The sequence below is a fragment of the Oncorhynchus masou genome, chromosome 23 (genome assembly GCF_036934945.1).
Source record: "Oncorhynchus masou masou isolate Uvic2021 chromosome 23, UVic_Omas_1.1, whole genome shotgun sequence".
Taxonomy (NCBI): Eukaryota; Metazoa; Chordata; class Actinopteri; order Salmoniformes; family Salmonidae; genus Oncorhynchus; species Oncorhynchus masou.
The window spans coordinates 15,817,820-15,884,936 of NC_088234.1; the positions used below are offsets into that span (position 1 = coordinate 15,817,820).

Sequence of the window (67,117 nt, forward strand, 5' to 3'; positions counted from 1 at the left end):
GCGTGTCATGTCCTAACGTACAGCACGCATAAAGCTACTATTTCTGTCTTACAATCTCTCTCCACTAGTTTAGCACTTCACTCATCGTTTAAGAACAAGAAATGGACAGTGACGGGGGTAAGGGGGAGGATACCTTGTCATTTTTTGCGTCATCATTCTCAAAGCCTGTTTTACTTCTAAGATCACTTTAGTACCGCCCTAAAAACCCGATTCAAATTCGACAAACCTTCAAATAGGAGAAACTGCTTTACAATGGTATTGACATTACAGTTGGTCTGGAAGTATTACTTTTGGGGGCGCTAAAATAAGGGCAATTGTACGGACCAAGGCGATGTACGAGTTTAGGTTACATTTTTGCATCTGAGCTCCTAGAGTGTGCGGCTCTCCTTTATTTTCATGTTTTCTACTCCGCTAGCCAGCACCTCGCCTAAATAGGTGTGTGTTTCTTTTTCTTCTAGGACCGCCACTGATAACCGGTTTTACAGAGAGAGTAGTTGGGTTTCTCTTGCTATGCCAGGAAGTACTACTGTTCTCTGTAGGAAAATGCAGCGTGTGGTGGGTTGTGTCGGTTAGCAACGTGGTGAACCACGGCAAAATAACAAGTATATGGATAAGTACAGCAGAAGACGCCTGATTGGTTGAAGCCGTTCTCAAACAAAAACATAGCTTATAGACAGTCATATACACGTTTGTACAAGCAATTCCCAATCTCCTCTCTGATGTAAACTCACTCCAATGTCATTTTGAATATCACAAATTGGACTAATAAAGAAAAGAACAGTCAAGATTTCTTCTTGCCTTTTATTACTACTCATTAATGTTTTAGGTTGTTTATTTTATTACACAGACAACTTAGCCACACAAGTAAATTTGATTGTGTTCTGTTTGTTTTAAAATCATTTATATTATTCTCCCTTTTGTTTAGTGCTGTTGCTAAAAAAGTTACACAAGAACGAACAGGCTTGTCTAACTTGTGAGCACACTGAGGCGGTAAACTAACACTTCACTTAATACAACTAAATGGTCAACAACAAAATAGGAAAATTAAAGAGTATGATTGAAGGAAAAACGAGAGTAAAAACAAAAAGAAGAAATGGACAAGCGTACATTCACACAGCCCAGCCCACTCAACTCAAACAGTAAGGCCCCCCCCCCTTTCCCTTTATTGGTAAACTATTAGGCTCCACCCATTTCCCCTTTGTTAGTCGAGGCTCCCATTCCAGATTGGTTGATTCTCAATGCAAGACTGGGAGGAGCCTAAATATCATTAACATAATGTTCCAATTATTATCTAGGAACATCATCATCACCATCATCAAAATACCCTTAACCGACCTATCCTCAGTATCTCCATCAACAACCATCCAGCCAGACTACTATAAAAAGAGAGGAAGGGGGCGGAACTCTGAAGAGAATCGAGCAAACAGGTTTCTCAAATTGAAAGTAATGTAACACTTTTAAAACGTTATATAAGCCATATTAATGATTGCACGGAACTACGGAAACCAAACACACACATTGCACACACACACATTCACACACTCGAAAACACACACACAGCTCTCCAAGTGTTTTCTGTAATTGGGTCAAATAACAGTGTGTTCAGTCCATTGGTTAGGATCAGGGCAGTGTTAGGCTTCACATGGATGTACCTTTATTCTATGACCTTTTACTATATGCAGATCACATTGACAATTTAACATTCAGTTTTCACTGAAAGTGTATTACAATCCTATAAAACAATCATATAAAACTGTTTTTAGCTTTGACTTTGAGTATATGACAAGTCTACAGCACTTCTAATTGTTCTGAGATCCGTACAGAGAAGGGTTCCTAAGGTATGACTTGATGAGTGTGGACAGTCATTCTCTAGGTCTAGGGTGTAGCGTAAGGGTTAGGGAGTTGGCAGTGTAGGGGCTGGTTCATTGTTGATTTATAAGGTCCAATGGGAGGGGATGGGTTCTATCCTTTCCTCATCTAATCTCTTAAATTGTGCTTAGAAGGTATGAGAGCTTTCAAATGCACACACACTTGCACGGCACATAAACACAGTCACAAACGCGCACAAACACCCTGGAACACACAAAGAGCCACACAATAATGCCTTATTTCACACTCCCTACTCTGTACGGATACCTCTATGCTCAAGTCCAGTACTGTCCACTTCACATACCTCCTGACTTCAGAGAGACATGCTATTGGTTCTCTCAGCTGACAGTTAAACAGACAGACATGGTATTGGTTCGCTGCGCTGTCAGTCAAAGTCATAGACTCGGTATTGGTGCTCTGAGCTGTCAGTCATGATTGGTGAGTGCATCACTATAGGGCTATGCAATGCCTACATCTAGCTATCACACAACATGTACAGTGTGCTTGTTCAACAAGGAATTTGCTATCTTATCTCTTTGATGAAGACTAAAGTATGTTAGTAGTGAGGTATATGCAGGCTAAAATAGGGGGAAGTTGTCCCACAGATGATGATCTTGGGTCAGTTCAGCATTTTCTTCACTAATGGTTAAGGTTAGGATTGGTGGAGGGGAAGCGTATCCTAGATCTGTAGCTAGAGGGAAACTTCACTCCATAGCATGCAGGTACATGTATGTATGTCGTCATAATGACTATTGGACAAACACAGTAACCCTTGCTGGTCGAGTCTGGGACTGCCAGCAGCATTGGAAGCACTTGTTACTGATTTACTAGTGTAGGAGTTAACTCACTAACAATGTCACTCTTCTTCATCCATCCTCATCATCGTCATCTGCTAATCTTTTCCCAAAAGCTTAATAACAAACACACATGTGCACACACACACACACCAACAAACCCATATTTGCATACAAAAGAAAAGGAAACATTCCGTCTATATTCACATTGCCTGAAATCAGATCAGGCATGCAGATGCTCCACACAGTCAAACAACCACACCCCCCTTACCCGCCCACCGCAATCCCCTCATGGGAACAAAAATGTGTCACTTGAACAGGACTAATGGAAGACATGATCTACCCGGCAACAGCGAGGCGGAAGTAGACTTTCATTGGCTGTTGCTATGGTTAAGGTTCACATGACCAATGAGAAGCCTCACCCCTTCACTGAGGCAGGTTACAAAAAGCAACAATACAAAAAATCATAACAAATTGATTAAAGGAGTTGACACACACACATTTTCATTATAAGTATTTCTGCTAACGTCTTTTCTTCTATTTCATAATATTTCAAACTTTAAAATTAAAGAGAAAAATTGTTATAACGTTACTATTACATCATTGTCAGTATAATTATTAATAGCATTAATATCAGTCATATTTCTCATTATAATTATTACTATTAGTTAACACTACGGTGAGGTCGCTACAGACCCTTCCCACTCCATAGGTTAAAGGGCTCTATTGGCTGACAGACTTTCCGATAGAGGGAGGGAGAGAGGACTGGCCGACACCCCAAAAATGCCCTTTCCTTGCTACCCTTTTTCTATATTCCCTTGTTCCTAAATTCTCCCTTTCTTCCATTCCCTATTTTCATTTATCCATTCCCTCTATCCTTCGCTGTCTTGGTGAAGATCTCTCTCTTTCTCTCTAAAGAGATGAATAGGTGAGGTTGAGATGAATTGTGAGAGGACAGTTTTAGAATGAGGTGAATTGTGGGAGGACAGTGTTTTATTAACGGTCTTAAATTTTCCCTCTGTCCCTCTACTTTTACTATATCTACTTTTGCATATCTCTCCCTCTGTCTCTCTGTCTCTTTCTATTAGCTGGTCTGGGGGAATGACAGGTTTAAGAGATGTGGGAGTGGGTTAGTGACAAATGCTATCGTTCCACTCTCACCCACCACCCATACATCTAGCTCTCCATCCCTCTAGCTCTCCATCCATCTCTCTCTCCCCCCCTCCCCTCGCTCTCTCTCTCTCTCGCTCTTCAGCAGGACACCTCCATGGTATGGGAGGGGCTGGGGGGCATCTGCCCGCCCTGAGAGCTCTGAGACAGGGTACGAGAACGCTGACGCTCCCCGTCCATGGAGTAGGAGGAAGACAGTGAGGCGGTGCGCGAACGAGACAGACGCGTCATAATGGACGATGCCACTGTGGGAGAGGGAGGGGGTAAAAGAGAGAGGGAGGGGGTAAAAGAGAGAGAGAGGGGGTAAAAGAGAGAGAGGGGGTAAAAGAGAGAGGGGGGTAAAAGAGAGAGGGGGGGTAAAAGAGAGAGAGAGGGGGTAAAAGAGAGAGAGAGGGGGTAAAGAGAGAGAGAGGGGGTAAAAGAGAGAGAGAGGGGGTAAAAGAGAGAGAGAGGGGGTAAAAGAGAGAGAGAGGGGGTAAAAGAGAGAGAGAGGGGGTAAAAGAGAGAGAGAGGGGGTAAGAGAGAGAGAGAGGGGGTAAGAGAGAGAGAGAGGGGGTAAGAGAGAGAGAGAGGGAATAAGAGAGAGAGGGAATAAGAGAGAGAGAGAGGTGGGAGATAACGAAAAAGAGAGGGGACACAGAGAGGAGTGGAGAGAGGGAGAGGATTATTAGATTGATAAAGAGAGACAGTAGCACTATAGGTCACAGCAGTTCCTCGTTGCCACAGATTAGAAACGGAGGAGAACTTACTGTAGCCCATCCCCTGGATGAAGTACTTGAACGCCTCAGTCAGTTTGCTGGGCTGTAAGCAGACAATAAGAAGATACATTATATTGTACTTAATGTATATGTAATGTTTAGATAAATATTGTGTGGTGTATCTGAATCGTAACACAGTTAAGTGTGAAATGTGTTACCTGGGTGAGTTGGGGAAGACCACCAGCATCGGCCATCTGAGGAAGAAGAAGATGACAGAAAGGTTGGGATGTATTGCATTGACAGAGAGGTCTGATACCGATGCCAGAGCTATGTGGAAGCAACTAAAGCCCCGTTTATACCTGATTTGAACTTGCATCCGTTGTCCTAATGTTGTCCTCATTCTGATTGTGCCCAAATTTTCAGACAGGTGTAGACGGTTAAAGACACATTGTGATCCGATTGTGATCACATCTTCCTGACCACCTCCGGGGGACTCAGGCATGCATTGTGTCTGGATATCTTACAAGTGTAGACGGATATGGACACTGAAACTATTTCAATCATAATTATCCTGCCTTCTAAAATCATTGACTGGTGGCACCGTTGACTTATGGCATCAATATGCGTCTTAAAATCAATATTATTTTGACAGAATAGCTGTAAAAAAAATATATATGCATATAGGGAGGGACCAGGAAATCTGATGGCAATGTAGACAGTGGCTGGATATGAGACACATTTTAATACCATACTTCTGAAAACGTGGGCACAATCAGAATGTGGACAAGATCAGAACAAACAATGCATGTCAGCAGCAAGTATAAACAAGACTATTATGTCAGACCAAAGGGATGAGTAGAGCTTGAGTACCTTGAGGAATGAGGTTGTTGTTGGGTCCAGTTTGCTGTTGCACTCCACCTGGTGGACAAGAACAGAAAAACATGTTTATTAAATCACACCACGACATTCACATTACCTGTATTCGATGGTTACATTGTAGGTCTAACGTATGTAGAAGACTTACAGCAGCCTCCTCATGAGGTGCCTGATCCCCAACCACCAGCATCACGGGACACCTGAGAGAGAGAGAGAGAGAGAGAGAGAGAGAGAGAGAGAGAGAGAGAGCGAGAGAGAGATATATATAGAGTGAGAGGGATAGAGTGAGAGGCATATTCCACACTGTTGTCACAGCTGATTTAAGGGGTAAAAAAAACTTACTTGAAGTTGCTGTTACGGTCAATGATCAGATCCCTGCGACTGTAAGAGAGGAAAGGAGGGAGGGGAGGTTACACTAGTGTAGGTTTGTGTGTGTATTCTTGTGGGGACTTCTGGTAAATAAAACAACATTTGACCAACTGGGGACATTTAGTGGTCCCCACACGGTCAAATGCTATTTCTAGGGGGTTTAGGGTTAGAATTAGGTTTAGAAGCCAGGGTAGGTTTTCTTTATGGGGGGGGGGGGTTATTTATAAAAAAAAAAAAAAATAAAAAAACACACCTTTATTTAACTAGGCAAGTCAGTTATGAACAAATTCTTATTTTCAATGACGGCCTAGGAACAGTGGGTTAACTGCCTTGTTCGGGAGCAGAACGACAGATTTGTACCTTGGGGATATGAACTTGCAACCTTTCGGTTACTAGGTTAGGGCTTAGGGAAAAAAGGATTTTGAATGGGACTGTTTATGTGTGTACCTGTTGTAGCTTCTCCAGAACAGCTCAATGTTGATGAGGTTGGGGGCTTTAGAGATGCGATCTCTGTGTGACCTCACCAGATCTGCATTTGCTGACATCTCCTCCTATAAACCAAGACAGAAATTACACAACAGTATTGTCCTTACTAAACTCAGCAAAAAAAGAAACGTCCTCTCACTGTCAACTATGTTTATTTTCAGCAAAATTAACGTGTAAATATTTGAATGAACATAATAAGATTCAAAAACTGAGACATAAACTGAACAAGTTCTACAGACATGTGACTAACAGAAATTTAATAATTTGTCCCTGAACAAAGGGAGGGGGGGTAAAAATCAAAAGTAACAGTCAGTATCTGGTGTGGCCACCAGCTGCATTAAGTACTGCGTGCATCTCCTCATGGACTGCACCATATTTGCCAGTTCTTGCTGTGAGATGTTACCCTACTCTTCCACCAAGGCACCTGCAAGTTCCCGGACATTTCGGCGGGGAATGGCCCTAGCCCTCACCCTCCGATCCAACAGGTCCCAGACGTGCTCCATGGGATTGAGATCCGGGCTCTTCGCTGGCCATGGCAGAACACTGACATTCCTATCTTGAAGGAAATCACACACAGAATGAGCAGTATGGCTGGTGTCATGCTGGAGGGTCATGTCAGGATGAGCCTGCAGGAAGAGTACCACATGAGGGAGGAGGATGTCTTCCCTGTAACGCACAGCGTTGAGATTGCCTGAAATGACAACAAACTCAGTCCGTTGACGATAAATACGAATCCAACCATCATACCTGTTGAGACAAAACCGCGACTCGTCAGTGAAGAACACTTTTTGCCCGTCCTGTCTGGTCCAGCGACGGTGGGTTTGTGCCCATAGGCAACGTTGTTGCCGGTGATGCCTGGTGAGGACCTGCCTTACAAAAGGCCTACAAGCCCTAAGTCCAGCCTCTCTCAGCCTATTGTGGAGTCTGAGCATTGATGGAGGGATTCCTGGTGTAACTCGGGCAGTTGTTGTTGCCATCATGTACCTGTCCTGCAGGTGTGATGTTCGGATGTACCAATCCAGTGCAGGTGTTGTTACACGTGGTCTGCCACTGCGAGGACGATCAGCTGTCTGTCCCTTCTCCCTGTAGCGCTGTCTTAGGCATCTCACAGTACGGACAGAGCAATTTATTGCCCTGGCCACATCTGCAGTCCTCATGCCTCCTTGCGGCATACCCAAGGCACGTTCACGCATATGAGAAGGGACCCTAGGCATCTTTATTTTGGTGTTTTCAGTAGAAAAGCCTCTTTAGTGTTCTAAGTTTTCATAACTGTGACCTTAATTTTTGCACACACACACACACACACACACACACACACACACACTGGCTGAAGAGATGACTCAGGATCTGCTCTGTGATGGAGGAGGTCAGGGTAGTGATCTAGTGACAGACAGACAAGACAGAAAGAGAGAGATAAGACAAAGTAATAACAGCTTAGTCAATATCATACAGCACAGTACAACCACCATGAATACAATTCCACGAGCTGTTATCCTCCTCTAAATGCTAATTTATCAAATTGTCATTTCACAATAACAATATTCATCAAAATACTCCATTGTCCGAGAACGTAATGGCTGTTTATGAGAGCAATTTTTACATTTCTGGTGATAATTGAGTTTCTATTTTAATTTTAAAATGAACACAACAAGAACACAGAAGAGAAATTATCAAATTGAATAAGATCTTGGACTGATATTTGATCTAATAATCAAATTGATGGAAATGCTGCTAGTATTCATGAACATATAAACATTCATCAACACACCCCCTGTTCCCATTATCCTACAGTCATGGACAAACCAACATTTAGTGTTCAGAGATAAAACACGTCAGTTCTGACTGGCGTGGAAGTTGGTTTGGAGTCTTCAGAGGGTTGAGGATAATTAGGAGTCTGAATCTAGGGGATTTGGTGGTCAATAAAATTACTGAGAAAAATAGCCAACGATTTTGCCACATCTTCAATTTAAGCCTACTAGAAAGTGTGTGCCCTCAGGCCTGGAGGGAAGCAAAAATGATTCCTACCTATGGGAGGTGTGCAGTACTAGATAGAGCCATGACTACATGAAACTCTATTCCACATCAAGTAACTGATGCAAGCAGTAAACTGAGATTTAAAAAACAGATAAACAAATACACCTCATGGAACAGTGGGGACTGTGAAGCAACACAAACATAGGCACAGACACATGATAACATACGCACTATACACATACATAGATTTCGTGTTGTAGATATGATATGTGGTGAGTAGTGGCCTGAAGGCACACACTTAATGTGCTGTGAATTAAATTGAATGTCTTTAAATGGTATATACTGCCTTTATTTTGCTGGATCCCAGGAAGTGTAGTTGCGAATGGGAACCATAATAAATACAAACTAACCTTCTGGGCTTCTGAGTAATGATAATATTTAATACAAAAGACTTTAAAATATATATTTTTTTAACATATTAAACGGACAGTAACCTTCTGGGCCGCCCAGTCCATCCACCCTCTGGTCTCAGGATCCATGTTGATGAGAACCAGACCTTCAACTGAGTCTGGATGGGCCATCTGAGAAGGAGAGAGAGGGAGAGAGAGAGAGCGAGAGAGACAGAGAGAGAAAGAGAGAGAATAAAAGAGAGAGAACAAAAGCGAGAGTATAACATTTGTCACTATTAACAGTGTCTTTGGAAAGTATTCAGACCCTTTGACTTTTCCAGTTTGTTACACTACAGCCTTATTCGAAAATGGATTAAATCTTCTTCTCTTTTTTTTAGCAATCTCCACATAATACCCCATAATGACAAAGCGAAAACAGGTTGTTAGATACACATAAATACCTTATTTACAAAAGTATTCAGACCATTTGCTATGAGACCCAAAATTGAGATCAGGTGCAGCATTGAAGGTCCCCAAGAACACAGTGGCCTCCATCATTCTTAAATGAAAGAAGTTTGGAACCACCAAGGCTGTCATTGTAAATAAGAATTTGTTCTTAACTGACTTGCCTAGGTGTATTAAAAAATTAAAAAATGAATAATAAAAATGACTAAAGCTGGCCGCCCGACCAAACTGAGCAATCGGGGGAGAAGGGCCTTGATCACGGTGCTGACCAAGAACCCGATGGTCACTCTAGAGTTCCTCTGTGGAGATGGGAGAACAACCATCTCTGCAGCACTCCACCAATCAGGCTTTTCTGGTAGTGGCCAGACGGAAGCCACTCCTCAGTAAAAGGCACATAACAACTCAGTTGGAGTTTGCCAGAAGGCAGCTAAAAGGGGGGGTCGACAGGCCTCATTATTGCAATAATTAATCGATATTAAATAAAGACGATTGAAGAAATGACCAAGTCTTTCTCAGTACTGAATTTCCACGACAATAGTCAACAGCAAGCACTGGGTATGTTTAGACTGCTGAATTGTATGAATTGACAACAAGAATCAAGCACTGGGATACACTGAGGAGATAACCACATAGCAAGATGTTGCTAATGCAGGCTCAACCTAAACTATGTTCTCTATGCTCAGACTGGGTTTACAAACTTGTGTAAATCATATTTGATTCACACAAGCAGTGGGTGAGCTTCAGATCTCACGTGTTTTATTCTGAATGTTGCTGTCATCCTCATCTGAAGGCGACCGGCTAAAGATAGCATAGTTTTAAACTGATCTTTGAATGTGATTTTGTCAGGTTTGAAATCCATTTTGTTGGCAGCTCTGTCTCTCGAGACAGAACAATGATTTAGTCATATACCATTTCATCCATATTTAAAGAAGCAGTCAAGTCTCTACTTCCTGATTGTGTCTAAACACACTTTAACATGTTTATTTTGCAGACCCTCTGACCTAATAGAAATCAATTAGAAATTGCAATTGCTCTTATGACCTGTCGTTGGAGAACATGGACATAATATAGCAACCAAACACAATTAAAAAAAATGTTTTTTTTAAATATTGTTTGATGCTAATTCTCACTACACATAGACATGCTTGTTAATGGTTTGTAACTTGAGCTTTATACCTTGTGTGTGAATCCATTCATTTTACAAAGTTATTCAGATAATACTTGATTTGATATTCACTTCTCATTACCATTCCTTGATCTTAGCCAGCTAAACCCATAAGAGCTGATTGCACCTGGTTCAACTTTAGGCTCTGGCCTATTGTGATTCATCTTATGGAGACAGATAATTCATTTCATGGGCTAATAGCTTAGTCTTACTACGGATCACATTTGAGGGTTTACTACTAGAATGTTAAATGGAGTCAGATATACTTTCTAATAGACTTTGTCCATTAATTGCTTAGTCTTATTATGGGTCTAATATGGGGTATATATAATATGATAACATTTAATAAAATTAAATATAATAAAATTTTAAAAAATTCAGCCAATCAGCATTCAGTGCTGGAACTACCGTGTTTATAATGTGATATATGGCAGGGCAGCTGTATGAACTGATACAGGGGGAAGTAACATGATAAGAACACACTCACTGTGAACCTGGAGAGAATGTAAGAACCAGATCCCACTCCAATTCCGATGACAGTACGGAAACTAGAACAGGGAGTACAGACTTAGTGATAGAGTTTCTGATAGTGACAACATGGATAGACATGTCTGGACTGTAATATACATCTGTATTTCAGTACAGAGTACCGACTTAGTGACAGAGTTTCTGTTAGTGACCACGTCTCTTGTGAATGCCAGTAGACATTTGAGAATACTAAGTAATACATTTTCTTTGTGGTGGACAAGACAGTAAACAAGCAAGTATTATGTAATGATGGTGAAATAAGTCTGACTCACTTGAAATATGTCAGGACAGCAGGGATCATCTCTGCAATTTGCTCCATGGACGGATATTGGTATCTAAAACACATGAGGGAGAACATGTTTATATAAACAATTAAACACACACACACGCACACACACACACACACACACACCCCATAGCATAGGCGGTAGCCCCCTCCTCTTGGCCTGGAGCATCGATGTGGACCAGGGTAAAGTTCTTAACTATCTCCTGCATCTCCTCAAACTTAAACAGAGGAGAGAAGCAGCTTTTACCTGGGAGAGAGAGAGAGAGAGAGCGAGAGATGGGGAGAAAGAGAATGGGAACGAGAGAGAAAGAAATAGTGAAAGTCAGAACTTGAAAAGCATAAATCATTCACCATAAAAAAGAAAAAAACTGAAGGGCAGTCGCAGAACTGAAGAGAAACTCCAAATGAAAAAAGGCATATTCCTGTAGGGGATGACTGAGGAAAGGGAAACAAAGCAGAGATGAAAGGTAAAGACAGAGTAATAGAAGGAGAGCGAGAGGAGAGAGACAGAGACTCACTGTCCAGGCCCACGTCATGGAAGGTCAGGATGGCAGGACGGCGTGTGTTGGAGGTTCCATGGAGAGTCACGTGGAGGAGACCATGTGGAGTCTCAATACTGTGTTCCTGAGAGGGAGAGAGAGAGTTACACACATATACTACCATAACACTAAGCTATACACACACACACACACACACAAATATACAGTGAACATTCTTCCACATATCGAAATAAAACCATACACACACAAACATATGTTGAACAAACATACTTTCACTGACACTAACACAACACACACACACACACACACACACACACACACGGCCATTTATTCAGAAACAGTGTTACCTGGCCCTGGTCCAACAGTATCCGCGCTGCAGCCTCAACATCCTACAAAGATGGAGAAAACCGTTCAGGTCTCTATTGGTTTTGGGTACAACAGTAGGCACAACCAGACATATTTCTGACACACAATATCATTGTGAAATACATCTAGGAACCTCTCTGGGAAGATAATTGTGAAATGAATAAGTACAGCTGTTCATTGGAAAATCCTTTTCACAGTATCAACCCACTAACATGAGTCGTGTGCCCGTATTCACAAAGTAGGGTCAGTTTCTATATTTTACATCATAATGAATAAGATCAATGTATTATGATTATGGACACGGCGGACCTGATATCTTAGATTAGCACTCCTACTCTGAGACACTCTTGGAATATGGTCCTGGTTCATGCATTTGAGTCTGTAATTCCCCTAACAGTCCACCGTCAGTAGATGGCAGCAGTGAGACAACACATCTCAACCCTCCTCTTCAGCTCTGTTCTGCACAACAACAGAAGAGCTTCTCATCTTACACACCCTCAGGGCTATGACATCAACCAAGCTCTCATGTCTGAGCCAGCCTAGCCCAGCAACTACACAAGTACACACACGAGAACACATGCAGTCACACACACAAAGACACACCCCTTGACTTTGTCCACATTTTGTTGCCGATTTAAAATGGATTAATTTAAGATGTTTTTGTCACACGCAATACCCCATGTCAAAGTGGAATTGTGTTTATAGACATTTTTTTTAATGGCTAGCTGAAATGTCTTGAGTCAATAAGTATTCAACCCCTTTGTTATGGCAAGGCTAAACATGTTCAGGAGTAAAAATGTGCTTAACAAGTCACATAATAGGTTGCATGGGCTAACAGTGTGCAATAATGGTGTCTAACGTGATTTTTGATCTCTGTACCCCACACATACAATTTTCTGTATGGTCCCTCAGTCGGGCAGTGAATTTCAAACACAAATTCAACCACAAAGACCAGGGAGGTTTTCCAACGCCACGCAAAGGACCCCTATTGGTAGATGGCAAAAAAAGAAATAAGCAGACATTGAATATCCCTTTGAGCATGGTGAAGTTATTAATAACACTATGGATGGTGTATCAATACACCCAGTCACTACAAAGATATGGGCGTCCTTCCTAACTCAGTTGCCGGAAATGGAGGAGATTTCACCATGACTTTAAAACAGTTACAGTTTAACGGCTGTGATAGGAGACAACGGAGGATGGATCAACAACATTGTAGTTACTGCACAATACGAACCTAACTGACAGAGTGAAAAGAAGGAAGCCTGTACAGAATAAAAAGATTCCAAAACATGAATCCTGTTTGAAATAAGGCACTTCAGTAAAACTGCAAAAGATGGAGCAAAGAAATGTGCTTCATGTCCTGAATACAAAGTGATATGTTTGGGGCAAATCCAACACATCACTGAGTACCACTTTTCATATTTCAGGCATAGTGGTGGCTACATCATGTTATGGGTATGCTTGTCTTCGGCAAGGACTCGTTTTTTTTGTGATAAAAATAAACAGAACAGAGATAAGCATAGGAAAAATCCTAGAGGAAAACCTGGTTCAGTCTGCTTTCCAACACCTTTCAGCAGGAAAATAACCTAAAACACAAGGTCAAATATACACTGGACTTGCTTACCAAGACGGCATTGAATGTTCCTGAGTGGCCTAGTACGGACTTAAATTAGCTTGTAAATCTATTGTAAGACTTGAAAATGGCTGTGTAGCAATGATCAAAAACCAACTTGACAGAGCTTGACATTTTTTTAAATAATGTGCACATATTGTACAATCCAGGTGTGCAAAGCGTTTAGAAATGTACCCAGAAAGACTCACAGCTGTAATCACTGCTAAAGGGGATTCTGACATGTATTGACTCAGGGGGGTGAATACATATCAAAATCAAGATATATTAGTATTTTTTATTTTACAAATCTTATACTTTTACTTCCAAGTTGACAGTACAGAGTATTCTGTGTAGATCATTGACAACAAAAAAAGACAATTCAATCCATTTTAATCCCATCATGTAACAACAAAATGTAGAAGAAATCAAGTGGTGTAAATACTTTCTGAAGTCTGGATGTGTCAGCCTGCATGTGTCAGTGTGTATGTATGTGTGTGTGTGTATGTGCCTGTGTGTACCTTTGTAGGATCGGGCTGACCAGGAAGTAAAGGTTTTTCCTCTGTGATGGCGATCTCCTGCATCTCCGTCGTCATGGCGTCACTTGTTCAAGCCCTAGAGAAGATACACACGTTTATGAATGAAAACGCATTACAATTCGAGCGTCTCTCACGTGCACTCACACATGCACACACTCTGCCTTAATCCACTGGGACTTTCGCAGTTCCGCAGGACTGCATGGAAGTGATTTACTAATTAAAGTTTGCAACATAATTAACTGGGAAGAATAAGGGATGATGGAGGGATAGCGAGAGAGAGAGAGAGAGAAACAGAACAAGCAGAGAGGGACGTACATAGGCCACTTTAGGCAGAATGCAGTGCCAAGGTGACATTATTCAACTGTAATCCCAGTGTGTGTGTGGCCCCTAAGGTGCCTGTGTCTCTGTGTGTCTCAAACACAGAGAACATCCCTTGACACTCTGCCCATCTCTCCCTATCTCGCCCCTACATATCTCTCTCCACAGCGACTTGGAGGTTGAGTACTCCTGAATCGTCTTAATATAATCATCACTGTCACATCAACTTGTGACCCTAATAATATAGCCTGTTTTTGTATTCTTTCCGTATCAAATTGACCATGCCCAAAACAGTAGCCTGTCTGAAATGAGGAAGTGCACATTGAAGGCTGATGAATGATGACATGTGGGCTGTAGCTTGGCTTGTGGCTAACCATTGGCTCATCCCTTCCCTAGATTTGTTTTTTTTCTATTCCGTCAGGCTGTTGCAATTTAGGAACAGGATATCCCTCAGAGAAGAAGGTTACATTTTTAAATATGTTACCCGTTTCAGGAAATGAATAATTCTCATCAATATGTGTTTTTTGCAGAAACACCTCTTGGAACATGTGAACTTTCATGTGCCTTAATAACAAACTTGTATGCCATCTGTAAATACAAATAAAAATGTTAAATTACAAGCCTAGTTGGTTCAACCATGGAAAAATACAAGAACCATCCCGCTAGCCATGGATGGACTGGACATGCCCATGAGATAAGTTCGGATTGGTCTGCCATGTAGCATGCTTCTGTCTATGTCACGTTCATTGAAATGAGCGGACCAAGGCGCAGCGTGCATAGAGTTCCACATGTTTATTAAAATGAAACTCCCCAACAAAAACAAACAGCAACCGAGACGTAACGACTGGCGTGCTCACAGGCACTACACGAAAACAAGATTCCACAAACTAAAGGTGGGAAAAAAGGCTGCCTAAGTATGATCCCCAATCAATCAGAGACAATGATAGACAGCTGCCTCTGATTGGGAACCATACCAGGCCAACAAAGAAAAAGAAAAACTAGAATGCCCACCCAAATCACACCCCGACTAACCAAATAGAGAAATAAAAAGACTAAGGTCAGGGCGTGACAGTCTATAACATGGGTTTCTCAGTATGTGCAGATAATCCTTGCTACCGCAGCTTTTTTGAAAGATATCATGGAGAACTGCAAAAGTGTTGCTACTGCTCTCAACAACATTGCTTCCCTGAATTTAGCAGGTGCTATTGACAAAGATCAGTGGGAAAAAGTTGTGATGGACTACATTCCTGAGGACGATCGTGCATACTGAATCTCTCTGACTTCGAAAATGAACGAGACGATGTGGAAATCCCTGATTTAGGTATAAAAAAATCTATAAAAAGGAACCAGACATTGTAGAGTCTTCTGATGTTGCTTCAAGATGTCCACCATTGTTCCTGTACCCAAGAAAGCAAAAGGTAACTGAACGAAATGACTATCGACTTGTAGCACTCGCTTCTGACATCAAGAAGTGCTTTGAGAGACTAGTCAAGGATCTCTACCTTACCTGACACCCTATTCCCACTGCAATTTGCTTAACACCCAAATAGATCCACAGACGATGCAATCGCCATCACACTACCCTAGCCCATCTGGACAAGAGGAATACTTATATAGGAATGCTGTTCATTGACTACAGCTCAGCATTCAACACCATAGTACCCTCCAAGCTCATCATTAAGCTCGCGGCCCTGGGTCCGAACCCTGCCCTGTGCAACTGGGTTCTGGACTTCCTGACGGGCCGCCCCCAGGTGGTGAAGGTAGGAAACGCACACCTCCACACTGGGGCCCCACAAGGATGCGTGCTCAGCCCTCTCCTGTACTCCCTGTTCACCCATGACTGCGTGGCCACGCACGCCTCCAACTCAATCATCAAGTTTGCAGACACAACAGTAGTAGGCCTGATTACCAACAATGACAAGACAGCCTACAGGGAGGAGGTGAGGGCCTTGGGAGTGTGATGCCAGGATAATAACCTCACCCAACGTCAACAAAACAAAGGAGCTGATCGTGGACTTCAGGAAACAGCAGAGGGAGCAGCCCCCTATCCACATCAACTGGAGCACAGTGGAGAAGGAAAAAAGGCGCAACAGCGCCTCTTCAAAGTCAGGAGGAAGAGGAAATGTGGCATGGCACGTAAAACCCTTACAAACTTTTACAGATGCACAATGGAGAGCATCCTGTCAGGCTGTATAACCGCTAGGTACGGTAATTGCACCGCCCTCAACTGCAGGACTCTCCAGAGGGTGGTACGATCTGCCCAAATCACCGGGGGCAAACTACCTGCCCTCCAAGACACCTACAGCACCCGATGAAACATGGAAGACCAAAAAGATCATTAAGGACAAAAAGCACCTGAGCTACTGCCTGTTCACCGCGCTATCATCTAGAAGGTGAGGTCAGTACAGGTGCATCAAAGCTCGGACCGAGAGACAGCTTCTATCTCAAGGCCATCAGACTGTTAAACAGCCATCACCAGTACATTAGAGGCTGCAGCCCTATATACACAGACTTGAAATCACTGGCCACTTTAATAATTGGAACACTAGTCACTTTAATAATATTTATATATCTTGCATTACTCATCTCATAAGTATATACTATATGCTACTGTATCTTTGTCTATGCCGCTCTGATATTGCTCATTCAAATATTTATATATTCTTAATCCCATTCCTTTACTTTGGATTGTGTGTATTGTTAGATATTACTTGTTAGATATTACTGCACTGTTGGGCGCTAGAAACACAAGCATTTCTCTACACCCGCAATAACATCTGCTAAACACGTGTATGTGACAAATAAAATGTGATTTGATGACAGTGATGGGGAAGAAATGCTGATCAACAGTGTTGTTGTCATAGAAGAAGTTGACCAAGTTTTTAAATCAGTGAAACATTAGCTGGCTGGCTCGCTAGCTAACATTAGATGTGTAGTAATATTATTTGTATCTCAGAAATCTTTTGCATTGCTAGTTATAGCCTAATGTCAGCTAGCTAGCTAACATTGAACCTTGTTGGTTAGCTTTAGCTACCTGCAGATTCATACTACAGAATTTCATGCATGGTGGCTAGCTAGCTAATTTTCCCCCAACATCGGACACCCCCCCAACTTCAGACATTCTCTAGCAGTTGGAGAATTAAATCACCTTGATCTCAACATTTAAACAGACTGGAAAATAACTGTACGTTTTGAGACTAAAGACACCTTTCGAGCTAGTTGACCACCAATTTTCACATTTTTTTAACTGGAAGACTAGCCAACTATCTAGTAAAAACTTTGGATATGAGGTTATTGTCTCTTTTTTTGAACAAAATTAAACAGACATATCTTGTAATTGAACAAAATAGAAAGGTGGACAATAACTGGGGTCCGTATGCCGATAATACCGGAATTATTTTTTTCACTGAACCGCTTATCAAATAGTAGTATTTCCACTGAAATGTCAAACATGCTAATTGCTAAGACGTTAGCTAACATTTTTACAACACCAATAATTACAAAACATTGACGGTTTGATCACAAGATAACACTGTTGAAGGTAATATACTTCTTAAAAACGCTGTTGAATATGCCGATAATACAGGGTGCTACAATATGACCATCCACTTGTATTGCTAGTACTGCATTATGGTTCATTGTTTAGCAGCTAATTTACATGTCCAAGCAAGACTCCACTTCACCAGATGAGTACATGGCCTATCAAGTTAGCCAGGTGTGTCTTGGGGTGATTACGGCCATTTATTTTATTTCATGAACATGTGAACAGGTGTAGACAATTGAGACCCATCCACGTAGCTAGATGTGGGGATGGCTATAGCCTCTCTTTCACATGACCCATCAATTTAGGCAAGTGTGTCTGGGTAAGTATCATCTAATAATTATAAAATATATATCTGGACACTTTCTGTTTTTGATATTGTGACTATGCCAGTAACCATTTAACACATTCAAAACTACACCTTCTGTATCCTGTGCATGTGACAAATAAACATATTTATTTGATATAGTGTGTGTTTACCAAAGACGGTAATGTGAAGAACAACATGACCTGCACCAAAGTCAGATTAGGATATAGGCCAAAGACTAGATAGTCTATTTTTACCTGGAGGTTTTCCTTATTGTAGGCTACCATCTTCACCACTTTTACTCTTGAAATCTTTGGTTGTTTACTACACTACCTTGCTCTCTCTGCTAAGCACATGGCCACACACGTGAATCCTTAAAGAGATGGGTGGGGCTAAGGCTTAAGAGGGTGTGAACATTGCTGAATGGGTGTAGGCAAAGTAGAGCTCTCCAGTATGTGTACCAAAACATTCAAAGCCAATTTTGTCAAAAGTAGGGTTACAAGTTTATCACCTTTCAAAACAGAACTACTTTCCCGACGTTGCTAAACTGCAGTGTTTTTGTAGAATCTCAACTTTTATCCAATGTGAAAAACACAATTTCAAATGTTGCTACATAAGACTGAAAAGGGGTGCTGGGTCACATATATAGATTAGTATGACATTTTCCATTTTTAGAGAGAGAGGATGACAGTGGGTGAAGATATAGAGAGGTTGTTTTAAAGGACAGTTGGCTGGATTCCAACCCTTGCTGACAGCATAGATACGTGAGCCGGAGGCGGCAATGCTACCACTTCACAAGCGTCTTTATTCCACTCTATTATTCAGAATGTAGAAGATATTTTATCGCCTTCATAATATTATTACTTTCAAATAATGAAATTAACATTTTAATAGCGAGCGACTAGATGTCCAATCTAATGCCACATGACATGAAAGTAATTTTATGGAATGGTAACTGATAATTATTCCGAGAGACAATCACCCGGTACAATTTGGTTGTACACAAGTAATTAAATTACAATACAAGCCATGGATAACAATATGAATCAGCTCTCTGCAAATCAACAAACAGTGACATCATCCCAAATTCCCTATATAGTGCACTACTTCAGACCGGAGCTCTGCACAGGAAGCAGCATTGCATCACACTGTTTCACAAAATGATCAGCCACAATGTGTCATGTGCCAGAGCTAGTTGGTTAGCTATTGACTGGAATGTGGCAATCATTCAGTCATGCGACTAGCGGGTAGGTTGATTATGTATTAGCCTCTCTCTCTCTCTCTCACATCACAACCATTAAACTCTTTAACTGTTTTAAAGTTAACATTGGCCTCATGGTGGGTGTCCTACTTTGCGAGGCATTAAAAAACCTTCCTGGTCTTTGTGGTTGAATCTCGATGCTCAACTGAGGGACCTTACAGATAATTTAATGAGTTGGGTACAGAGATGAGGTAGTCATAAAAAAATAATGTTAACAGTATTCTTGCACACAGAGTGAGTCCATTCAACGTATTAGGTAACTTCTTAAGCTCATTTTTACTCTTGAATTTATTTAGGGGTGCCATAAAGGGGTTGAATACTTATTGATTCAAGACATTTCAGCTTGTCATTTGTAAAACTATTGAAAAACATCATTCCACTTTTAATTTGGTCTAGGCCAGTGACAAAACAATCGTAATTTTTAAAACAATTCAAGGGGTATGAATACTTTAAGGCACTGTATGTATATACAGCCAATTTGTCATTTGCTATCTCTGTTCCTTTCTCTTTTGCTCCCACCCTCCTCTTTCTTTCTGTCCGCCCCTCTTTATCTCTCTCTCTTGCCCTCTCTCTCTCTCAAGCACACTCTCTCCCCCTCTCAATCTATCTCTCTCCCTGTGTGTGAGTCAGTGTGTTCTAGAGCGTGTAAAAATGGTTAAACTGCACAGGAGGGACCGTCTGTCACTACATAGAGATGGAAAGAGCGAGGGAGAGAGCTATGGGGAAACTGAACACCCCCCCCCCCTCTATCTCTGTCTCTAGCTCTCAACAGTTTGCTCTTTGTATTATGGATGTTATTCAACAGCTGCTTAGCTTGCGTTATCGGTCCTGAAGCGCTTGGTAGCCTGACACGCAAAATCAGCTTTTACGCATCAGGAAATAGCTCTCGCTGGATAATTGTGTTTACACAGGCTTTGGATATAATCTGACCGTTCGGTGGAGTAGTCAGTACAGCTGCCATATGTAACTAAATGTGTTCAGTTTAAAAATCATGAAGCTTATGTAGGCGGCATGGTTGCGTTCAGGAGGGAACAACATTCTGAAAACGTGAGATAGAAATGTTGCACCCTGCACAGCAAATACTCCAGTGTTAAATCAACACAGTGTCAAATATAAAACTGGTCCAGTATCTATACAGGTCCACACTTTTCAGTGTTAAATTAACACATTGCTTTGTGTAAAGCCTTATTTGAATATTTCCCAGAGTGCCTTGCATGTCGAGTGAATTGTCTCGTTACCACCCATGACTGTATTTATTAGTGAAGAGACATTTTGTTGTTGCATTCATCCATTTTCAGTACTGTGACCTTCACTAAGTAAGATCCTTATCAAATATGTTATCATTAAGGCTTGCCTGACCTCTACTTGTTCCTGGGCAGCTGCTACACAGCGTTACATCTCACTCTTGCCACCTCCCCGGACAACAACAAGACGGTTCTGGCTGGGATCTTACCTCAGAACCCTGAGTCTGATCCCGGTCGACCTGCGAGCCCCAGTCTCTTTCCTGCTCTCCACACACTATGTCCAGCTCCAAAAGTTCTTAAGAAATTTTAAAACTGGAAAAAGAGCCAGTCACGGATTTAACTAAACACTGCTCTCTTCTCTCTCTTGTGCAGGAGCGGGAACCAGTGTCCAGTGCACAGGCTTGCTACAGCCAAGCCCACAACGGTTTGGCGCAACGTGGCCCATCCTGCTCTGCTGAACCGGCACCGGGACCTGTCCTGGATGGTCGCCCATGAGATCCTCCCGGTCAGGGCCGTTATGCACTCCCGGGGCATGGTGAGGACACCCGCATGCCCCCGACCAGGGGTCAGCCGCTGTGGAAGGAAGCAGGCCCCCTGGTCTCCCTGTTTCTGCCAGGAGGGGAGGACACCCCAGCTCGTGCTGTATGGAGTGGGCCGAAGGCCTATTCCACCGAAGCCCTTCACCAAGCTCTGGCCTACCCTCTCATGTCTGAACGATGCACTGTGGTCCTCCCGCAACCTGCTGGTAGCGAAATGAGCAGAGACCACCCCCCCAGGCAGTGGCCATGGTAGCCACGGAAACCCTGGGGTGGTACAGAAGAAAGGGGGCCTCGACCCCAAGCAAAGGGTCCCCCACAATACCCAAGGCCCCGGCGGCCAAGGCCTGACAGCGCTGCAGCGCCTTGGGGAGGGATCTCCTCTGGGCACCAACAGACAGGGCGGTAATTGATTCGGAGGAGCAGGAGGCAAGTTTGATAAGGACTCACCCTGTTCCTGGCAAACGACCGAAGACAGCCTTTTAACAAAGTGACTTTTTGACATGTTTTCCATGTCTTAAAAATGTTTTACCTTAGTTAAATCATTTGTATACTTTTTAAATGGCTTTTACAGAATTGGATGGGTTTTTTTTTACAAGAAAAAGTACTTTTATTCATGTACTTTTTAACAAATTTAAAATTCAAATACTGTGTTTTATACTTTTATGCCGTTTTTATGTGTATAAAATGATGTGCAAAAATAGGAGCGGTTTTAAAATAAATGCAAACAATAAAACTTTTCCAAAAGAAAAAAAAGAAAAATCCTTTAATTTTAATGATTGTTTAACACAATACAACACATATTTCATAAGGACTTATTTTGAGGGCCTAGTTTTACCCTAATAGAGTGGCCTGAAACTCATGATTTACAGGCAACATCAGACCTCCAAGTCACATTATCCTGACTTGCAAAGTGATGTGTAATTCAAGTTTCAATGTCACATGCACAAGTACAGTGAAATGCCTTTCTTGTAAGCTCAAACCCCAACAATGCAGTAATCAATAACAATGTAATACTAAAAATAACAAGGTAGAACAAAAACACAAGTTATAAAATAAGAAGAACACAATGAAGTAAGCTATATACACGGTCAGCTCCAATACCATATTTACAATGGGCAGGGATACTGGATGGATAGATATGTATAGGGGTAAGGTGACTAGACATCAGGTTATATGATAAACAGAGTAGCAGAAGCGTGCGTACATGATGATTGTATGGGAGTTGTTGTGCATGTGTGTAGTCGGTATAGAGGTCCTGGATGGCAAGGAGCCCGGTCCTAGTGATGTCCCGGGCTGTCCGCACCACCCTCTGTAGCGTTATGCGATCGTGGGCGGTGCTACTTCCATACCAAGCAGTGATGCTGCCAGTCAAGATGCTCTCAATGGTACAGCTCTATAACTTTTTGAGGATTTGAGGGCCCATGCCAAACCTTTTCAACCTCCTGAGGGGGAAGAGGCGTTGTCGCGCCTTCTTCACGACTGTAAGCATGTGTGTGGACCATTTTAAGTTCCTATTGATTTAGACACAAAGGAACTTGAAACTTTCGACTTGCACCACTGTAGTTCTGTCGATGTGGAAGGGGGCGTTCTCGACCCCCGTTTTCTGTAGTCCTGTCGATGTGGAAGGGGGCGTTCTCGACCCCCGTTTTCTGTAGTCCTGTCGATGTGGAAGGGGGCGTTCTCGACCCCCGTTTTCTGTAGTCCACTATCAGCTCCTTGGTCATACTGACATTGAGGGAGAGGTTGTTGTTCCAGTCACTGACCGCCTCCCTGTAGGCTGTCTCATTGTCGCCGGTGATCAGGACCTACCACCGTCGTTTCGTTAACTAACATGATGACGGTGTTGGAATCATGCGTGGCCAGACAGTCGTGGGTGAACAGTGTGTACAGGAGGGGACTCAGCACACACTCCTGAGGGTCAGCATAGCGGAGTTGATGTGACCTACCCTCACCACCTGGGGTTGGCCTGGAAGGAAGTACAGGATCCAGTTGCAGAGGGAGGTGTTCAGTCCCAGGTTCCTAAGCTTGGTGACGAGTTTGGAGGGGACAATGGTGTTCTGGGGGACAAGAATGTGTGGATTATAGACGGGGATAAGAGGTTGAAAATGACCGTGAATATGTCTGCCAGCTGTTCTGCACATGCTCCTGAGAACGCGCCCTGGAATACCATCATTTGACCTGATTAAAGACTTCACTTACGTCGGCCTCAGAGCGAAATCATCCAATCTTCTGAGTCGGCCCTCACATCCCTCACATCCGGCCCGATCTTGTTATTGTCAAAGTGTGCATATTATGCATTGAGTTTGTCTGGTAGAAAGGCATCATTGGGCAGATCATGGCTGGGTCTTCCTTAGTAATCCGTAATGACTGTAGCTCCTGCCCCATGCAGCGGGCATCAGAGCCTATGTAGTATGATTCCACCTAATTCCTATATTGACCTTTTGCTCTGCGGAGGTCATATTGTGTACTTGTTTCTGTCCTCAGCCGTAGCCTCAAGGTTGCCTGCAACAGCCCTGTGTGCGGCAGCCCTATCCTTTAGTTTATCGCCAACCTCAGCGTTAATCCAGAGCTTTTGATTGGGGAAGCAGCGAACCTTCACTGTGGGGAAAATGTTGGTAATGCATTTCCTAATGAAGCCGGTGATGGAGGTGGTTAGCACGTTGATGTAATCGGCAGAGTCCCGAAACATATTCCAATCAGTATAATCAGCATAATCCTGTAGCATAATCTAGGATTCTGGAGACCATTTCACAACAGAGCGAGTGACAGGTAATTCCTGTCATGATCTGATTTGCCGAATGGCCGATAAGGGAAGGCCTTGCATGCTTGCTTGTGGGTAGAATAACAGTGTCCTAGGACTTTATCGCCCCTAGTGGTGAGGGAGACGTGTTGATGTAAATTGGGTATCACGTTTCTTAACGACGTGGAATTTAATTCACCGGCAACCAGAATTGCAGCCTCTGGATGTAAGTTGTTTTTTGTAAATGTTTTCATATTTCATATAAAAAAAATTTTTTTTTTTTTTTATCATTTTATTTTTTACTTTGTACACCTTTTTCTCCCGAATTGGTAGGTACAGTCTTGTCCCATCGCTGCAACTCCCGCACAGACTCGGGAGAGGCAGAGGTCGAGAGCCACGCGTCCACCGAAACACGACCCTGCCAAGCTGCACTGCTTCTTGACACAGTACTCACTTAACCCGGAAGCCAGCCGCACCAATGTGTCGGAGGAAATACCGTAAACTGGCGACCGACGTCAATGTGCAGGCTATAACTGTGTGGTTATAGCCTGGTAAGTTCGTTAAATGCCAGCTTGTTATTTTTCTGGTCCTGAGGTGGAATGTATACAAAAGTCACAATAACAGCTGAAAACTCCCTCGGGAGGTAAAAGAGTAAGCATTTGATCAGGTATTCCAAGACGGGTGAACGAGTCAGCAGACCAGCTGTTGTTGATGAACAGGCAAACCCCTCCTCCCCTCAATTTCCCCAACTGCACTGTCCTGTCCGCATGGTGAATGGGGAAGCCATCAAGTTTTATCTTGTTCAAGAGGCATGTTTCAGAAAAGCAGAGAATATTGCAGTTTCGAGAGTCCGGTTGGTAGAAAATCTGTGATCGGAGGTCATCCATTTTATTATCAAGTGGCTGTACATTGGCAAGTTGGTTGTAAGAAATGATAGCGGATACCTTTTGTGAAAATAGACAAAATCATAAAATAGCAAAGTTGGCTCTGAGCTTTCAATATCACGGCCAGGGCAAAAACCAAAACGTGCACGCCTTGGGGTCTCCATGACCTAGTTTGGGAAACCATGCCCTAAAGTATCTAAACTGGAACAACCATTTCGGTAACGGGTGCAATAAGTATAGATATTGAAAGAAAGAATTCAAAAATCTAACTGCAATAGAGCATGCTGGAAAATATGAGAATGACGGGCGTGGTTTTGATTTAACGCTGGTTGTCTTAACACCAACACTGGGGTTATTTTACACAAATTAGTGTTAATTTAACACCTGAATCAACACTAGAAATTGTACACTATAAAATCAACACAAGGTAACAATGGCCAATTCCATATGCTCACTCCATAGAAGCATATCTGTTCTACATAGAAATATACTATCTATCTGATATTTCTATTATTATGCTCTCCAGTGAATGCAACGCAGGTATGAGCTCTCTCAAGTGAGCTTCGACTGCCACGGTGCCAGGTCTTTGAACTGCTATCAGGCAGCCTTGGACCAATATGCGAAATGTCAACAACCTTTCGGACCATTTCTACCTCAGTACTCTGCCAACTGGATAGACTTCTTCCACTACAGAGACTACCAAGTGCTACAATAGTAGTGACACAGATATGGGCCTGTGATCATCAAGCGTCTCAGAGTAGATAAACAGATCTAGGATCAGGTCCTCCCTGTCCATAATAATTTGATTCATTATGATCTAAATCACAAAACTGATCCTAGATCAGCACAGCACTTTTTCTCTGAGACGCTTGACAAATATGAGCCCTGATCTTTTGATTGGTTCTGCCAATAGAAGAGGATCATGAATCAGAAGAGAAGAACACAGAAACACAGCTAAAAGATCAGTAAGTAATCTGAGGAAACACATCTTTCTGGATACTATTCCCTACACCGTGTCCCATCTTCCTCAAGTGGATGCAATTCTTTAGCTTCCCAGAAATCACATCTTTCTGTTGTGGAGTGGATGGTATTATGTGGCGACAGTAAATATTGATTTGATACAAGGTAATACAGGTCAGTGCCCTTGAGATCTGCTGTGTCCCTTCCCGGTCTCTGTTGGTTCTCTGTTCACCCTTCATTGATCAATCATTGACTGACTGGCTAGAGAGCCAACTCCACACACCTGGCCTGTAGTCAACAGACGACCTACCCCTGACCTGTAGTCAACCTACCCCTGACCTGTAGTCAACCTACCCCTGACCTGTGGTCAACAGACGACCTGCCCCTGACCTGTGGTCAACAGACGACCTGCCCCTGGCCTGTGGTCAACAGACGACCTGCCCCTGGCCTGTGGTCAACAGACGACATGCCCCTGGCCTGTGGTCAACAGACGACATGCCCCTGGCCTGTGGTCAACAGACGACCTGCCCCTGGCCTGTGGTCAACAGACGACCTGCCCCTGGCCTGTGGTCAACAGACGACATGCCCCTGGCCTGTGGTCAACAGACGACATGCCCCTGGCCTGTGGTCAACAGACGACATGCCCCTGGCCTGTGGTCAACAGACGACATGCCCCTGGCCTGTGGTCAACAGACGACATGCCCCTGGCCTGTAGTCAACAGACGACATGCCCTTGGCCTGTAGTCAACAGACGACAAAAATCTGACCTATTATAGGCCATAGTGAACAGAGCCTGATGAAAATCTGTGGACTCTACAGCCCTCAAGGACCAGAGTTATGGCTATCCATTCTAATAGAATTCCCCTAACAGAGGTATCTGCCGATAGAAATCAAAAATAATTATTTTTTATTTTATGTATTTTTTTCTATGAAAAAGCACTGTTACAGTAAGTGAATCCCTGTGGGAGAATATCAGAGTTGGAGTCGTACGTTACTTTTCCATTATTTTAACTTATTTCTGGGTGGATCCAGGATATTCGGTCTCTACCTTGATCTATACGTCCTGCTGTTCACTGAGGCGTGTCCCTGTACTGCTATGTTTCTGCTGGGTGCTGATAACACAACTGTACAGATACAGCTCACACACCCAGGTGTGTGTGGAAGTGTGTGTGTGGCTTACTCACCCTGCATTGTTCAACCCCTCTGAGAGGCCAGTCAGTCTCTAAAACACCTGCAGTCAGACATGAGCTGAATAACTATCAGAAACCTGGATCTCACGCTCTCTTTTCTCAATAATCTATTTTTTTCTCTAGCTCTCTCTCTTGCCCTCTGCATCCATCTTTCTTTTCCCTCGGTCTAATACCTTTGTCTATGTGTCTGTTTTCACTCTCTCTCCACCTTTGTCACCTTCTCTCTCTGTATTTTATTACTAACCCCCTATTCTTCACCCCTTGCTCCCTTGTTATCCCCCCCCCAATCGCTCCATTTCCCTCCCTCTCTAGCTCCTTTTCATCTATCCCTTTCTCTCCCTCCCTCTCTTCATGAAACAACAAGCTTCCAGTGTAATGGAAAGCAGGGTAAACAATCATGTTGGCAGGGGCTCCCCTTTCTCATCTGTCTTCTCTTCCTCTACTGGCTATGCGTCTGACAAACAACATACACTGAGGTAGTCTAAATTTGGAATTTAGGGTGAAAGGTTGAGATGTTAAAGGTTAAACTGTTTGCTGTGTAGTGTGTGTGTGTGTGTGTGTGTTTGTTCTCAAGGGTATGCAACATGAGAGGGGTATTAATAGCTAAATAAGATTTTAGATTTGTAGAGGGAGTGGGGGCGACTCAGAGAATCTCAGACAGTTCTTCCAGGTTCAACTTTGTTATACAACGCAAAGGAAGGGCTGTGCTTCAAAGAATACATGGCCGATTATATACAGTTGAAGTCAGAAGTTTACATACACCTTAGCCAAAAACATTCCAACTCAGTTGTTCACAATTCCTGACATTTAATCCAAGTAAAATGCCCTGTTTTAGGTCAGTTAGGATAACCACTTTATTTTAAGAATGTGAAATGTCAGAATAATAGTAGAGAGAATGATTTATTTAATCTTTTGTTTCTTTCATCACATTCCCAGTGGGTCAGAAGTTTACACACACTCAATCAGTACTTGGTAGCATTGCCTTTAAATTGTATAATTTGGGTCAAACATTTTGGGTAGCCTTCCACAAGCTTTTGGCCCATTCCACCTGACAGTGCTGGTGTAACAGAGTCAGGTTTGTAGGCCTCCTTGCTCGCATACGCTTTTTCAGTTCTACCCACACATTTTCTATAGGATTGAGGTCAGGGCTTTGTGATGGCCACTCCAATAATTTGACTTTGTTGTCCTTAAGCCATTTTTCAACAACTTTGGAAGTATGCTTGGGGTCATGTCTATTTGGAAGACCCATTTGCAACCAAGCTTTAACTTCCTGACTGATGTCTTGAGATGTTGCTTCAATGTACAGTGGGGCAAAAAAGTGTTTAGTCAGCCACCAATTGTGCAAGTTATCCCACTTAAAAAGATGAGAGGCCTGTAATTTTCATCATAGGTACACTTCAACTATGACAGACAAAATGAGAAGAAAAAAAATCCAGAAAATCACATTGTAGGATTTTTTTATGAATTTATTTGCAAATTATGGTGGAAAATAAGTATTTGTTTGCTAGCTAGCATTAAAATAAATAAATCATAATCACTAGTTATAACTACACATGGTTGATGATATTACTAGTTTATCTAGCGTGTCCTGTGTTGCATATAAATCGATGCAGTGCGTATTCGCAAAAAAGGACTGTCGTTGCGTCAACGTGTACCTAACCATAAACACCAATACCTTTCTTAAAATCAATACACAGAAGTATATATTTTTAAAGCTGTATATTTAGCTAAAATAAATCCAGGTTAGCAGGCAATATTAACCAGGTGAAATTGTGTCACTTCTCTTGCGTTCATTGCACGCAGAGTCAGGGTATATGCAACATTTTGGGCCACCTGGTTCATTGCGAACTAATTTGCCAGAAATGTACGTAATTATGACATAACATTGAAGGTTGTGCAATGTAACAGGAATATTTAGACTGATGGATGCCACCCATTAGATAAAATACGGAACGGTTCGGTATTTCACTGAAAGAATAAACGTCTTGTTTTTGAGATGATAGTTTCCGGATTCGACCATATTAATGACCTAAGGCTCGCATTTCTGTGTGTTATTATGTTATAATTAAGTCTATGATTTGATAGAGCAGTCTGACTGAGCGATGGTAGGCACCAGCAGGCTCATAAGCATTAATTCAAACAGCACTTTTGTGCGTTTTGCCAGCAGCCCTGCTGTTTATGACTTCAAGCCTATCAACTCCCGAGATTAGGCTGGTGTAACGATGTGATGTGAAATGGCTAGCTAGTTAGCGGGGTGCGCGCTAATAGCGTTTCAAACGTCACCCGTTCTGAGACTTGGAGTGGTTGTTTCCCTTGTTCTGCGTGGGTAATGCTGCTTCGAGGGTGGCTGTTGTCGTTGTGTTCCTGATTCGAGCCCAGGTAGGAGCGAGGAGAGGTACGGAAGCTATACTGTTGCACTGGCAATACTAAAGTGCCTATAAGAACATCCAATAGTCAAAGGTATATGAAATTCAAATGGTATAGAGAGAAATAGTCCTATAATTCCTATAATAACTACAACCTAAAATGTCTTACCTGGGAATGTTGAAGACTCCTGTTAAAAGGAACCATCAGCTTTCATATGTCTTCATATTCTGAGCAAGGAACTTAAACGTTAGCTTTCTTACATGGCACATATTGCACTTTTACTTTCTTCTCCAACACATTGTTTTTGCATTATTTAAACCAAATTGAACGCGTTTCATTATTTATTTGAGGCTAAATTGATTTTATTGATGAATTATATTAAGTTAAAATAAGTGTTCATTCAGTATTGTTGTGTTTGTCATTATTACAAATACATTTTAAAAATCAGCGATTAATCGGCATTGGCTTTTTTTGGTCCTACAATAATCGGTATCGGCGTTGAAAAATCATAAATCGGTCGACCTCTTCTCACTACCTTCTGGAGAGCCTTACGGTTGTGGGCGGAGCAGTTGCCATACCAGGTGGTGATACAGCCTGACAGGATGCTCTCGATGGTGCATCTGTAAGGGTTTGTGAGTGCTTTTGGTGACAAGCAGAATATCTTCAGCCTCCAGAGGTAGAAAAGGCACTGCTGTGACTTCTTCATCACGCTGTCTGCGTGGGTGGACAATTCAGTTTGTCCGTGATGTGTACGCCGAGGAACTTAAAACCTACTACCCTCTCCACTACTATCCCATCGATGTGGATAGGGGGGTGCTCCCTCTGCTGTTTCCTGAAGTCCACAATCATCTCCTTTGTTTTGTTGACGTTGAGTGTGAGGTTATTTTCCTGACACCACACTCCGAGGGCCCTCACCTCCTCCCTGTAGGCCGTCTCGTCGTTGTTGGTAATCAAGCCTACCACTGTAGTGTTGTCTGCAAACTTGATGATTGAGTTGGAGGCGTGTATGGCCACGCAGTCGTGGGTGAACAGGGAGTACAGGAGAGGGTTGAGAACGCACCCTTGTGGAGCCCCAGTTTTGAGGATCAGCGGGGTGGAGATGTTGTTACCTACCCACCACCACCTGGTGGCGGCCCATCAGGAAGTCCAGTACCGAGTTGCACAGGGCGGGGTAGAGACCCAGGGTCTCAAGCTTGATGACGAGTTTGGAGGGTACTATGGTGTTAAATACTGAGCTGTAGTCGATGAACAGCATTCTCACATAGGTATTCCTCTTGTCCAGATGGGTTAGGGCAGTGTGCAGTGTGGTTGCAATTGCGTCATCTGTGGACCTTTTGGGGCGGTAAGCAAATTGGAGTGGGTCTAGGGTGTCAGGTAGGGTGGAGGTGATATGGTCCTTGACTAGTCTCTCAAAGCACTTCATGATGACGGAAGTGAGTGCTACGGGGCGGTTGGCATTTAGCTCAGTTACCTTAGTTTTATTGGGAACAGGAACAATGGTGGCCCTCTTGAAACGTGGGAACAGCAGACTGGGACAAGGATTGATTGAATATGTCCGTAAACACACCAGCCAGCTGGTCTGCGCATGCTCTGAGGACGAGGCTGGGGATGCCGTTGGGGCCTGCAGCCTTGCGAGGGTAAAAATGTTTAAATGTTTTACTCACGTCGGCTGCAGTGAAGCAGAGTCCGCAGGTTTTGATAGCGGGCCATGTTAGTGGCACTGTATTGTCCTCAAAGCGAGCAAAGAAGTTGTTTAGTCTGTCTGGGAGCAAGACATCCTGGTCCTTGACGGGGCTGGTTTTCTTTTTTTAATCCGTGATTAACTCTAGATCCTGCCACATACCTCGTGTCTGAGCCGTTGAGTTGCGACTCTACTTTGTCTCTATACTAACGCTTAGCTTGTTTGATTGCCTTGCGGAGGGAATAGCTACACTGTTTGTATTCGGTCATGTTTCCGGTCACCTTGCCCTGATTAATAGCTGTGGTTCGCGCTTTCAGTTTTGCGCGAATGCTGCCATCAATCCATGGTTTCTGGTCTGGGAATGTTTTAATAGTTGCTGTGGGTATGACATCACCGATGCACTTGCTAATAAACTCGCTCACCGAATCAGCGTATTCGTCAATGTTGTTGTTTGACGCAATACGGAACATTTCCCAGTCCACGTGATTGAAGCAATCTTGAAGCGTGGAATCAGATTGGTCGGACCAGCATTGAACAGACCTGAGCACGGGAGCTTCATGTTTTAGTCTCGATCTATAAGCTGGGAACAACAAAATGGAGTCGTGGACAGCTTTTCCGAAAGGAGGGCGGGGGAGGGCCTTATATGCGTTGCGGAAGTTAGAATAACAATGATCCAGGGTTTTACCAGCCCTGGTAGCACAATCGACAGAATTTAGGGAGTCTTGTTTTCAGATTAGCCTGGTTAAAATCCCCAGCTGCAATGAATGCATCCTCAGGACATGTGGTTTCCAGTTTACATAGTCAAATAAAGTTCATTCAGGGCCATTGATGTGTCTTCTTTGGGGGGGGGATATATGCTGCTGTGATTATAATCGAAGAGAATTGTCTTGGGAGATAATGCGGTCGACATTTGATTGTGAGGAATTCTGGTTTCTGTCGGAGCGATGCGTGAAGAAACCAGCTGGCTGTACCGACTCCGATAGCGTGTCTCGAGTGAGCCAACAAAATACTGCATAGTTTCCTAGGAACGCGAAACGAGGTGGCCATCTCTGTCGTCGCCGGAAGTTATGGAGATCTGATCCTACATCTTTACTGCCCATAATAAACAGAGCTCTCTCCCAAAAGAATTCCTCAGCTGTGCTGATCTTCTAAGAATAGCACAAACATCTAAGCAGAAGTGAAGGGTTAAAACACACACAGTAATTGAGATTACTACATGGATATACTGTATATTGGATCATAATAATGAAGATTTTGCTTCAAATCTCAGTCTTCAGGGGGTTGTTGTTTTTCCAACACGTCCGCTATGTGTTTGCAGGTTGTCATTTATTGTCATGAATCTTGCCCTGGAGGTAGCTCTGCAGAGTGGTCTCCAGCTGACACAGATACAGCAACCTGCTCTTTGTCTTCCATACTGTGTGTCTGTATAAGCTTTTCTGTGTCCGCAAGCGTGTGAGAGTAAAGATCTGTTCGGTTCTGAACAAGTATGCCTTTGAGAAGAGGCAAAACAAAGAGAGAGAGAGAGAAAGAAGCACAAAATGTCTAAAGGAATAGAACAAGCGACTCTAGCCACCATGGAGATATTGAGAGGTGCCAAAGCTCGCTCTCTCTCCCGCTCTCTCTCGGAAACATAGTTTGCCTATGCTTCTAAATGAAAAACTGTAGAAAAGGATTGCTATCTCTCTCCCTCCACTCTCTCTCTCAATATCAATATTTTCTGTGTGTCACTCAAGTCTTCACACCGTTTTCTTTTCGTTTCTGTGAGACCGTTATGGTGAACCTGTTCATGAATATCGCTCATTTACAATGATTCAAACCAGGGCTAACCACAGTGCTACAAACACTTCCTTGACAAACACACACAGGCAGACTCCCCACCCCCTTCCCTCCAAACACACACACACACACACACACACACACACACACACACAGATGCGCCACCCCCTTCCCTCCAAACACACACACAGGCAGACCCCCCACCCCCTTCCCTCCAAACACACACACACACACACACACACACCCCTTTCCCTCCAAACACACACACAGGCAGAGCCCCCACCCCCTTCCCTCCAAACACACAGGCAGATCTCCCCCTTCTCTCCAAACACACACACACACGCAGACCCCCCCCTTACCCCCAAACACACGTGCACATACATACACACACACAAACATATTTGACCTTCACGTTAGGGGATAATGCTATACAGATGTAGGATCTTAATTTGAGACAGTTTGCTACAGCAGGAAAATTATCCTGCAGCAACAGGAAGTGTGAATGATGTGAATGATTATGTGGATTATAAATTATTAACATTTTTGTAGGGATTGACACATTATTCGTTAGAGCAAATCAAGTCTAAAAATGTAAGTGGAATTACAAACTTCAGAAGCCTTTTTAAAACTCAAATAGACATGTTTGCATTTCCTGCCATGCAGGAAAATTCTCATCAACAAAAAAGTGATCAAATTAAGGTCTTGCATCTGTAGCCGATCCAGATAGCCAGATATGAACAGTAGCTATAGGAGGCCACCATTCAGTGAGTAAGTCAGCAAAGCCAAAATAAATAAAACGCCTAACTTCAGTGTAATGTCAAATTGAATCTAAATTAGTCTCTACAAATCAAATGCACATCGTGCTTGTATAATGTTATGTGGTTGACAATAGTGAGAGAGTGAATGATACCAACCCAATATACTGTAAACCATACCTATTAGAGGTCGACTGATTATGATTTTTCCACGCCGATACCGATTATTGGAGGACCAAAAAAAGCTGATACCGATAAATCGGCTGATATTTTTTGGCTGAGAGATAGATAGATAGATAGATAGATAGATAGATAGATAGATAGATAGATAGATAGATAGATAGATAGATAGATAGATAGATAGATAGATAGATAGATAGATAGATAGATAGATAGATAGATAGATAGATAGATAGATAGATAGATAGATAGATAGATAGATAGATAGATAGATAGATAGATAGATAGATAGATAGATAGATAGATAGATAGATAGATAGATAGATAGATAGATAGATAGATAGATAGATAGATAGATAGATAGATAGATAGATAGATAGATAGATAGATGGGATTGAATGAACACTTATTTCTATTTAATATAATACATCAATAAAATCAATTTAGTCTCAAATAAATATGGAAACATGTTCAATTTAAATAATGCAAAAACAAAGTGTCGGAGAAGAAAGTAAAAGTGCAATATGTGCCATGTAAAAAAGCTAACGTTTAACTTCATTCGGATCATTGGGAGGCTAGCGTCCCACCTCGACAACATACGGTGAAATTGCAGAGTGCGAAATTCAAAATATAAAAGTATTATTATTAAACATTCATAAAAATATAAGTGTTATACACCATTCTTTAGCTTAGAATCTTGGTAATCGAACCTCTTAGTCCGATTTACACTAGGCTTTACGGCGAAATCATAGCATTTGATCGTCTGAGGACAGAGCCTCACCCACTTCCTGCATTAACATGAATTCATAAACTGCACAAGTAAATCACTTACCTTTGAAGATCTTCATCTTTTTGCAATCCAAAGGGTCCCAGTTACACAATGAATGGTTGTTTTGTTCGATAAAGTCATTCTTTATATCCCAAAAATGTCAGTTTATTTGGTGTGTGATTTATTAATCCAGTAAACTTCGTTCAAACAATTCAAACAACATTTCTAATCCAACCTCCGGTACCCTAGTATGTAAATAATCATTCAAATTTAAGACAGAATATACGGTGTTCAATCCAGGAGAAAAAGAACGAGGAGCGCGCACTCATTCATGCGCGCCAATAGACAAGAGTCCTTCTGAGGGAAACTTAGAAAGAATACTTCTTCATTTTTCAAAAAACAAGCATGAAACAATTTCTAAAGACTGTTGACATCTATTGGAAGCCATAGGAACTGCAATTTGGGTCCTAATTATTAGACCTTCCCATAGAAAAGCATTGACAAGTCCAATGACCTCAAAAATAAAAGTTCCTGGATGGATTGTCCTCTGGGTTTTGCCTGCCAAATCAGTTCTGTTATATTCACAGACATTATTTTAACAGTTATAGAAACTTTAGAGTGTTTTCTATCCAATACTACCATGCATATGCATATCCTAGGTTCTGGGCCTGAGTAACAGGCAGTTTACTTTGGGCACCTCAGTCACCCAAACTTCCGAATACTGCCCCCTAGCCTTAAAAGGTTATTAATTAAATCACCCGTTTGGCGAAGTAGGGTGTGATTCAATGATAAATTAACAGGCACCGCATCGATTATATACAATGCAGGACAAGCTGGATAAACTAGTAATATCATCAAGCATGTGTAGTTAACTAGTGATTATGTTAAGATTGAATGTTTTTTATAAGATAAGTTTAATGCTAGCTAGCACCTTACCTTGGCTCCTTGCTGCACTCGCATAACAGGTAGTCAGCCTGCCACGCAGTCTCCTCGTGGAGTGCAATGTAATCGGCCATGATCGGTGTCCAAAAATGCAGATTACCGATTGTTATGAAAGCTTGAAATTAATACTTAATACCTACAGTGTAAACAACACCGTGAAGTCCAATCGCTTATAAATATTGTAATATATATATATATATATATATATATATATATATCTGATCGCAACAGAAACCATTTACCCTTAAAACACAATTTCCATCAGATCTCTACAAATTTGACTGTAGCTTACATCAGACAGTGGCATCACAGCAACGTTTTCAGAAATGAGCAACGGCAATGTGATCTGTAATCTACTGATAGGGCTTGATAGCTACTGACTAGACAGTAAAAAAAATGTAGAGAGCTGTGATTATGGACTGGTAGTACATTGAGAAAACTGATGGGAGGCTTTTGCTCAGTGGGCCAACACAGGCCCGGGGTTCGAATCCCGGACGGTCACAGGAGCGTAGAGTATCCACCATGCACGTAGAGAATAAATAGAGAGCTTATCTGGACATCGAATCCTCAAAAAGTTCTACAGCTGCACCATCGAGAGCATCCTGACTGGTTGCATCACTGCCTGGTATGGCAACTGCTCGGCCTCCGATCGCAAGGCACTACAGAGGGTAGTGCGAACAGCCCAGTACATCACTTGGGCCAAGCTCCCTGCCATCCAGGACCTCTATACCAGGCGGTGTCAGAGGAAGGCCCTAAAAAAAATGTCAAAGACTCCAGCCACCCTAGTCATAGACTGTTCAATCTGCTACAGCAAGGCAAGCAGTACCGGAAAGCAAGTCTAGGTCCAAGATGCTTCTAAACAGATTCTACCCACAAGCCATAAGACTCCTGAACATCTAATCAAATGACTACCCAGACTATTTGCACCCCCCCCCCTCTTTTATGCTGCTGCTACTCTCTGTTTTATTATCTATGCATAGTCACTTTAATAACTCTACCTACATGTACATATTACCTGGACTAACCGGTGCCCCCACACATTGACTCTGTACCGGTACCCCCTATACATAGCCTTGCTATTGTAATTTTACTGCTGCTATTTCATTAGTTTTACTTTTATTTATTTTTTTTGTGTTAGTATTTTTCTTCAAACTGCATTGCTGGTTAAGGGCTTGTAAGTAAGCATTTCACTGTGAGGTATTTACCTGTTGTATTCAGTGCATGTGACAAATACAATTTAATTTAATTTTAAATCAGAGTAATTTGTTAGCCGATGCGTCCTTTTTTTCTGAGAGGATTTGTGGAACATATTCCTGTTCTCTAAATAGGAAGGAGTCTCCCTTTCTCATTTTGCCTTACTGTCTATAGACTAGCAGAGGCACCGACAACACCTGTTTTACTTTCACACAGAGTACTCTCTGAACGCTTTAGTTCGGGGAGTTGGAGTACTGAGTTGCTGTTGTTGTCTTGTTCTGGATGGCAACCATCTACATTCATGCTGTTAATTAAACCAGTCGTGTGTGTGTGTGTGTAGTTATGGACACCAATTACCAGTAAAGCCTCTAAATTGACAATACAAAGATTCATGTGCTGGAGATGGGTTGGTTATGTAAAATGACACGTAAATGAAAAGGAGATATGATTGTCTGAATAACAGATTGTGTGGCTGGAGTACCAAAACTCATATAACACATCCCAAATGACACCCTATTCACAATTTAGTGCACTACCTTTGACCAGAGCCCTGTGGGACTGTGTAGGGAACTCTTAGTGTGCTCTTTGGGATGCATACATACAGGAACTAATGGGTGTTGTTACAGCAGCCTAATGTGGTGCTATATTGTAAAAAACCTTAGTCAAACTGTGATGGTGTTTTCAAAATGCCATGACATGTTGAGACTGGGTTACAAAACATGAGTCAATAGGAGTTGTGAAAGAGATCATTAGATACATTGGGGGGGGGGGGGAATCTAAAATGGATCCACACACACCACCCTCAGTCCCACACAAACACCACGTGTCTCTCACACACACACACACACACTCTCCCCCTAACACACACACACTCTCCCACTAACACACACACACTCTCCCACTAACACACACACACTCACACACACTCTCCCTAACACACACACACCTGAGGGTAGCACCAAAGCAACACAGGGTCCAACCCTACAACCCATAGCCAAATGGACCCAGCACGGAAAACATGAATGAAGGAGGGAAGCATGGTGGGTTGTGATGGTTATAAATAGGATTGTGTTGAGTGGCTGTAAGAGCAGCGTGTGTGTGTGTGTGTGTGTGTGTGGGAACAGACAGGGTATTATACTGGTTGGCCTATCTGTGTCTGGCCCTGGGCCACAGGGAACACAGTGTAAATACTGAGATATTCACTACTGCACATAGCCTACCCAGATCTAGACACATAGCCTACCCCGATCTAGACACAGCCAAACATAGCCTTACCCCGATCTAGACACATAGCCTTACCCCGATCTAGACACATAGCGTTACCCCGATCTAGACACATAGCCTTACCCCGATCTAGACACATAGCCTTACCCCGATCTAGACACATAGCCTTACCCCGATCTAGACACATAGCCTTACCCCGATCTAGACACATAGCCTAACCCCGATCTAGACACATAGCCTAACCCCGATCTAGACACATAGCCTACCCTGATATAGACCAAAATAAGTGGCTCCAAATGGACCTTAGGTAGCCTACCTACCCCACCCACTACACACTGCTGGGAATGCCAATGTCTCAATATCTCTATGCCAAATATGTTTGCAAGCAAGTGTGTGTGTGGTGTGTGTGTGAACAACATTGAATATGTCTTTAAATGCTGTATGACTCATTGCGTGTGCGTGTGTGTGTGTGTGTGTGTGTGTGTGTGTGTGTGTGTGTGTGTGTGTGTGTGTGTGTGTGTGTGTGTGTGTGTGTGTGTAAGCCTGTGCTGTGGCTGCCGTGAGCAGAGCAAGGAGGCAGCCTATAGGCCTAGATGTGCATGCACAACTGAAGCCTGCCCTATTGCCTGTGTCATTCTTTGAATCAAAACACTTTGATTTTTGTCATGCCAATGCAATGGTTTGTGGCTGCAGCACATATATATTAATTTGCTGTAATCTAACTATGTCAAATCTCTGAAAGGTCCGAAAATGAACATGAACGCACATGAGTCTTCATGCTGGGCGAGCAGAGCGCGACACACCTCCATTTGACATTGACACATATTTCCCCCGTGGTTCGCGCACACACCGCGCGCATAGAGCCTCGCGCGGGTCTATCCCCATCCCTCAGCCCGAGACACACAAATACACAGACAAAAACAGAAGGTATAACCATATTATATGGGGGGAGGGGTGGGGGTTATTTCTGTCTGGGTAGTGAAAACACTGAACAAAGACCGTCAATGGCAACGCCACAAGTGCGCGCGCACACACACCTATCCCTACTAGCCGTCGTGAAAATATGACATATTTATCCCTATATCCCTTTGTTTGTGAAAATAAACAGAGCGCCATGCTAAACCAGGCACTGTTTATAAGTAGCCTACACCAGTGCATGTTTTGACACAGCGGGGTAAAGACTGGGGTCACAGCTCAAATGATCATAACAAACTAACATTATTCTCAGCATGCACAGTTGCAGAATAGGGGGGGAAAAAATGCATTTATATACCCGAATTTGGTGAATAAATGGCATGTTCTCACTCCGTCCATCAAAACCTTTTGTCCTAAATTGTTGTTTTTTATTTGCATTGCTGGCCTATACCAGTGGATTTTTTTACACAGCGGGGTAAAGACTGGGGTCACAGCTCAAATGACCATAACAAACTAACACTATTCTCCATCATGCACACTGTTGCAGCATGTAAAATAATATGCATTTATGTACGAATTTGGTGAATAAATGGCATGTTCTCACTCTGCCCATCAAAATCTTTTGTTCTAAACGTGTTGTTTTTTACTTGCATTGCTACACGACTGTTGAGGTTATTTGACAATTATGACAAAAGACTTGCCTAAAATGACACGAGAAAACGAAACACTAACACTATGTTATTAACAATTATTTAGTGAAATAACAATAGTGTACTCACCCTAAGTCAACAAACAAATTCTGACAAAATAAGGACGTCTAAAGAAATATGCAAATGACACAACTCTTGTCTCTTTTTCAGTGATTTCTTGTTTTCACACTTGTCCCTCGGATGCTCCCAACAATCTTTCTTGATATTTCAATTTCTTCCACCTCCGTTATTTTTCGCTGACCGTTCTCCAGTTTCACAGGGCTTTATTTAAAAAAAAAAATGTTTTTTACCGTTCTTTCAGGAAAAGAAATATGGACCCGTCAATCAAGAGACACGGATAACGTTACTTTACTACGATTTAGGGGAGGGACAACTATGCTTTTATGTAAAGTATCCGTTAGGAGGTCAAAATTTCGCATATATTTAATAAAAGCGTTCAAATTGCAAAACTATCCTAAACTGACAACTACAATGGTTATCTAACGACTAAATGGCGATGCGATATTGGCGAAAGCTCTTCGTCTAACTCTCGGCTTCCCCCCTCTCACGGGTGATGGTAGGCGCCCGTTGTTGAAATAGCTTGTGGAACAAAACGCCCACGCATTCCAAGGTTCTGGTTACAGCTTTGAGGTAGATACGATGATTCGAAAAACAGTGCTATTGGGGATGTGCAAATAGAACAAATATACACACCTCAAAGTAAAACAGAGAGAAATGGCAAAGGATGTTTTTGTGAAGGATGTCAAAGGGGTAAGCGAGGCAGGGAATGGTGTTTGGGTCCGAGAAAGCTTAGGACAGAGGCGTTGTGTCGGAATGGTTTGAGATAAACGGATTAACTGAAGGCTACTAAACTTTTCGATCATTGGAGAGTTAAAACATGACGCTATTTTGGGGGGAATTTTTGTTTTGTTAGATTTTATGTGATTGGGGTGTGACAAGTTGGGTATACAATACCCAATAAATCTTTCACTCTCCCAATTCACATATGTTTACGTTGCCAAAGCAAGTGAAATGGATAATAAACAAAGGTGAAATAAACGACAAGTAAACATTACACTAAACAACTAAAGAATAGAGACATTTGAAATGGCTGTGTACAGTGTTGTAACGATGTTGAATTACAAAACGGAAAAAATAAACAGATACATTTGGGTTGTATATACAATGGTGTTTGTGCCTCACTGGTTGCCATTTTCTTGTAGCTTGACAAGTCGCACAATTCTTCTGCTGCTCTGTCTTGCTCTATATACTTAAGTCTGAGAATTTCACAATTTGTAAAGGTGCTACACAGGATTTAATTTTACATTTTTACATTGCAATTTCAGAAAATGTCCATAATATACACTATATATACAAAGTATGTGGAAACACCAATAAATTAGTTGATTCAGCTATTTCAGGCACACCTGTTGCTGACCGGTGTATAAAATCGGGTACACCGCCATGCAATCTCCATAGACAAACATTGTCAATAGGATGGCCTAACTGAAGAGGTCAGTGACTTTCAACGTGCCACCGTCATAGGATGCCACCTTTCCAACAAGTCAGTTTGTCAAATTTCTGCCCTGCTCCAGCTGCCCTGGTCAACTGTAAGTACTGTTATTGTGAAGTGGAAACATCTAGGAGCAACATCAGCTCAGCCACGAGGTGGTAAGCTCACAAAACTGGACCGCAGAATGATGAAGCACGTGGAGCGTAAAAATCATCTATCCTTGGTTGCAACACTCACTACCGACTTCCAAACTGCTTCTGGAAGCAATGTCAGCATAAGAACTGTTCATCGGGAGCTTTGTGAAATGGGTTTCCATGGCCAAGCAGCTGCACACAAGCCTAAGATTACCATGTGCAATGCCAAGTGTCAGCTGGAGTGGTGTAAAGCTCACCACCATTGGACTCTTGGATCAGTGGAAAACCGTTCACTGGACTGATGAATCACGCTTCACCATCTGGCAATCCAACGGACGAATCTGGGTTTGGCAGATGCCAGGAGAACTCGACCTGTCCCAAAGCATAGTACCAACTGTAAAGTTTGGTGGATGAGGAAAAATGATCTGGGGATGTTTGTCATGGTTCTAGCCATGCCCCTTAGTTCCAGTGAAGGCAAATCTTAAAACCTCTTAGGGATAGCCCCCTTTTTTCAATTTTCGCCGAAAATGACATACCCAAGTGTAACTGCATGTAGCTCCGGCCCATTTTGAGGTTTGTGGAAATGTGAATTGAATGTAGGAGTATAAAGTGCCTTGTGAAAGTATTCGGCCCCCTTGAACTTTGCGACCTTTTGCCACATTTCAGGCTTCAAACAGAAAGATATAAAACTGTATTTTTTTGTGAAGAATCAACAACAAGTGGGACACAATCATGAAGTGGAACGACATTTATTGCATATTTCAAACTTTTTTAACAAATCAAAAACTGAAAAATTGGGCGTGCAAAATTATTCATCCCCTTTACTTTCAGTGCAGCAAACTCTCTCCAGAAGTTCAGTGAGGATCTCTGAATGATCCAATGTTGACCTAAATGACTAATGATGATAAATACAATCCACCTGTGTGTAATCAAGTCTCCGTATAAATGCACCTGCACTGTGAAAGTCTCAGAGGTCCGTTAAAAGCGCAGAGAGCATCATGAAGAACAAGGAACACGCCAGGCAGGTCCGAGATACTGTTGTGAAGAAGTTTAAAGCCGGATTTGGATACAAAAAGATTTCCCAAGCTTTAAACATCCCAAGGAGCACTGTGCAAGCGATAATATGGAAATGGAAGGAGTATCAGACCACTGCAAATCTACCAAGACCTGGCCGTCCCTCTAAACTTTCAGCTCATACAAGGAGAAGACTGATCAGAGATGCAGCTAAGAGGCCCATGATCACTCTGGATGAACTGCAGAGATCTAAAGCTGAGGTGGGAGACTCTTTCCATAGGACAACAATCAGTCGTATATTGCACAAATCTGGCCTTTATGGAAGAGTGGCAAGAAGAAAGCCATTTCTTAAAGATATCCATAAAAAGTGGCGTTTAAAGTTTGCCACAAGCCACCTGGGAGACACACCAAACATGTGGAAGAAGGTGCTCTGGTCAGTTGAAACCAAAATTGAACTTTTTAGCAACAATGCAAAACGTTATGTTTGGCGTAAAAGCAACACAGCTCATCACCCTGAACACACCATCTCCACTGTCAAACATGGTGGTGGCAGCATCATGGTTTGGGCCTGCTTTTCTTCAGCAGGGACAGGGAAGATGGTTAAAATTGATGGGAAGATGGATGGAGCCAAATATAGGACCATTCTGGAAGAAAACCTGATGGAGTCTGCAAAAGACCTGAGACTGGGACGGAGATTTGTCTTCCAACAAGACAATGATCCAAAACATAAAGCAAAATCTACAATTGAATGGTTCAAAAATAAACATATCCAGGTGCTAGAATGGCCAAGTCAAAGTCCAGACCTGAATCCAATCGAGAATCTGTGGAAAGAACTGAAAACTGCTGTTCACAAATGCTCTCCATCCAACCTCACTGAGCTCGAGCTGTTTTGCAAGGAGGAATGGGAAAGAAGTTCAGTCTCTCGATGTGCAAAACTGATAGAGACATACCCCAAGCGACTTACAGCTGTAATCGCAGCAAAAGGTGGCGCTACAAAGTATTAACTTAAGGGGGCTGAATAATTTTGCACGCCCAATTTTTCAGTTTTTGATTTGTTAAAAAAGTTTCAAATATCCAATAAATGTCGTTCCACTTCAGGATTGTGTCCCACTTGTTGTTGATTCTTCACAAAATATACAGTTTTATATCTTTATGTTTGAAGCCTGAAATGTGGCAAAAGGTCGCAAAGTTCAAGGGGGCCGAATACTTTCGCAAGGCACTGTATAAGACAGTAGATCTGGTAGAAGAAAAAAAACAACTTAAAAAACCCCACCATCTTTGAAATGCATCAAAAAAGTCCCAAATCGAGCTACCACTCTGGTTGTAATTCCGATGGTGTCCACAAGAGGGCAGAAGTGTATGTGCAAAGTTTCAGACTGATAACTTGAAGTATGAGCAAGCTACATTACATTTAGTGTGAAGTCACCCAGGTACATTTGGGGAAATCGTGAAGGAGACATTTATATGACATTTTTCTACAAGAATATCATCAAATCTGTATACTTGGACTTTGATTTAGCTTTTCCAGTATTAGTAGCCATGTTGTAAGTTCAACATTTGCAAAACACCCAGTTTTCATAACTTCATACGTCTCCTTATTCTTGTAATTTTTATCCAAAACAAAAAGGCTTACTGTCGCACAAGGTTAGCAAATGTTTACTCCCATAAAGTCCAGCTCATTGGCTATCTAGCTAGCTTTGTTTGACCCCAATTGGTGCTTATTTGCCAAAGTTAATCAAGTGAAGACAGCCCGCATCATCTGCACTCCATGAAGGCGTCGCTCTCTGACCAAATTTGGTGTCCTATAGGATATACTACACCCCTAATGATATAGTGAAGTCTTGTTACGTTTTAGGATCTCTGAGGAATAAATACGAACGTGATTTGACTGGTTGAAACAACGTTTAGGATTTTCACATATTCCTTTCTTTGCAAATTGAACGAGTGGAAATACAAAATCGATCTTGCATGCTATATGGACCTTTTTATGATATGAAAAATGATTTTATCTAACAAAACGACACTTCATGTTTTTTCTGGGACCCTTTGGATAATACATCAGAGGAAGATTTCAGAATGTAAGTACACGTTTCACCTTCAGAGGTAAATTTATCAAACCTATCACTAAGAAATAAGTGTGTTGTTGTTAGGAGCTCTCCTCAAACAATAGCATGTCATTGTTTTACAGTAATAGCTACTGTAAATTGGACAGTGCAGTTAAATTAACAATAAGTTAAGCTTTCAGCCAATATAAGACATGTATATGTACCGACATTGTTGTTTCTGTAAAAGTTGCGATCACGACAGGGCGCTGCATGATTTACAACTGTCCTGTTTTTACCTTCACTCAACTAGGAAAGTCAGTTAAGAACAAGTTCTTATTTACAATGACGGCCTAGGAACAGTGGGTTAACTGCCTTGTTCAGGGGCAGAACGGCAGATTTACCTTGTCAGCTCAGGGATTCGATCTTGCAACCTTCCGGATACTAGTCCAACTCTCTAACCACGAGGCTACCTGCTATCCTGTTGACGGGATACCTAATCCCTAAGAATGTTTATAGCATACAATGACATTCTAGACGATTCTGTGCTTCCAACTTTGAGACAAGAGTTTGGGGAAGGCCCTTTCCTCTTTTAGCATGACAATGCCCCCGTGCACAATGCAAGGTCCATATGTGTGGGGGCACCAGTACCGGTACAATGTGCGGGAGCACCAGTTAGTTGAGGTAGTATGTACATGTAGGTAGAGCTAAAGTGACTATGCAATGATGACAACAGAGAGTGGCAGTGGTGGGGAGGGGGGATGCGAATAGTCTGGGTAGCCATTTGATTAGATGTTCAGTCTTATGGCTTGGGGTAGAAGCTGTTTAGAAGCCTCTTGGACTTAGACTTGGCGCTCCGGTACCGCTTGCCTTGTGGTAGCAGAGAGAACAGTCTATGACTAGGGTGGCTGGAGTATTTGACCATTTTTAGGGCCTTCCTCTGACACTGCCTGGTATAGAGTTCCTGGATGACAGGATGCTTGGCCCCAGTGATGTACTGGGCTGTTCGCACTAGCCTCTGTAGTGCCTTGCGGTCGGAGGCCGAGCAGTTGCCAAACCAGGCAGTGATGCAACCAGCAATCAGGATGGTGCAGCTGTAGAATCTTTTGAGGATCTGAGGACCCATGCCAAATCTTTTCAGTCTCCTGAGGGGGAATAGGTTTTGTCGTGTCCGCTTCACGACTGTCATGGTATGCTTGGACCATGTTAGTTTGTTGGTGATGTGGACACCAAGGAACTTGAAGCTCTCAACCTGCTCCGTGTCGATGAGAATGGGGGCGTGCTCGGTCCTCTTTTTCCTGTAGTCCACAATCATCATCTTTGTCTTGATCACGTTGAGGGTGAGGTTGTTTTCCTGGCACCACACGGCCAGGTCTCTGACCTCCTCCCTATAGGCTGTCTCGTTGTTGTCGGTGATCAGGCCTACCACTGTTGTGTCATCGGCAAATTTAATGATGGTGTTGGAGTCATGTCTGGCCGTGCAGTCATGAGTGAACAGGAAGTACAGGAGGGGGCTGAGCACGAACCCCTGAGGGGCCCCTTGTTGAGGATCAGCGTGGCGGATGTGTTGTTACTTACTCTTACCACCTGGGGGTGGTCCGTCAGAAAGTCCAGGATCCAGTTGCAGAGGGAGGTGTTTAGTCCCAGGATCCTTAGTTTAGTGATGAGCTTTGAGGGCACTATGGTGTTGAACGCTGAGCTGTTGTCAATGAATAGCATTCTCACATAGGTGTTCCTTTTGTCCAGGTGGGAAAGGGCAGTGTGGAGTGCAATAGAAAACTGCATCATCAGTGGATCGGTTGGGGCGGTATGCAAATTGGTGTGGGTCTAGGATTTCTGGGATGATGGTGTTAATATGAGCCATGACCAGCCTTTCAAAGCACTTCATGGCTACAGACGTGAGTGCTATGGGTCGGTAGTCATTTAGGCAGGTTACCTTAGTGTTCTTGGGCACAAGCACTATGGTGGTCTACTTAAAACATGTAGGTACTACAGACTCGGACAGGGAGAGGTTGAAAATGTCAGTGAAGACACTTGCCAGTTGGTCACTCTCCTTGTAATCCGTCTGGTCCTGTGGCCTTGTGAATGTTGACCTGTCTAAAGGTCTTACTCATATCGGCTGCGGAGAGCATGATCACACAGTCTTCCGATACAGCTGGTACTCAGTGTTATTTGCCTCGAGGCGAGCATAGAAGTAGTTAAGCTCTTCGGGTAGGCTCGTGTCACTGGGCAGCTCTCGGCTGTGCTTCCCTTTGTAGTCTGTAATGGTTTGCAGGCCCTGCTACATCCGACAAGCCTCGGAGCCAGTGTAGTACAACTCGATCTTTGTCCTGTATTGATGCTTTGCCTGTTTGATGGTTTGTCAGAGGGCATAGCGGGATTTCTTATAAGCTCCCGGATTAGAGTCCTGCTCCTTGAAAGCAGCAGTTCTAGCCTTTAGCTCAGTGTGGATGCTTCCTGTAATCCATGGCTTCTGGTTGGGGTATGTACGTACGGTCACTGTGGGGACGATGTCATCGATGTGGTGTGCTCCTCAATGCCATTGGAGGAATCCCGGTACATATTCCAGTTTGTGCTAGCAAAACACAGTCCTGTAGCTTAGCATCTGCTTCATCTGACCACTTTTCTATTGATCTGATGCTTCCACGTGTGGTCTGGCTCTGGCCCAACCCAATGGTTTCTGGACCAATCAGATGGCCCCGAATGGGTTCGAATTCGGTGAAGGATCAGAGAGGGAATCAGATCCAGACTCATTGCGGAGAAGAAACTAACGTCTGTGGGCGTGGCCAGAGCAAGGAGTCTGGGTAGCCAGGCAACTTTTCTTAAGGTAGAAAGTCACACATCTTGCTGCTGTGATGGCACACTGTGATATTTCACCCAATATATATGGGAGTTTATAAAAATTGGATTTGTTTTCAATTTCTTTGTGGGTCTGTGTAATCTGAGGGAAATATGTGTATCTTATATGGTCATACATTTGGCAGGAAGTTAGGAAGTACAGCTCAGTTTTTACCTCATTTTGTGGGCAGTGTGCACGTAGCCTGTCTTCTCTTGAGAGCCAGGTCTGCCTACGGCGGCCTCTCAATAGCAAGGCTATGCTCACTGAGTCTGCACATAGTCAAAGCTGTTTTTCATTTTGGGTCAGTCACGGTAGTCAGGTATTCTGCCACTGTGTACTCTGTTTAGGTCGAAATAGAATTCCAGTTTGTTCAGTTTTTGGTTAATTCTTGCAAATTTCTCAAGTAATGATCTTTTTGCTTTCTCTTGATTTGGTTGGGTCTAATTGTGTTGCCCTCTCTCTCTCTCTCGGGCTCTTTCTCTCCCTCTCGGTCTCTCTCTCACACACACACAGATCCCCATTAAGTTACAGTGACACACCACAGACTCATTTCTGTTGCCATGACGCACCACAAATACCTCTCCCAGTCTCCCTCCAGTTACCTCCAACTCCAGTCAACAGCAGCATCTGATGAGACATAATTTCAGTTCTCAACAACAACAAAAAAGCACTAAAAAACATCTAACACACAGTCATTTACAGTTGTAAACTCACAAGAACCATTCAACTGGTCTTATCAGCCTCAAGCAGCCACGATTCGGTTGAAAGAGCTTAGGGGTCGATTAAGATTGGGAAATAGACTGCCTTATCCATCCTTCATTTTAACAGTGACATCCATGAGACATATCAATGCATTAGAATTTGCAGGCAGTTAACGTGATCGACCTTGAATCGTAGGACATACAGATAGTGGAAACCTAAATCCTTCGAACCGTTCAAAATGAATGCAGTGACCTTGAGCGTGTGTCAGAAGGTGGTTTTTAGAGTCCCATCCCACACAGGTCACTATGACATGGACAGGTCATATATCATTCACAGGAAACGGTTTGAAAGCCAACCATGGAAACTCCCAATGGAAAACATGCCAGTTCAGTTTACAGTGCAGTTTGCCAAGTCATTGTATAACTCTTCATGTCAACAAATAAGCCGTGTTAGTTACAGTCAAGAAAATAATACATTATCATCAATTCAACAGTCCAATTTGACAAGGTACCATAGCTTCCTTAATCACACAATGAAATACAGGAACAGCCATTGGCTTTAGAGCAGGGAAATAAAAGGTGTTTTATTTATTTTGTTGATAAGGATGTCGCAGACCAACTGTTGAGCCAGGAACAAAGCCACCTGAAGTGAAAATGGAACAATATAGGAATTGTTTTGGCACTGAGAAGCAAGCACTGTGTGCTTCAAATCAATTTTGATTGGTCACATACACATGGTTAGCAGATGTTATTGCGAGTGTAGCGAAATGCTTGTGCTTTTAGTTCCGACAGTACAGCAATATATAACGAGTAATGTGTGTGTGTGTGTGTGTGTGTGTGTGTGTGTGTGTGTGTGTGTGTGTGTGTGTGTGTGTGTGTGTGTGTGTGTGTGTGTGTGTGTGTGTGTGTGTGTGTGTGCGTGCTCGGCTTTAAAAATCATGTGCAGGACTTTAAAAAACATCAAACCGTTGATCAATTATTCAACTGTTAGCTTTTTGAGCAGTCCATCCATGTGTCCATGGAGTTCATTTCCCCAACCACCAACCTCCCCACTTCAGTATCTGAATGTGTGCTGATCAAATAACAGTCCTCACACAGTATTGATCCACCAGACATTGGTTCAAACAATATTAGAAATCGTACAAATCCTCCGCTGTGCTTGATAAAGCTTTGCCTGGCACAGTGGAACCAATGTAACATTCCCAAAAGTGAAAATCATCCACCCGCACATCTGTCATTCCAGATTAATCCAACACTCAAAGCATTTTGAAATATTATGAATACTATTTGAACCCAGGTTTGCCTGCTTGACAGGGCTGTAGTCAATTATAGTGTAGTGATGATGAGATTGGAGCTGTTGTTAGACGTCTGTCTAACAAAGAAGACCCCTGTTTCAGTCTGACTGATGATATATGTTTCCATCTAACCCAGCCTCATAACAACATGTCCTTCTTCTGCCAAGTGAATAGTCAGAAATCTCATCCCAGCTGTTCACAATGTCCCTCCAGCCCAGTCTTTCAGGCAGATATCCTTCCAGTCTCTCTCTCTCTCTCTCTCTCTCTCTCTCTCTCTCTCTCTCTCTCTCTCTCTCTCTCTCTCTCTCTCTCTAGATAAAAAGCTAAAGTGAAAAAAACAATAACAAATGTGCAGTAAACATTACACTCACAAAAGTTCTCAATCACACCCTCTCTTTCTCTCGCTCTCTTTTTCGTCCTTCAGATGATCACAGCAAACTCAGCAAAGTCAGTGAATTCCGATTCTTTGTTCCACATGATGATCACCAGGACTTTGGGCCTAAGCGTGACAATCTCCTTCATCAACATTGTGTTTGAATATTGCCTCTTCTTTTACTCTGAGCTTTGCTCCACTTGATCCCTGATCTTGTTGCAAGGTCCCAGTTTAATCCGTTTAACTGACTCCTAATTTCCCAGTCTTGGTCGTTTCTCTCTCCCTCTCTCCTGGTGTTTTTGCCCTAATGGTTTCTTAGATCTTCAGAATATTGCCTCCTCTACCTCAAATGATTGTCGATGAAGATGTTCTGGATGTGGTGTTTTAGACTGATTGCTTTGCTCCCCTCATTCTCTGATGCCCCTGATCAACTGCAGGCTCCTGTTAATCTGTTTATCTTAACCCCGCTACCACCCCTTGCCCACCTCCCTCGGCTCCATCCTACCCCATCGCCATTTAACCTCCCCGTGCCTCACTCTGTTCCTGCTGTCCTTGTTACAGAGAAACAGGGTTAATGTACATATGTAGGATCTTAATTTGTGCCAGTTTGCTAAAGAAGGAAAATAATCCTACAGCAACAGGAAATGTGAATTATTATGTGGATTATAATGAATGGACATTTTTGTAGGGAGTTGATGTATTTTTCGTTAGGGCAAATCAAGTCTGGAATTGGAAAGTGGAAATTACAAACTTTAGAGACATTTTTGTAAAAACAAATACACTATACATTTGCTTTTCCTGCCGGGCAGGAAAATTCTCAGCAACATAAGAGTGATCAAATTAAGATCCTGCATCTGTAGTTCCACAGAAAGGCAAAAACAACAGGAAACAACTCAATGGTAATGATCCAGGCCCACTCACCACTCTACAGCTTTCTCCCTCTCTCAACCCAAATGGCTCATATGATGTTCTGTTTGGGACCACAGTACTGACAGAGACTTTAACTACAGTATGGTTGGTGTATTAACTGAATGTCTTTGGGGTTTATCTATGGGGTTTCTCAGGAATTTAAAGTTATTTGTATTGAAATGAATTGAATGAAGTTGTTTTATTTAAGATGTGAGCCTTAAAGATGTGTTACGAGAAAAACTAGTTAGCATTACTTTGCAGAAATCGCTGATTACCTTCCTGACTTTCTCCTCATCTAAGACATTTTTTTATGGACATCCACCTTCTACATTTGTTAAAATAAATAGATCAAATATAATTTTACAGGAACATTTACAAACTCAGCAACTCCAACAAAGTATAAAAGAAAGGAGAGACACCACAACAACAAAAATAATGGCAGTTTTTGCAGTTGCATTGCTGAGCTTTCTTGCCAAGTGGCGCAGCGGTCTAAAGCACTGCATCTCAATGCAAGAGGTGTCACTACAGTCCCTGGTTCGAATCACATTCGGCTGTGATTGGGAGTCCCCATAGGGCGGCAAAAATTGGACAAGAGTCTTCTGTTTTTGGCCGGGGTAGACTGTCATTGCAAATAATAATTTGTTCTTAATTAACTGACTTGCCTAGTTAAATAAAGGTTAAATAAAAAACAAGGTTGAAAAGTTATTGACCTTTTGCTGTTAATTTTATTACAGCTCAAGCATCGACGTTGAAAGCTGTAGAGAACCAGATGAAAACTGGAGAGAACCAGATGAAAGCTGGAGAGAACCAGATGAAAGCTGGAGAGAACCAGGTGAAAGCTGGAGAGAAACAGATGAAAGCTGTAGAGAAACGAGAAAGACCAGCTGCAGAAAGACAATGGAAACACAAGATGACAAAAATGTGAAGCACGGTTTCCATTATCATAATTTCAACATTAAAATGTGCTGAAAATGTTAAATAGTCTTATTTGTGCAGTTGTCTCCACCTTGTGAACAGTGGTACCAGTAAGCTACAAACATGTTTTGTTTCCTGTTCTTGTCCCTTATACCTACAAAGGGAGCTTTTTCAGTTGGACTTCAAGGTGAAACTCTTGGACCACATGACACCACAATCATATTCGTCTAGAAGAAAGTCAATATAGACATTGGCAACGGATACAAACACAAACACAGGTACTTTTATTTTATAAAAAAAAAAACATTTTCTCTTATTGTTATAAATTTTTTTTTAAATGCTTTCCCTTATCCACATTTGTGTCTTTCCTCACTCTCCCTCGCTCTCCTCTCTCCCTCGCTCTCCTCTCTCCCTCGCTCTCCTCTCTCCCTTGCTCTTTCTCTCCCTCGCTTTCCTCCCACTCCCCCACTCTCCCACTCTCCCCGTTCTCTCTCTCTCTCTCTCTCTCTCTCTCTCTCTCTCTCTCTCTCTCTCTCTCTCTCTCTCTGTCACAGGGATCTTTACAGCTCCAGTTGAAGGAGTTCCAGTACCCCCTGCATATAGCCTCCACATTGACTGTTCCGGTACCCCCTGTATATAGCCTCCACATTGACTGTTCCGGTACCCACTGTATATAGCCTCCACATTGACTGTTCCGGTACCCCCTGTATATAGCCTCCACATTGACTGTTCCGGTACCCCCTGTATATAGCCTCCACATTGACTGTTCCGGAACCCCCTGTATATAGCCTCCACATTGACTGTTCCGGTACCCCCTGTATATAGCCTCCACATTGACTGTTCCGGTACCCCCTGTATATAGCCTCCACATTGACTGTTCCGGTACCCCCTGTATATAGCCTCCACATTGACTGTTCCGGTACCCCCTGTATATAGCCTCCACATTGACTGTTCCGGTACCCCCTGTATATAGCCTCGACATTGACTGTTCCGGTACCCCCTGTATATAGCCTCCACATTGACTGTTCCGGTACCCCCTGTATATAGCCTCCACATTGACTGTTCTGGTACCCCCTGTATATAGCCTCCACATTGACTGTTCTGGTAGCCCCTGTATATAGCCTCCACATTGACTGTTCCAATACCCCCTGTATATAGCCTCCACATTGACTGTTCTGGTACCCCCTGTATATAGCCTCCACATTGACTGTTCTGGTAGCCCCTGTATATAGCCTACACATTGACTGTTCCGGTACCCACTGTATATAGCCTCCACATTGACTGTTCCGGTACCCCCTGTATATAGCCTCCACATTGACTGTTCCGGTACCTCCTGTATATAGCCTCCACATTGACTGTTCCGGTACCCCCTGTATATAGCCTCCACATTGAATGTTCCGGTACCCCCTATATATAGCCTCCACATTGACTGTTCCGGTACCCCCTGTATATAGCCTCCACATTGACTGTTCCGGTACCCCCTGTATATAGCCTCCACATTGACTGTTCTGGTACCCCCTGTATATAGCCTCCACATTGACTGTTCCGGTACCCCCTGTATATAGCCTCCACATTGACTGTTCCGGTACCCCCTGTATATAGCCTCCACAATGACTGTTCCGGTACCCCCTGTATATAGCCTCCACATTGACTGTTCTGGTACCCCCTGTATATAGCCTCCACATTGACTGTTCTGGTAGCCCCTGTATATAGCCTCCACATTGACTGTTCCAATACCCCCTGTATATAGCCTCCACATTGACTGTTCTGGTACCCCCTGTATATAGACCCCACATTGACTGTTCTGGTAGCCCCTGTATATAGCCTCCACATTGACTGTTCCGGTACCCACTGTATATAGCCTCCACATTGACTGTTCCGGTACCCCCTGTATATAGCCTCCACATTGACTGTTCCGGTACCCCTGTATATAGCCTCCACATTGACTGTTCCGGTACCCCCTGTATATAGCCTCCACATTGACTGTTCTGGTACCCCCTGTATATAGCCTCCACATTGACTGTTCTGGTAGCCCCTGTATATAGCCTCCACATTGACTGTTCCAATACCCCCTGTATATAGCCTCCACATTGACTGTTCTGGTACCCCCTGTATATAGCCTCCACATTGACTGTTCTGGTAGCCCCTGTATATAGCCTCCACATTGACTGTTCCGGTACCCACTGTATATAGCCTCCACATTGACTGTTCCGGTACCCCCTGTATATAGCCTCCACATTGACTGTTCCGGTACCTCCTGTATATAGCCTCCACATTGACTGTTCCGGTACCCCCTGTATATAGCCTCCACATTGAATGTTCCGGTACCCCCTATATATAGCCTCCACATTGACTGTTCCGGTACCCCCTGTATATAGCCTCCACATTGACTGTTCCGGTACCCCCTGTATATAGCCTCCACATTGACTGTTCTGGTACCCCCGTATATAGCCTCCACATTGACTGTTCTGGTAGCCCCTGTATATAGCCTCCACATTGACTGTTCCAATACCCCCTGTATATAGCCTCCACATTGACTGTTCCGGTACTCCCTGTATATAGCCTCCACATTGACTGTTCCGGTACCCCCTGTATATAGCCTCCACATTGACTGTTCCGGAACCCCCTGTATATAGCCTCCACATTGACTGTTCCGGTACCCCCTGTATATAGCCTCCACATTGACTGTTCCGGTACTCCCTGTATATAGCCTCCACATTGACTGTTCCAATACCCCCTGTATATAGCCTCCACATTGACTGTTCTGGTACCCCCTGTATATAGCCTCCACATTGACTGTTCTGGTAGCCCCTGTATATAGCCTCCACATTGACTGTTCCGGTACCCACTGTATATAGCCTCCACATTGACTGTTCCGGTACCCCCTGTATATAGCCTCCACATTGACTGTTCCGGTACCCCCTGTATATAGCCTCCACATTGACTGTTCCGGTACCCCCTGTATATAGCCTCCACATTGACTGTTCTGGTACCCCCTGTATATAGCCTCCACATTGACTGTTCTGGTAGCCCCTGTATATAGCCTCCACATTGACTGTTCCAATACCCCCTGTATATAGCCTCCACATTGACTGTTCTGGTACCCCCTGTATATAGCCTCCACATTGACTGTTCTGGTAGCCCCTGTATATAGCCTCCACATTGACTGTTCCGGTACCCACTGTATATAGCCTCCACATTGACTGTTCCGGTACCCCCTGTATATAGCCTCCACATTGACTGTTCCAGTACCTCCTGTATATAGCCTCCACATAGACTGTTCCGGTACCCCCTGTATATAGCCTCCACATTGAATGTTCCGGTACCCCCTATATATAGCCTCCACATTGACTGTTCCGGTACCCCCTGTATATAGCCTCCACATTGACTGTTCCGGTACCCCCTGTATATAGCCTCCACATTGACTGTTCCGGTACCCCCTGTATATAGCCTCCACATTGACTGTTCCGGTACCCCCTGTATATAGCCTCCACATTGACTGTTCCGGTACCCCCTGTATATAGCCTCCACAATGACTGTTCCGGTACCCCCTGTATATAGCCTCCACATTGACTGTTCCGGTACCCCCTGTATATAGCCTCCACATTGACTGTTCCGGTACCCCCTGTATATAGCCTCCACATTGACTGTTCTGGTACCCCCTGTATATAGCCTCCACATTGACTGTTCTGGTAGCCCCTGTATATAGCCTCCACATTGACTGTTCCAATACCCCCTGTATATAGCCTCCACATTGACTGTTCTGGTACCCCCTGTATATAGCCTCCACATTGACTGTTCTGGTAGCCCCTGTATATAGCCTCCACATTGACTGTTCCGGTACCCACTGTATATAGCCTCCACATTGACTGTTCCGGTACCCCCTGTATATAGCCTCCACATTGACTGTTCCGGTACCTCCTGTATATAGCCTCCACATTGACTGTTCCGGTACCCCCTGTATATAGCCTCCACATTGACTGTTCCTGTACCCCCTGTATATAGCCTCCACATTGACTGTTCCGTTACCCCCTGTATATAGCCTCCACATTGACTGTTCTGGTACCCCCTGTATATAGCCTCCACATTGACTGTTCCGGTACCTCCTGTATATAGCCTCCACATTGACAGTTCCGGTACCCCCTGTATATAGCCTCCACATTGAATGTTCCGGTACCCCCTATATATAGCCTCCACATTGACTGTTCCGGTACCCCCTGTATATAGCCTCCACATTGACTGTTCCGGTACCCCCTGTATATAGCCTCCACATTGACTGTTCTGGTACCCCCCGTATATAGCCTCCACATTGACTGTTCTGGTAGCCCCTGTATATAGCCTCCACATTGACTGTTCCAATACCCCCTGTATATAGCCTCCACATTGACTGTTCCGGTACTCCCTGTATATAGCCTCCACATTGACTGTTCCGGTACCCCCTGTATATAGCCTCCACATTGACTGTTCCGGAACCCCTGTATATAGCCTCCACATTGACTGTTCCGGTACCCCCTGTATATAGCCTCCACATTGACTGTTCCGGTACCCCCTGTATATAGCCTCCACATTGACTGTTCCGGTACCCCCTGTATATAGCCTCCACATTGACTGTTCCGGTACCCCCTGTATATAGCCTCCACATTGACTGTTCCGGTACCCCCTGTATATAGCCTCGACATTGACTGTTCCGGTACCCCCTGTATATAGCCTCCACATTGACTGTTCCGGTACCCCCTGTATATAGCCTCCACATTGACTGTTCTGGTACCCCCTGTATATAGCCTCCACATTGACTGTTCTGGTAGCCCCTGTATATAGCCTCCACATTGACTGTTCCAATACCCCCTGTATATAGCCTCCACATTGACTGTTCTGGTACCCCCTGTATATAGCCTCCACATTGACTGTTCTGGTAGCCCCTGTATATAGCCTCCACATTGACTGTTCCGGTACCCCCTGTATATAGCCTCCACATTGACTGTTCCGGTACCCCCTGTATATAGCCTCCACATTGACTGTTCCGGTACCCCCTGTATATAGCCTCCACATTGACTGTTCCGGTACCCCTGTATATAGCCTCCACATTGACTGTTCCGGTACCCCCTGTATATAGCCTCGACATTGACTGTTCCGGTACCCCTGTATATAGCCTCCACATTGACTGTTCCGGTACCCCCTGTATATAGCCTCCACATTGACTGTTCTGGTACCCCCTGTATATAGCCTCCACATTGACTGTTCTGGTAGCCCCTGTATATAGCCTCCACATTGACTGTTCCGGTACCCACTGTATATAGCCTCCACATTGACTGTTCCGGTACCCCCTGTATATAGCCTCCACATTGACTGTTCCAGTACCTCCTGTATATAGCCTCCACATTGACTGTTCCGGTACCCCCTGTATATAGCCTCCACATTGAATGTTCCGGTACCCCCTATATATAGCCTCCACATTGACTGTTCCGGTACCCCCTGTATATAGCCTCCACATTGACTGTTCCGGTACCCCCTGTATATAGCCTCCACATTGACTGTTCCGGTACCCCCTGTATATAGCCTCCACATTGACTGTTCCGGTACCCCCTGTATATAGCCTCCACATTGACTGTTCCGGTACCCCCTGTATATAGCCTCCACAATGACTGTTCCGGTACCCCCTGTATATAGCCTCCACATTGACTGTTCTGGTACCCCCTGTATATAGCCTCCACATTGACTGTTCTGGTAGCCCCTGTATATAGCCTCCACATTGACTGTTCCAATACCCCCTGTATATAGCCTCCACATTGACTGTTCTGGTACCCCCTGTATATAGCCTCCACATTGACTGTTCTGGTAGCCCCTGTATATAGCCTCCACATTGACTGTTCCGGTACCCACTGTATATAGCCTCCACATTGACTGTTCCGGTACCCCCTGTATATAGCCTCCACATTGACTGTTCCGGTACCTCCTGTATATAGCCTCCACATTGACTGTTCCGGTACCCCCTGTATATAGCCTCCACATTGACTGTTCCTGTACCCCCTGTATATAGCCTCCACATTGACTGTTCCGTTACCCCCTGTATATAGCCTCCACATTGACTGTTCTGGTACCCCCTGTATATAGCCTCCACATTGACTGTTCTGGTACCCCCTGTATATCACCTCGCTTCTGTTATTTTACTGCTGCTCTTCTATTTTTTACTTAACACTTATTTTTCTTCAAACTGCATTGTTGGTTAAGGGCTTGTCAGTAAACATTTCACTGTATGTTCTACACCTGCGCATGTGACAAATAACATTTGATTTGATTTAATTTGATTTGTGTTGTTGAGACAGCTGCATAACATTGGGGGGAGGGAGTGGAGAGGAGAAGGGAAGGAGGGAGAAAGGGAGGAGTGGCTGGTGTGTTTGTTTTCTTGAGGAAGTGGCAGCTAGGGGGTGTGTCCCTGCTCCGCTGTGATTGGGAGTGACATCACAACATCCTGCCTGACCTACTTTAAGCAGAGGCAGTCACTATGACATCAGGGCTGTCTTTCACTGCCCCTCTCTCCATCTTTCCCTCTCTCTCTCTGTCCCTCAATCTCTGTCTTCGTCTCCCTTGCTCTGTTAATCTTTATTTTTTCACATATCTGTCCCTATCGCTGCTTTGCACTCTCTCTTGCTCCCACCTCCCTCTCTCTCTGTGCCCCTCCCTCTTTGTGCCCCCTCTCTCTCTCTCTCTCTCTGTGCCCCTTCTCTCCCCTTTTCACTCTCTCTCTGATCCTTTCTCTATTACTCCCAGTAGCAGTGCGTGGGTAAAATCACTGGGGATGCCAGAAAAGAAAGCCATATTACAACCTATGTGTTGTGATAATTGCATTGTTTGCTCAAAAACCTGTTAGTTCATATGCCTTGACACCGTGATATACAGTACAGGCCTAAAGGCAGAGACAATAAGAAGACACAGTTTAATAACAAAACCAGAGAGCAACCTCTGTCTGGTGAAGTCCACAAAGAATATTGCATGTAACAAACAGTTACAAGACCAAGCAAGTTTCCGAGATTTTCGAACCACGGAGATTTACCGAAAAGTCGCAAAGAAAACAGGCGGTGCCACCACTATTCCAGCACCATCTCAACCTCAACATTTCAACATCATCAAATCCCCTATGCTTACTCCAGTAACAACTAAAATATACACAAAAAAAACAGTTTAGCCCAATCAATGTAAGCTAAATATGATGTGGCTGTCCATAGTTCTGACTGTGAGCGTGTGTGCATGTAGAAAAAACATCTGACTCCCCCTACTTGTAGAGAAACGCCAGTGCCATCCTCCTCTTTCATGTTGACAAAATGGTCTATCACTCTGTCATACAGTACACTCTTTTATTTTTTGTTGTCCTCTGCTACCAGGCTAAAATGCTTGCTCGCTAGCCTAACTTCCCTTCATGGGCAATGTTAGCTAGTTAACATTAGCCTTCTACATCTAGCCACATATTGAACTTCCATCATCTCAGCCAAGGGGCACAATGTATGAATGAATGGTTGGATCAGAATCGCCGTTATAATCATTGGCCTCTACGGAGAATGAAGTAAAACCAAAATTCCAAATCCCTATCCCCACCCCTTGGCTAATTTAGGAAAGGGACGATTTTAGCTAGCCAGCTTGCCACCAGAGGACAACACAATTCACGTTGTTTCTGCCAATGAGGTACGCTCTCAATGCGATTTGATAGGAGTTACACCAAATGCAAATTGGCTTCTCTTAACACTGATTTTGGTGCGGCAGGACCATTCACAGTTGAGTTCACTCAAAGCTGATTTGGCTATTATTTTATTTTATTTTTTATCACGGGAGGCCAAATGCTCGCTGGCTTCACTTGCATTCAATGCTATGGGTGGCAACAACGTCATACTCTTTTGGACCAGACAGCATCAGATAGACGGCCTACACATACAGAGACAGAGGGGGAGCTGTTTCGCTAGTTTGGATGCTTTCTCCGGTGAGAAAAATTCAGCCTCTTGCGAAATTAATGAAAATGATCAAACACAGAGAGACGAATGATATATAAAAAATAAAATAATTTTTTTTAAATCTTGGTCAATTTTTTGGGGAAGCCTGACTTCCCTTGGCATGCATGAATACATGTCACTGCTTGCTCTCACCATCCCTCTGTCTCTGTCCCCCCCCCTCTCACACTCTCTTTCTTTTCTCTCTCACTCCTCTCTCTCTCTGTGATTCCACCCTTCGTTCATCTCTCCTCCCCCTCTCTGATGGCTCTGTATAGGACTGTGTGTCTCTGTCATGTATGTGTGTGTGTGTGTGTGTGTGTGTGTGTGTGTGTGTGTGTGTGTGTGTGTGTGTGTGTGTGTGTGTGTGTGTGTGTGTGTGTGTATGTATGTATGTATGTATGTATGTATGTATGTATGTATGTATGTATGTACACTGTACACTGTATGTATGTATGTATGTGCACTGTATGTATGTATGTACACTGTATGTATGTATGTATGTATGTATGTATGTATGTATGTATGTATGTATGTATGTATGTATGTATGTATGTATGTTGCAACATAACATCATGCCTGACCTACTTAAAGCAGAGGCAGTCACCATGTTCCTTTCACTGCCTCTCTCTTTCCCTCTTTCACAATCTATCTCTCCCTCTTTCACAACTCTCTCTGTCCCTCCCTGTCTTTTCCTCTCCCTAGCTATATTCTCTTTTTTTTAAATCTCTTTTTTCACCCTCTGTCTCTGTTCCTATCGAGTGCTTTGCTCTCTCTACTGCCCCCACCCTCTCTCTCTCTCTCTACTGCCCCCACCCTCTCTCTCTCTCTCTCTACTGCCCCCACCCTCTCTCTCTCTCTCTCTCTCTCTACTGCCCCCACCCTCTCTCTCTCTCTCTCTACTGCCCCCACCCTCTCTCTCTCTCTCTCTACTGCCCCCACCCTCCCTCCCTCTCTCTCTGTCCCCTCTCTCTCTATTGCCCCCTACCCCCACCCTCCCTCTCTCTGTCCCCTCTCTCTCTCTATTGCTCCCTACCCCCACCCTCCCTCCCTCTCTCTCTGTCCCCCTCTCTCTCTACAGCCCCCTACCCCCACCCTCCCTCCCTCTCTCTCTGTCCCCCTCTCTCTCTCTATTGCCCCCTACCCCCACCCTCCCCCTCTCTCTCTGTCCCCCTCTCTCTCTATTTTTCACTCTCGCTTTGTTCCTTTCTCTCTTGCTCCCATCCTCAGAACAGGAGCATCCGGTAAGATCCGTGGGGGTGTGGTGTGTCTCTTTGTCAACAAAGACTGGTGCGCAATCTCTAATATAAAAGAAGCCTTGAGGTTCTGCTCCCCTCAGTTAGAAAACCTCATGATAAGCTGTAGACCATACTATTTACCAATATAGTTTCCATCTATATTTTTCTTAGCTGTCTATTTACCACCACAAACCGATGCTGGCACTAAGACCGCACTCAACAAGCTGTATAGGGTCATAAGCAAACAAGAAAATGCTCATCCAGAGGCGGCGCTCCTAGTGGCTGGTGATTTTAACACAGGAAAACTGAAATCCGATTTACCCCAATTCTACCAGCATGTCACCTGTGCAACTAGTCACCTTTACTCCAAAAACAGAGACGCATACAGAGCTCTCCCTCGGCCTCCATTTTGCAAATCTGACCATAACTCTATCCTCCTGATTCCTGATTACAAGCATGGATTTGAACTTGCAACCTTCCGGTTACTAGTCCAACGCTCTAACCACTAGGCTACCCTGCTGAAGTGGATGATAAGCAACAGAACTGTTTTGGTAGCACACTCTAGAATATGTTCCAGGATTAATCCAATGGCTTCATTGATAAGTGCATTGATGACATCGTCCCCACAGTGACGGTGCGTTCATATCCCAACCAGAAGCCATGGATTACAGGCAACATCCATACTGACCTAAAGGCTAGAGCTGCCGCTTTCATGGAGCGGGACACAAATCCGGACACTTATAAGAATTCCTGCAACACCCTCTGATGAACCACCAAACAGGCAAAACCTGAAATAAAGGACTAAGATCGAATCCTATTACACTGGCTCTGACGCTTGTCGGATGTGGAATGGTTTGCACCAGCTGTTCCGTAGCCGATGTGAGTAAGACCTTTAAACAGGTTAACATTCACATGGCCACAGGGCAGACGGATTGCAGGATGCGTATTCGGAGCATGCTCTGATCAGCTGGCAAGTGTCTTCATTGACATTTTCAACCTCTTCCTGACACAGTCTATAATACCTACATGTTTCAAGCAGACCACCATAGTCAATGTGCCCAAGATCGCCAAGGTAACATGTCTAAGTGACTACCGCCTCGTAGCACTCAGGTCTGTAGCCATGAAATGCTTTGAAAGGCAGGTCATGGCTCACATCAACACTATCATCCCAGAAACCCTGGACCTTTTCCAAATTGCATACCTCCCAAACAGATCCACAGGTGACGCAATCTCTATTAAACTCCACACTGCCCTTTCACACCTGGAGAAGAGAAACAACTATGTGAGAATGCTGTTAATTTAGTACAGTTCAGCGTTCAACACAATAGTGCCCCCCAAACTCATCATTAAGCGAAGGTCCCTGGGATGGAACACCATCCTCTGAAACTGGATCCTGAATTTCTTGATGGGGCGGTGGTGAATTTCTTGATGGGCCGGTGGTGAAGGTAGGCAACAACACATCCGCCATAATGACCCTCGACATTGGGGACTCGGGTGTGCATGCGTGCTTAGTCCCCTCCTGTACTCCCTGTTCACCCACGACTTCGTGGCCTCGCACAACTCCAACACCATCACTAAGTTTGCTGATGACACGACGGTGGTGGGCCTGATCAGCAACAACCATGAGACAGCCTATAGAGGTTAGAGACCTGGAAGTGTGGTGCTAGGAAAACCTCTCCCTCAACGTGAGCACACGATAAGACAAATGAGCTTATCGTTGACTACAGGAAATGAGGGCTGAACACGCCCCCATTCACATCGACGGATCTGTAGTGGAGTTGGTTGAGAACTTCAGGTTCCTCAGTGTCCACATCGCTAAGGACCTATCTTGGTCCAAACACACTAACACAGTTGTGAAGAGGGATACGGCAAAGCCTATTACCCCTCAGGAGTCTGAAAAGATTTGGCATGGGCCCTCAGATTCTCAAAACGTTCTACAGCTGCACCATCGAGAGCATCCTGGCTGGTTGCATCACCTCTTGGTATGGCAACTGCTCGGCATCCGACCGCAAGGCGCTTCAGAGGGTATTGTGTACGGCCCAGTACATCACTGGGGTTGAACTCTCTGCCATCAGGGCCTCTATACCAGGCAGTGTCAGAGAGAGGGCCAAACATTTTCAAAGACTCCAGCGACCCAAGTCATAGACTGTTCTCTTTGCTATTGCATGGCAAAAAAAAGTCTAAAAGGCTCCTGAACAGCTTCTACCCACAAGCCATCAGACTGCTAAATAGCTGTTTGGACGTACTGCCAAATTCTCTAAAACGACGTTGGCGGCAGTTTATGGCAGAGAAATGAACACTCAATTCTCTGGCAACAGCTTTGGTGGACATTCCTTCAGTCACCATGCCAATTGCATAGTCCCTCAAAACTTGAGACATCTGTGGCATTGTGTTGTGTGACAAAACGAAACATTTTAGAGTGACCTTTTATTGTCCCTAGCACAAGGTGCCCCTGTGTAATGCTCATACTGTTTAATTAGCTTCTTGATATGCCACACCTGTTAGGTGGATGGATTATCTTGGCAAAGGATAAATGCTCACTAACAGGGATTTAAACAAATTTGTGCACAAAATTTGAGAGAATAAGCTTTTTGTGCTAATGGAACATTTCTGGGATCTTTTATTTCAGCTCAAGAAATATGGGACCAACACAAATAGTTACCTGGACTATCTGCATGTGCCCTTTTTGCACTAAATCTTTTTCACTCTATTCATAGACACAGGACTCTTTTCCTCTCTCTTGCCAACCCCCCAGCCCCACACACATGTGGTTTTCACAAGCAGATTCCTGGTAGTGGTGTAGTGGATTGTGTTATACAGGGATATTCCTGATTGACTATCTATTCTCTCTCACTTTCTCTCTCTCTCTCTGGTACTAATCTGGAACAACAATCAGTATTGTTTGACCTCAACAATGGCTCAGGAGGGAGAGAGAGAGAGAACTTGCTAATGACAGAGAGGACGTATGGAGGGAGGAATATAAAACGAGTCTGCAAGGGACAGCATCAAGGAAAGAGGGAGAAAGACAGATATAGCTAATCCTCTCTCTCCCTCCCTCCATCCCTGCACATCTTCAAAGGGAGAAAAAAGGCAGGAAACAAAACAGCCCTAAGCACCAGCTCCACCTCTTCTCTTCTCCTTTCTCTAAGACTGCACTTTTACAGACAGACTCCCTGTCTTCTTCCCTCACTCTTTTCTTGTAACGTGTTCCCTCTCTCCCTCCCTTCTGTCCCCCTCGACCTGTTCCTCTCCTCTCCCTACCTTTCTTCTGTCCCCCCTGACCTGTTCCTCTCCCTCCCTTTCTTCTGTCCCCCTCGACCTGTTCCTGTCCCTCCCTTTCTTCTGTCCCCCTCGACCTGTTCCTCTCCTCTCCGTCCCTTTCTTCTGTTCCCCTCGACCTGTTCCTCTCCCTACCTTTCTTCTGTCCCCCTCGACCTGTTCCTCTCCCCCACTTTCTTCTGTCCCCCTCGACCTGTTCCTGTCCCTCCCTTTCTTCTGTCCCCCTCGACCTGTTCCTCTCCTCTCCGTCCCTTTCTTCTGTTCCCCTCGACCTGTTCCTCTCCCTACCTTTCTTCTGTCCCCCTCAACCTGTTCCTCTCCCTCCCTTTCTTCTGTCCCCCTCGACCTGTTCCTGTCCCTCCCTTTCTTCTGTCCCCCTCGACCTGTTCCTCTCCTCTCCGTCCCTTTCTTCTGTTCCCCTCGACCTGTTCCTCTCCCTACCTTTCTTCTGTCCCCCTCGACCTGTTCCTCTCCCCCCCTTTCTTCTGTCCCCCCCGACCTGTTCCTCTCGCCCCCTTTCTTCTGTCCCCCTCGACCTGTTCCTCTGCTCTCCCTCCATTTCTTCTGTCCCCCTCGACCTGTTCCTCCCCCCTTTCTTCTGTCCCCCCCTTTCTTCTGTCCCCCCCAACCTGTTCCTCTCCCTCCCTTTCTTCTGTCCCCCACGACCTGTTCCTCTCCCTCCCTTTCTTCTGTCCCCCTCGACCTGTTCCTCTCCCTCCCTTTCTTCTGTCCCCCTCGACCTGTTCCTCTCCTCTCCCTCTCTTTCTTCTGTCCCCCTCGACCTGTTCCTCTTCCTCCCTTTCTTCTGTACCCCTCAACCTGTTCCTCTTCCTCCCTTTCTTCTGTCCCCCTCGACCTGTTCCTCTCCCTCCCTTTCTTCTGTCCCCCTCGACCTGTTCCTCTCCTCTCCCTCCCTTTCTTCTGTCCCCCTCGACCTGTCCCCCTCCTCTCCCTCCCTTTCTTCTGTCCCCCTCGACCTGTTCCTCTCCCTCCCTTTCTTCTGTCCCCCTCGACCTGTTCCTCTCCTCTCCCTCCCTTTCTTCTGTCCCCCTCGACCTGTCCCTCTCCCTCCCTTTCTTCTGTCCCCCTCGACCTGTTCCTCTCCCGCCCTTTCTTCTGTCCCCCTCGATCTGTCCCTCTCCTCTCGCTCCCTTTCTTCTGTCCCCCTCGACCTGTCCCTCTCTTCTCCCTCCCTTTCTTCTGACCCTCTCGACCTGCTCCTCTCCCTCCCTTTCTTCTGACCCCCTCGACCTGTTCCTCTTCCTCCCTTTCTTCTGTCCCCATCCACCTGTCCCTCTCCTCTCCCTCCCTTTCTTCTGTCCCCCTTGACCTGTTCCTCTCCTCTCTCTCCCTTTCTTCTGTCCCCTCAACCTGTTCCTCTCCCTCCCTTTCTTCTGTCCCCCTCAACATGTTCCTCTCACCAGTTTTTTTTCTCTTCTGGAGTTCTCATTGACATTCAGTCCAGCTCTGAGGCTAGTCACAGGGCAACCACAGCACAATACCATTCTCAAACACAAATTACACACACACACACACACACACACACACACACACACACACACACACACACACACACACACACACAGACAAGTACACACACAAAAATACACACGCATGCATGGACACGTACACACACAAGAATACACACGCATGCATGGATACGTACACACACAAGAATACACAGACGCACATGCATGGACACGTACACACACAAGAATACACAGACGCACATGCATGCACGGGCACATATCCACACACTTCCCAGTGGGAGACACTGATAAATGGGTTTACAGCTCCATCTCTCCCACCGTTCTTCTCTCTTCCTCTTTCTGTCGCTCCCTATCCCATGACCCCCCTGTTGCTCCTCTTTCATCTCTCCCTTCTCTCACACCCTTTGCATCCCCCTCTCCCTTCTCACCTCCCACTCTCTTTTAGCCACAATGACCTCTCTTCAGGTTACATTCTATCATTTAACTTAGATGGAAAGCCACTGAGGATGGTAGCTGACTATAGCCACTCCTATCTGTCATATTCTTAATCTGAGCCTAGAGGAAAGTCTTTGTCCTCAGGCCTGGAGGGAAGCCAAAGTAATTCCGATACCCAAGAGCAGTAAAGTGGCCTTTACTGGTTCTAACAGCAGACCTATAAGCTTGCTGCCAGCTCTTAGCGAACTGTTAGAAAAAATTGTGTTTGACCAAATACAATCCTATTTCTCTGTAAACAAATTAACAACAGACTTTCAGCATGCTTATAGAGAAGGGCACTCAACATGTACTGCACTGACACAAATGACTGATGATTGGTTGAAAGAAATTGATAATAAGATTGTGGGAGCGGTACTGTTAGATTTCAGTGCAGCCTTTGATATTATTGACCATAAGATATTGTTGAAAAAACGTATGTGTTATGGCTTTTCAACCTATGCATAATTGTGGATTCAGAGCTATATATCTAATAGAACTCAAATGGTTTTGTTGGAAGCTTCTCTAATGTCAAACATGTAAAGTGTGGTGTACTGCAGGGCAGCTCTCTAGGCCCTCTACTATTTTCTATTTTTTACCAGTGACCTGCCACTGGCATTAAACAAAGCATGTGTGTCCATGTATGCTGATGATTCAACCATATACGCATCAGCAACCACAGATAATGAAGTCACTGAAACCTTTAACAAAGATTTGCAGTCTGTTTTGAAATGGTTGGCCAGTAATAAACTGGTCCTGATCTCTAAAACTAAGAGCATTGTGTTTGGTACAAATCATTCCTAAAATTCTAGACCTCAGCTGAATCTGGTAATGAATGGTGTGGCTATTGAACAAGTTGAGGAGACTAAATTACTTGGCGTTACTTTATATTGTAAACTGTCAAAACATATAGATTCAATGGTTGTAAAGATGGAGGGAGGTCTGGCCGTAATAAAGAGATGCTCTTCTTTTTTGACACCACACTCCAAAAAGCAAGTTTTGCAGCCTCTAGTTTTGTCTTATCTTGATTATTGTCCACTCATGTGGTCTAGTGCTGGAAGGAAAGACCTAGTTAAGCTGCAGTTTGCTCAGAACAGTGCAGCACATTTTGCTCTTCATTGTAATCAGAGGGCTGATATAAATACTATGCATGTCAGTCTCTCTTGGCTAAGATTTGAGGAGAGACTGACTGCATCACTTCTTTTTATAAGAAACATTGTGTTGTAAATCCCAAATTGTTTGCAGAGTCAATTTACACACAGCCCTGACACACACACTCACTCACACCCACCAGACATGCCACCAGGGGTCTTTTCACAGTCCCCAAATCCAGAACTAATTCAAGAAAGTGTACAGTATTATACTG

General features: G+C 43.8%; 1 protein-coding gene across 3 annotated transcripts; it reads right to left on the reverse strand.

The window, feature by feature from the left end:
- Positions 1-786: 786 nt before the first annotated feature.
- On the reverse strand, positions 787-40,375 carry LOC135510427 (protein NDRG2-like). 3 transcript variants are annotated; one of them, XM_064931334.1, is made up of 16 exons: positions 40,277-40,375; positions 14,069-14,162; positions 11,917-11,958; positions 11,588-11,693; positions 11,196-11,316; positions 11,056-11,118; positions 10,743-10,803; positions 8,731-8,817; positions 7,586-7,642; positions 6,224-6,327; positions 5,750-5,788; positions 5,556-5,607; positions 5,402-5,449; positions 4,750-4,785; positions 4,583-4,634; positions 787-4,078 (listed from the first exon to the last, which is right to left on the reverse strand). In XM_064931334.1, exons 2-16 carry the CDS (start codon positions 14,141-14,143, stop codon positions 3,915-3,917), a joined length of 1,107 nt encoding a protein of 368 aa, XP_064787406.1. In that variant the 5' UTR covers positions 14,144-14,162; positions 40,277-40,375; the 3' UTR covers positions 787-3,914. The 3 variants fall into 3 exon arrangements, with proteins under 3 accessions (XP_064787406.1, XP_064787404.1, XP_064787405.1); XM_064931332.1 differs by lacking the exon at positions 40,277-40,375 and adding an exon at positions 39,653-40,150; XM_064931333.1 differs by lacking the exon at positions 40,277-40,375 and adding an exon at positions 18,510-18,590.
- Positions 40,376-67,117: the final 26,742 nt, after the last annotated feature.

Excerpts from the sequence above, each read along its gene's own strand:
- LOC135510427 (XM_064931334.1), bottom strand. The coding sequence starts at position 14,143 with ATGACGACGGAGATGCAGGAGATCGCCATCACAGAGGAAAAACCTTTA. Across the intron at positions 11,694-11,916 it reads TACTGTTGGACCAGGGCCAG|GAACACAGTATTGAGACTCC; the intron begins GTAACACTGTTT and ends TCTCCCTCTCAG. Across the intron at positions 10,804-11,055 it reads GCTGTCCTGACATATTTCAA|TTTCCGTACTGTCATCGGAA; the intron begins GTGAGTCAGACT and ends TCCCTGTTCTAG.